Source organism: Leptopilina boulardi, unplaced genomic scaffold (genome assembly GCF_019393585.1).
Source record: "Leptopilina boulardi isolate dan_hultmark-lab unplaced genomic scaffold, ZJU_Lbou_2.1 LbouV2_223, whole genome shotgun sequence".
Classification (NCBI taxonomy): domain Eukaryota; kingdom Metazoa; phylum Arthropoda; class Insecta; order Hymenoptera; family Figitidae; genus Leptopilina; species Leptopilina boulardi.
The window spans coordinates 1,956,425-2,028,513 of record NW_026137778.1 but is presented as its reverse complement, the minus strand read 5'-3'; the positions used below and the strand labels follow the sequence as shown (position 1 = coordinate 2,028,513).

General features: G+C 27.4%; 1 protein-coding gene across 6 annotated transcripts; it reads left to right on the top strand.

The window, feature by feature from the left end:
* Positions 1-12,393: 12,393 nt before the first annotated feature.
* On the top strand, positions 12,394-33,670 carry LOC127279788 (neprilysin-2-like). Of its 6 annotated transcripts, none has more exons than XM_051302358.1 (11): positions 12,394-12,539; positions 22,703-22,765; positions 27,095-27,195; positions 29,042-29,092; positions 29,207-29,455; positions 29,608-29,810; positions 29,892-30,032; positions 30,163-30,615; positions 30,811-31,102; positions 31,324-31,562; positions 33,126-33,670. In XM_051302358.1, the coding sequence occupies exons 2-11, from the start codon at positions 22,734-22,736 to the stop codon at positions 33,462-33,464; spliced, it is 2,100 nt and encodes a 699-aa protein (XP_051158315.1). In that variant the 5' UTR covers positions 12,394-12,539; positions 22,703-22,733; the 3' UTR covers positions 33,465-33,670. The 6 variants fall into 6 exon arrangements, with proteins under 6 accessions (XP_051158315.1, XP_051158316.1, XP_051158318.1 ...); XM_051302359.1 differs by having other exon boundaries at positions 12,415-12,539; positions 22,588-22,765; XM_051302361.1 differs by having other exon boundaries at positions 12,438-12,539; positions 22,632-22,765.
* The last annotated feature ends 38,419 nt before the right edge of the window (positions 33,671-72,089 follow it).

The window sequence follows — 72,089 nt, the reverse complement described above, 5'->3', positions numbered from 1 at the left end:
AGTTTACTATAACTTACCAAATAAATTTCTATAAATTACCGTATAAATTTCCATAAATTACCACATAAATTTCCATAAATTACCAAAATAAAATTTTTAATTGTCGTTTGCGCTATATATATTTTTGTAAATTACCACGAAATTTTTCATAAATTACCGAAATTAAAATCTTTAATTGCGATTTATGCTTTACATATTTTTATGAATTATAGCCAAAATTTCTATAAATTACCATATAAATTTCCATAAATTACCCCAAAAATTCCCATTAACATTTTAAATCAAATTTCAACTATTTTACAGAATTCAACAAGCAAAGAATTTTTTTTTAATTTGTTTAAAAAAATTAAAAAATTATAAAAAATTTTTCCGGCCCACCATGGATATTTATTTCTTGACACTTTATCTTCAAAAATATGTATTGATATTTATCATTTCGATAAAAAAATATTTTTAATGTTTCAGACACAAAATCGTGCGCTACGCGGAGAATCAGCCATATAGATAATAGAAATATTTCAAATTATATTTTTTCTTTCTTTTATGTGTGTTACATTTTATAGATATTATTATAATAAAAATACATCATATACTTTTGATTTTATTATTTCAAATGAAAAATTTACATTTATGTCACACAACCAGAATTTTTTATTAGATACTGTAAATACATAAAAAAAACTCACGTGAAAATATTCCCGGGAAAAGTCCCGAGAATTTCCCGGGAGTTGATTCCCGAGAATTTCTCGGGAAATTCCCGGGAATTTTTTTTCCCGAGAAATTCCCGGGAATTGAGCAGAATAAAGTTTTGTAAAGTAAACCACCCGAGGCGAAATTTAAGCCCTAATTTACAAGGAGTAAAGTAGAGTTAAACAGACCCTCTTTAGCTTCCTCAACTAGTCGCAAATTTCCCTTTCTTCCACGTTTGGATTTAAAGTAGGGTCTAAAAATTGATTAAAATATTGAAAATTTTGAAATTGCTCTAATTCTATTAATTTTTTGAAAACGCTTCAAAATATGTTAATTCCAGTTTTTAAAGGGTAATTAAAGAAATATTGTGTGAAGAAAAAATTCATTTTGCTTTAATCAAAATAATTAAAAGTTTTTTTTTTTTTGCATTTTTTTGTACATTTTTAATCGAACTAGACCCTCTTTAGCTTCCTCAACCAGTCGCAAATTTACCTTTCTTCCACGTTTGGATTCAAAGGAGGGCCTACGGGAGTCTACAAGATCGTAAAGAGGGCCTATTTAGGTTCTAAGGGAAGCTAAAGAGGATTCAAATTTCGCCTCGGGCAAGTTCCTACGAGATGTTCTGGTTAATTCTTGTTAATTTCATTGAGCATACCACGTTAAAATGTTTTCGTAAGAACTTTTATGAATTTCATGGGAATTTTTCATAAATTTTCCAAATAAATTTCAGTTTCCGATTAACCTATTTTGAATCTTTTTTCTATCAAATAGAACAGAATTATTATAGAATATTCTAACAAAGTTATAGATGTCTTTAAACGGCATCTATTTGCGAATTTAAAAACGTATTAAATTGAAAATTCTAAATTTTGAAAATGAGCAATCTCTAGACGGTAGAAAGTGTTCATGTTCCTAATGAACACAAAATGTTACTCTAAATGAACAGTGCAACACAACTTTACAGCGATATTTTGATTTAATTAAATACTAAAAAATGTTTCTTTTTTAATTTTAATTTAGTAATACCTTATTGTTATGCTGACTTACACTCGATCAAATTTGACTGTTTATCAATCCAACTAGCATGATAATGTTGAATGATTTCAGATATTGTAACTTATGCAATACTACTTAGTTTTAGGAGTACTTATGTACAAAAGGGCTTGTCCCGAATATTTGAATAAATAAATAAATAAAATAAAAATGAAAACATAAAATTATTTATTAATTGAGCATCAATATTCTTTGCAAAAAATGAACATTATTTATTTATTGATACACTGTAAACTTGATGGTATCATTTTGGAATGCAACGTTTTGATTCGATATAAGGTATCAAATTGATCCAAATATTTGAATCATTTTCAAGAAATGATCCAGAATATGGGATCATTTTTTGATACCTGAATTGGTATCAAAGTATAACTGTCATAGCTGGCATGCTCTTATTGACAAGTTTATTAATTAATTTATTCACTACACTGATGAATATTCAGATATTAAAAATACTTTTATTATGAATTTTAAGAAAGAGAGAAGCGAAAACTTATAAATTGCGAGCAATTAAATAAGAAAAAATTTATTTCGAAATAAAATGAAATACACTAACCTTTATTTATGCTAATCACATAAGATTTAAGTTAAGTTCACAATCACAACATTTGAAAATTTTTAATTATTTTTGTGGTTCAAATAATTATCAAAAATTTATTTATTATAAATAAACAAAATTTAAGCAATGCACGCTTGACAAATATTTCTAATGCGTTGTTAATTAATGCAATTAATAATTTCCTATTACACAATATCATAATCGACATATATGACATTTGTAAACAAACAAGGTTGGGAAACAAGAGCCCAAAATATGTTCGTCCAAAGCAGAGTTGGATAGGATTGAAATTCGCTTTGGACGAATATATTTTGGGCTCTTGTTTCCCAACCCTGTTTGTTTATAAATGTCATATATGTCGATTATGATATTGTCAGTGTAATAGAAAATTATTAATTGCATTAATTGACAACGCATTAGAAATATTTATCAAGCGTGCATTGCTTAAATTTTGTTCATTTATAATAAATAAATTATTGATAATTATTTGAACAACAAAAATAATTAAAAATTTTCAAGTGCTACTGTGATTGTGAACTTAACTTAAATCTTATGTGATTAGCATAAATAAAGGTTAGTGTATTTCATTTTAATTCGAAATAAATTTTTTCTTATTTAATTGCTCGTAATTTATAAGTTTTCGCTTCTCTCTTTCTTAAAATTCATAATAAAAATATTTTTAATATCTGAATATTCAGTGCAGTGAATAAATTAATTAATAAACTTGTCAATAAGAGCATGTCAGCCATGACAGTTATACTTTGATACCAATTCAGGTATCAAAAAATGATCCCATATTCTGGATCATTTATTGAAAATGATCCAAATATTTGGATCAATTTAATACCTTATATTGATTCAAAACGTTGCATGAGTTGATCTTAATTCTTGTATCAATTTGATACACAAAAGAAAACTGTGTAAATTTTCTTCTGAGCATTTAATTCAATAAGTTATTCTTTCTTAAAGATTTAAAAAATAAATAAATTCGTTTGTTGACAATTTCCAAATATTTAATTCAAGTTTTAAAAATTTTTATAAAGAAGATCCAAAATAGGTCAATCGGAAACTGAAATTTATTTGGAAAATTTATGAAAAATTCCCATGAAATTCATAAAAGTTCTCACGAAAACATTTTAACGTGGGATGCTTAATGAAATTAACTAGAATTAACCAGAACATCTCGTAGGAACTTGGTTTACTTTAGAAAATTTTATTCTGCTCAATTCCCGGGAATTTCTTGGAAAAAAAATTCCCGGCAATTTCCCAAAAATTTCTCGGGAATCAACTCCCGGGAAATTCTCGGGACTTTTCCCAGGAATATTTTCACGTGGGAATTTAATCTACAGAATAATAAAATGATATATAAGTAAAATTAAATATATACATATAACTAAAATATAATAAAAACGGAGCAGTTTTCTTATCGGCAAAAAAGAGAAAAAAAATAAACACACTTTCAACGCTTTATACAATAAATAATAAATTTTTTTGTAAAATTTCACTAAAGCGTAAAATTTTAACTAAAAAAATAATAATCGATAAAAAGGTACATATCTGAGAGTAAAAATTTTAACGCTACTTTCACTGTTATTATATTTAAAACAAAAAATTTAATTCGCTGTGCAGAAAATAGGATTTTGTATTACAAACTTCAAATAAATACAAATTTTAATCTATAGAATCATAATTTCTCAAACGGAGCATCTAAAATTAATAAATTTAATTTTCAATATTAAATAGTTTTTTCTCATACTGTGATCAAAATAAATTTCTGAAAATATTAAAACGTAGTAGGGTCAGCCGGGGTAAATCCGAACGCTTTTAGTAAGTTTCAACAATAACATAAGTTTTTTCTTTTAAAAGACAATACTTCCGGTATTCTGGTGTATGAAGTTGTTACTTTACTTCCATTAGAACAATTTTATGGGGTAGCAAAATTTTTTGATAAATTACAATCGCAGGAAACTTAGCGTTTGTATTTACATACACTTGTATTTATCCCGGACAGCACCGAAACTTCCCTAAACCTTGACTGAACCTCGCTTGACGAGGTTCGGGAACTTGAGTCCCGAGGTCCAAACGAGGTTGAGTTGATGTTTAAATGTCCGCGCATAATAAAGGTCAGTCACAGAGGTTGGCTAAATATTGGATTTGAATTTCTGTTAAATATTAAAATTAAAGATTCTTGGCATATTGTGAGGGGATATTTAAGGATATTAAAAATTCAAGATTTGTTAAATGTAATCGTTAAATATTCTGGAAATTTAGAAGGAGCTTAAAATTTTTGTAAAAGGAAATAGTTTTTTTGAAAAAAATCGAAGGACACAAATAGTTTTAAAAACAAGATTTTAACTTTTAAATTATAAAAAATATAGTAAATTTTAATAATATAATTTTTTGCATGAAATTTTTGAAAGTTCAGTTAAAAACACATATTTTGAAAAAAAATTCAAAATTGATGCATTTTTAAGGAATTTATGAGTAGGCATACAAAAATATAAAATCATGAAAATTCTTCAATTTTGAAAAATTTATATCTCGTAAACGGCTTAATGAAAAATTTTTTAAAAAATCATGAGGCTTTTTTTTGAAGGATACAAAACGGTAAAAAAATTTTGAGCCAAATCGAAGAGGTCAAAGTCGACGATATACCAATGGGTACACTTATTCAAAAGACGTCCTAAGGATGTTTTTTTGCGGACGTCTTTTGGACTTTGACAAAATGACGTGTTTGAGACGTCTTAAAGACGTTGTAAGAATGTGGTTTGTCTTGGCCATTAGATTTCTTTAACCCTCTCCCTGTCCTGGGTTATCTCCACTCCAGCGCTATAGAATATATTTCCCATAGTCCCCACCAGACGACCGAATTGTTGTTTTTTGTCGATAACGGTCTCTAGGACAGGGAGAGGGTTAAGATGTCCTAAAGACGTCTTTTGTTTCAAATTTTGAAAATAGAAAAATTTTCATAAATAGATAATGTTATTTTCTAAGTTCAACTTGGACTGAGAAATTGCTGAAGATAAAAGTTATTGGAATTTTTCTAAGTTAAATTCATTTCATTGGTGAAATCGTGAACTTTGTAGAGATTCATATCTCTCTTCAACTGTTGAGGTGCTTAAGGCACTTACAATTTTTTCTCTATTGTAACTTAAAAAATTTTTCACGTTTTTGAATTAGAAAAATGTTATTTAATTAAAAGTTTCTTCGGTTTTTTGAATTTAAAGAAATATTTGTTTTTTGGACATAAAAAATGTTTAGGTAGTAAAATATATCGACACAAATGAAATTTGATTTCAATAAGTTTGTACAATGTTGATATTTAAAAAACAGAAATTTTACTACTTTAAAACTTTGTTTTCAAAAATACGTAAATTTGAAATGTAGAACTAGAAATATACTTAAATAAAAAAAATATAAAAAACCAACAATATTAAGAAAAATAAACTGATATTTTTTATGTAAAATGGATACGATTAAGATATTTATATTTCAATTCGCGTGCATTGTACATAAAAAAATAATTTAAAATTTTCCTTAAAATAAATTTTAAAGCAGTAAAACTTTTTTTCGTATATCTATTACAAACTCATTTTTAACTTAAAATTACTAAAAAAAGTTTTTTCTTTATTTATATAAATAAAATTAATAAAAAATTTTAATAAATAATATTAATTATTGTCATATTTTTTCTGGAGAGTTTTGTACTGATAAATTGGATAAAAATTTTAATTACATTACTACAACTTTGACCAAAAAACTCAAAATATTAATTAGTATTTGGCATCAAATTTTCTTTTAAAATAATTTGTTTAATAAAATATTACAAATGAATATTATTTGAAAATTTGATAAAATCATTTACTTTATAATTTTATTGTTTATTAAAAACAACTTTTTAATATATATTATATATTTTAAAAAGAAATTATTTTAAGAGAAAATTTGTTATCATATAACGTAATGGTCATGTGGGGTCAAGCGGACCCCACTCAGCAGAACAGTTGCATTTTCCTTCCACTTAATTCTTCGACTCAATTCTGTAATTGAATTTTAGTTAAAGATCTAATCTATTAAATTTAATACTGTTTTTCCACATTTAAAATTATTTCACATTGAAAAATGTAAAAAGAAATTGCAATTTAGGTTTTGAAAGACCAATTTTAAGAGACCTAGGCGAAAAATTTTTCTGGTGTCATTTTAACAGCATATTATCTCTATGTGTTAAATAAATTGGGTTTTAAAAATAATTTAAAGCTAAAAATGAGTTTGTTTACGAAAAAACTTTTTACTTCTTAAAAACTTTGTGTTAAAAAAATATGTTTATTTGAAAAGAACAATAAATCAAAAATTTAAGAAACTAATAAAATTTTGAGGAAAATTTTTAAATATTACTTTTATGTAAAATTCATGCAAATAGAAAAATAAAAGAAAAATATATCTTAATGGCATGCATTTTACATTAAAAATATTTTATTTCTCTTGATTGGTATTGTTGGCTTTTGTACTTTTTATTTACAAATATTTCTATCTCTATCTTTCTATTCTATCTATTCTCTATAAACGATTTTTAAAGAAATAATTTTTTAAAATAAAAAATTATATAATTTTTTGCTAAAAAATATTTTATTTTTATATTTATGCTCCTTCTAAATTTCCAGAATATTTAACGATTACATTTAACAAATTTTTAATTTTTAATTTCCTTAAATATCCCCTCACAATATGCCAAGAATCTTTAATTTTAATATTTAACAGAAATTCAAATCCAATATTTAGCCAACCTCTGTGACTGACCTTTATTATGCGCGGACATTTAAACATCAACTCAACTTCGTTTGGACCTCGCGACTCAAGTTCCCGAACCTCGTCAAGCGAGGTTCAGTCAAGGTTCAGGGAAGTTTCGGTGCTGTCCGGGATAAATACAAAAATCAAACAGGTTAAAAATTAAAATGCATTACACAATTAAAACCTTCAATAACTTTATCAAATCATAACGGATTTTTGCAAAACTTGGTACAGAAAGTATTTTGAAGTGATTGAATGTAAATACAAAAATAAAAGTCAAATTTTTTAAATTCAAAATGGCGGACTTTCCTAAAACTTATTTTTAAAAATGATCAAATTTGCTAACTTCAAATTCGTAATCAGCGACCCTGAAACCCCCCGAGTAACAATTTTCGAGCGAAACCAATGAATTTTTTAATTCTCGTCCACCATATTGGATCCGCCATTTTGAATTTTGAAAAACTGACTTCAAATTGGTAATCAGCGTCCCCAAAAACCCTAAAATACCAAATTTTATTAAGATCCTGAAAAACTTTTTTCAACAAACCATTTGGCAAAAAAAGTGGAACACTTCTTCAGAGATTAAGTTTCTGCTTATTAATTACTAACGAGGATACATATAGAAAGAAAAACTTTTTTCTATGTACTTTTATAATGTTAAAATAATAGTGTAATTAAATAAAAACAATTTTTGATATAAGAAAAAATGATTGAAAATGCCGTTCGGATTTATCCCGGTTTTCCAATTTTCCGGGGTATAGGTACGAACGATCTGATATTATTAATAAAATTTTACAGAAGGCAAAAATAAAAAATAGTTTCTGTTCTAGTATTCATAACAAACAATTATAAATAATAAAATGAATTTTTAGCTTCTTTTTCTTCAAATACGAGACAAAATACTGAAAGAGTGTCATCTTTGATTTTCAATCTTTTTTGCAATACTCGTTATCTTTGTTTATGCTGTTGCTAATTAACAAACGAAAAATGGGATAATACTTAGAATCTCTTCAAGAGGATCTGAGGTAAAAATTCTCATGTCTAATTTATTTTTTTTAAATTTTAATTAAGCTGAAATAATTAGCGATCAGATTTACCCCGCGTTCGGATTTACCCCGGCTGACCCTATTTAAAAATAATTTTTATTTTAACATTCATTTATTTAATGTTATTTAAATAATTGAAAAAATTGTGTAAAATATAATAATTTATAATAAATAATAGTTATTATTATTATTAAATTATTATTTAAACAAATAATTATTATTAAATAACTTTTTTCCTAACTATGTGTAATTTTTTTCACAACTGTTTTAGATCAGAAATAAATGCGGAATACAAAACAATTTTTAAATTTTACATAGGACATGAAGAACACATTTTTTTATTAAAATTTTAAAACTAAACAATTTAAACAATTATTTAAAAAAATTTTTGAAAACAAAAATTATTTTTTAAATACTATGTTTCCGGACGAGAAAAAACGTTTTTTTTACATATTTAAGACAGTTGAATATTTCAATTGTTTATAACATTTAACAAACAATTATTTTGTTCTATTATATTCAGAAATGTGTTTTGTTTCCTAATAAGAAGCATTATTGAACTTCTTAAAATAAATTATTTTATTTAATATTTGTATGTATAATGAAATTTTTTAAAGCCAATTAGAATGTTTTTAATTTTTTTTTAAATTACGCAAAACTGTGATAAAATTATCAACAAACATGAACTATAGTGTAAAAACATTTTTTATACTAAAAATAAAAGATTGCAGTTTGCATTTTCATTTAGAAATTATCTATTATTTTTATCAATAGCTTTCAAAGTTGTATACATAACTGCTTTAAAATTTACACCCAGAAAAAAGATTTCTTTGAAACAAAGAAATCCTTTCTTTAAACTCACCTTTTGAATCAAAGATAAAATTTGTTTGAATTAAAAAGTTTTCTTTGCTTTTACGAAAAAGAAATTTTAAAGTGTTTTGAATCAAAGAAATTTTTTCTTTGAATGATTTTTTCAACCTAAAAAAAATTTCTTTAAATCAAAGAAATATTTGTTCCGAACTTAAGTACGTTGAGTTGCCACGACTGAGTTTGCGCAGACTAGGTAAATTAGTATAAATAATAATAATATTATAATATTATATTAAACAATATAATAATAATAATAGTATAAATAAACATTTATTTCTTTGATTCAAATAAAAAATTTCGTAAAATCAAAGAAATTTTTCTTTGATCCTATAACATTGCACAAATTTCTTTGATACAAAGAAACGTTCTTTGAAACAAAAAAACTTTTTTTCTGGGTGTAAGAGTTTTTTATTTAAAAAATTTTAAGTCTTTTGTAGGTTTGTTATTTAAGTAAATATATTCTTATTTTAAGAATAATATATATATATATATATATATATATATGGGACGTTCTTTGTCAACCGGACCACCCCATCTCTCCATAATTGGTTTAATTTAAAAAAATTTTATAATATTGGAAAAATTAGCTTGGAATGTCTACTTTTTAATCCCGTTGGGCGCTTTTTGAAATTCAAAATGGCGACTTAAATATGGCGCCTAAACGACATAAAAAACACAAAAAATCCACTAATATGATCTATATTATTGTTTAAAGCTTCACATATGACGATAAAAATAACCACAACATAGTTTACTTACAAACTGATAACGTATCTCCATTCAAAATTCAAAAATTCAAAATGGCGGATTAAATATGGCGGATACAATTAAAAATTGAGCTAGACTCGTGAAAATTACTACTTGGGGGTTTTCGAGGTCGCTGATTACGAATCCGGTGTTAGTTTTCAAAAATTCAAAATGGCGGATCCAATATGGCGGACAAAAATTGAAAAATTGTTTAGATTCGACTGAAACTTGTTACTCGGGGGTTTTTGGGGTCGCTGATTACGAATCCGTTGTTAGTTTTCAAAAATTCAAAATGGCGGATTCAATATGGCGGAAAAATTGAAAAATCGTGTAGATTCGATTGAAACTTGTTACACGGGGGTTTTTGGGGTCGCTGATGACGAATCCGGTGTTAGTTTTCAAAAATTCAAAATGGCGGATCCAATATGGCGGACAAAAATTGAAAAATTGTTTAGATTCGACTGAAACTTGTTACTCGGGGGTTTTTGGGGTCGCTGATTACGAATCCGTTGTTAGTTTTCAAAAATTCAAAATGGCGGATTCAATATGGCGGAAAAATTGAAAAATCGTGTAGATTCGATTGAAACTTGTTACACGGGGGTTTTTGGGGTCGCTGATGACGAATCCGGTGTTAGTTTTCAAAAATTCAAAATGGCGGATCCAATATGGCGGACAAAAAATTGAAAAATCGTGTAGATTCGATTGAAACTTGTTACACGGGGGTTTTTAGGGTCGCTGATTACGAATCCGGTATTCGTTTCCAAAAATTCAAAATGGCGGATCCAATATGATGGACAAAAATTAAAAAATCGTTTAGATTCGCCTGAAACTTGTTACTCGGGGGTTTTTGGGGTCGCTGATTACAAATCCGTTATTAGATTTTAAAAATTCAAAATGGCAGACTTAAAATAGTAGCCCAAAATTTAAATAATTAAGTTAAACCCGTAAAATTGTTTACTCGGGGGTTTTCGGGGCCACTGATTACGAATCTGCGGTTACTTTTTAAAAATTCTAAATGGCTGACCAAAAATCCAAGAAATTGAGCTAAACTCGTTAAAATGTCTACCTAAGGGTTTTTCAGGACAATCTTTACGAATTCATCGTAACTTTTTAAAAAATCAAAATGGTGAATATAAAATGGTGGACCGAAATATAAAAAATTGATCTAACTTTTTTATATTGAACGTAAAAAGGTGCCATTTGAACTTATCAAATACAACGCCAGATAACTTTTTATGGAAATTACGTGAGGATTATTTAATTAATAATCACAAAACTAGCTTAATTTTTTAATTCTATCCGCCATTTTGAATTTTAAATAGAGATTTGTCATCAACCATTTAAAAATTTTTTAAAACTGACATTGGATTTGTAATCAGCGACCAAAAAAACCCCTATGTAGACATTTTTACGAAATTAGCTCCATTTTTTCAATTTTTGTCCGCCATATTGGATCCGCCATTTTGAATTTTTGAAAACTAACACCGGATTCGTAATCAGCGACCTCGAAAACCCTGAAGTAGTAATTTTCACGAGTCTAGCTCAATTTTTAATTTTATCCGCCATATTTAATCCGCCATTTTGAATTTTTGAATTTTGAATGGAGATACGTTATCAGTTTGTAAGTAAACTATGTTGTGGTTATTTTTATCGTCACATGTGAAGCTTTAAACAATAATATAGATCATATTAGTGGATTTTTTGTGTTTTTTATGTCGTTTAGGCGCCATATTTAAGTCGCCATTTTGAATTTCAAAAAGCGCCCAACGGGATTAAAAAGTAGACATTCCAAGCTAATTTTTCCAATATGATAAAATTTTTTTAAATTAAACCAATTATGGAGAGATGGGGTGGTCCGGTTGACAAAGAACGTCCCATATATATACTGAATTTAAGTAAAAAATATATTCTTAAGGGGAGTCACCACCTTTATTTTAATTCCTTTAAATTTTAATGATTGCAGGAAGTTATATTTTTTTTCTTGCATCATTTCGGTCCTAAAAACATACAGGATGGTCAAACAAATAAAATTTTAATTTTTGACGATTTTAAAATTTTTATTTTTTGAAATCCATGCGAGAGATTCTAAAGAATCATTAAAAAAGTGTAGAAAAAATTTGTCGATGAAAAATAGTCAAAGCTGTAAAAGAAAATAGATATTTAAAATATTAATTTTTTTAAGACTTTAATTTAATTTCTAAAATGGTCAAAAATTAAAATTCAATTTTTTTGACTATCTTGTTTATTTTTAAGACCGAAATGATTCAACAAAAAAAATATAACTTCCTGCGGTCATTAAAATTTAAAAGACTCAAAATAAAGGTGGTGACTCTCTTAAATATGCTCCAAGAATATATTCTTAATTACAGGTAAAATGTTTTTTTTGTGTTTTTATTAATTATTTAGTTTTCTTTTGTTAATTAAAATTTATATTTGTATAAACATGTGAATATTTAATTATGTTCTAACTTTTTTTATTTTATTTATTTTTGTTTAATATTACTTTTATCTCAACTTTTTGTTTAAAAATGTCATTGATATAATATTGGTTTATGTGTAACAGTAAAAAAAAAAGTTATCATTTAACAACTCCCAACATAAAATAATCAATAAAAATTTTGTGATACATTGAAACATTTTTAAACTTTAGTAGTATAGTAATTTTCAGTTCTATTATAGTCACTCCACCGAACGTATATAGTTATTTGTTCTTCGCAAAAAAACTAAACAAGAGAAGATAAAATTTAATCTTTCTTAGTCGAAGCCTACCTAAAATAATTTTGTTTGTTTGTAACAATTTTAACTACCCCAGATATCACTTATTATTATTAACTTTTAATAACTTGATTTTTTAAAAAAAAAAAGGTTTCCGACAAATGTTGTTTGTCATCAAAGGGGAACATCCAGTGGTGTTGTAGCTAGTAGACGAAAATTAAATTTGACCTATTTGACCTAGATTGGTCGAACCACCGAAAAAATAACCTGATGGTTTTCAACGTGAAATTTCCAGCTCTATCAATTCTCAGCATAAAAAGTAGATGCTTTCCATTACAAAAATGATTTTATCTTCGAATGACCTGATTAAGGTCATATAGGACAAATCCAAGGTCACCACTGGTTGTCTCCCTTTGGGGAGAACAAATTTCATCTGAAAATTTTTTTTGTAAAATTAACTGATCAAAAGGCATTTCCCCTGATACAATAAAAATTATATGACCTATTTGACCTAAATAGGTCGACCTATCTAAAAAAATTGCTTTAACTATTTCGAAGTGGAATTTTCTGCTCTTTCGATTTCCGGCATAAAAAGTAGGTGGTCCCATATAAAAAAAAATGAGTTGACCTTGAATTTTTGTAAATTACCATGAAATTTTTCATAAATCACCGAAATTAAAATCTTTAATTGCGATATATGCTTCACATATTTTTATGAATTATTGTCAAAATTTCTAAAAATTACCATATAAATTTCCATAAATTACCGCATAAATTTCCATAAATTACTGAAATAAAATTTTTAACTGTCGTTCGCGCTGTATATGTTTTTGTAAATTACCGCGAAAATTTCCATAAATTACCGCGGAAATTTCCGTAAATTACCAAAATAATAATTTTTAATTGTGATTTATGCTTTACATATTTTTATGAATTTTAGACAAAATTTCTATAAATTACCGCATAAATTGCCATAAATTACCTCGATAATTTCCGTAAATTACCCAAATAAAAATTTTTAATTGTCGTTCGCGCTATATATATTTTTGTGAATTACCCCAAAAATTCCCATAAACATTGTAAACCAAATTTCAACTATTTTATAGAATTCAACAAGCAAAGAATTTGTTTAAAAAAATTAAAAAATTATAAAAAAATTTTCCGGCCCACCATGGATATTCATTTCTTGACACTTTATCTTCAAAAATATGTATATTGATATTTATAATTTCGATAAAAAAATATTTTTAAAGTTTCAAACACCAAATCGTCCGTTTTTCTTCCTCCTAATTTGCTCTCGCCATTTTCAAAATTCATGGACTAAAAAAAATTGGCAGTAGGTGTTTCTTATGTATTTTTTAGTCCTCTTTCAGAATCTATAAGAAAATTTAACTTTTGATTTAAGGATAAACAGTTATGATTGTTTAAACAAAAAAAAAGGACGGATTTTTTTGGTTTTTTTCCCATTAAAACTATATTTTTGTTTCGAAATCGCGTCAGAAAAAATTTGGAATGGCAAAATATCGCGTCCAAAATGTCTGCCCTTTCATTTGGTGATAATAAGAAATTTTTATTTTTGTTAAATTTGAAATGGCGCCTCCAAAATGGCCACCAAAATGTCTGAAATTAAATCGTTCAGTCCCATCATTAAAAAACTAGATAAATGTCTATAAAACTTGTTACTCGGGGGTTTTCGGGGTTGCTGATCCCGAATTTGATGTAAGATTTTCAATATTCAAAATGGCGGATCCAATATGGCTGACGAAATTTTAAAAATATAATGCTATTCGCTTAAAAATGGGTACTCGGGGGTTTTTGGGGTCGCTAATTACGATTCGGGTGTCAGTTTTTCAAAATTCGAAATGGCGGATCCAATATGGCGGACGATAATTTAAAAATCTAAAGCAATCAGCTTGACAATTGTCACTTGGGGGTTTTTGGGGTCGCTGATTCCGAATTTGATGTCAGATTTTCAAAATTCAAATGGAGGATCCAATATGGCATACGGAAAAATAGTACGGCCGCTAAAATGACAGATAAAATAAGTGCTAAGCGTATTTTCTATTGCAAATGACTGAACTCATTATAAAGTTAACATTTTTGATAAAATTTTATCACCAGCTAATATTTAATTATATTTATAAACAATTTCATATTATATCTCAAATTGTAATTTGAGTGACTTTAATAGTGGGAAAATTATAATTTTTTTCTTATCTTGGTTTTTATATTTGCATCGCATTTTGAAGATAAAAAATCTTTAACAATAATATAAACAATACTATAAATAAATTGAAAATTAATAACAATTAATTCTGAGAAAAATGTTTTTTTCTTCCAACGACTATTTTCTGTTCTTTTAATGAATCTTTAAAGAAAATATTATTAATCACACTTATTTAACAATTTTTTTAACCAATTGTAATAAACAAGTTCCGTATAATAATAATACGTTAAAAAAAGTTTTAAATATAATAAAAATAAATTTATCGGATGGCTAACAGTTTCATTTAGTCTTCCTTAAATTTCAATTATTTTGGCGGTCGTATTATTTTTTCTTCCGCCATATTGGACTCGCCATTTTAAATTTTGAAAAACTGACACCAGATTCGTAATCAGCGACCCCGAAAACCCCCTAAGTAACAAGTGTCAAGCCGATTGCGTTAAATTTTTAAAATGTCGTTCACAATATTGGATCCGTCATTTCGAATTTTGAAAATATGACATCAAATTCGGAATCAGCGACCCCAAGAACCCCAGAATGACAAGTGTCAGGCCGATTGCTTTAGATTTTTAAATTATCGTCCGCCATATTGGATCCGCCATTTCGAATTTTGAAAAACTGACACCCGAATCGTAATCAGCGACCCCAAAAACCCCCGAGTACCCATTTTTAAGCGAATAGCATTATGTTTTTAAAATTTCGTCAGCCATATTGGATCCGCCATTTTGAATATTGAAAATCTGACATCAAATTCGGGATCAGCAACCCCGAAAACCCCCGAGTAACAAGTTTTATAGACATTTATCTAGTTTTTTAATGATGGGACTGAACGATTTAATTTCAGACATTTTGGTGGCCATTTCAAATTTAGCGCACTGAGGAAACTGTTTGGTATCATCTACTGAAGTTTGGGGTGGTTCTCTAAACCAAATTTTTTATTTGATATATGTGCAACTAATCCGTTTGGTTCGGGCTACTAAATTTTTTCGTTGAATCATTTTGTTCGGTCTACCAAATTTTTTGTTTTGCACAACTAACTTATTGTTTTTAAGCAAACAAAAAATTTAGTTAAATGAAAAAAATTTTGTTCTTTTCTCAACCAAATTATTTTTTGGCTCACACTTATATTTTTTATTTTTCACTTAATTTTATCACTTTTGTTATCCTCTTTTATTCTTTTCGCTTTATATTACCTACCACCCTATGTCTACTTAAATTAATTTCTATTGCGGAAAAACCTAACACTGCAAATCAAGAACGCTGACCACTACACTAAGAATCCTAGTGACAATGTGACAATGTGTGTATAAAGTATACAGGCTGGAGAAAAACTTCCGTTCTTTTAACAAGCTTTATTCTCTCTGTTCGATATGCATCACTACACACACTTTTTTACCGAATTTCTGAAACACATAAAAATCCCGAAAACACTTGAATAAAACTGGACGACACGAAGAGCGAAGCATGGTTAACGTGTGACATATTTACGAGAACAGCGCATGCGCAATTGAGCATTCAGACGGTTTGGTTTGGAGAACCAAATTATTCAGTTAACAGACGCAAAAGCTTGAACGAAATTTTTGGTACAGCCAACTAAATTTCTCGATTGATTGCTTCTTTCGTTACTGTTATGTCAACTAAATTTTTGTAATCTTAACTAAAAGTGCTCCACCAAATTATTTTGTTAACATTACATTATTATTTTTCTCAGTGCGAAAATAAAAATTTCTTATCATCACCAAATGAAAGGGCAGACATTTTGGACGCGATATTTTGCCATTCCAAATTTTTTCTGACGCGATTTCGAATCAAAAATATAGTTTTAATGGGAAAAAAACCAAAAAAATCCGTCTTTTTACATTCTCATCACATGAGAAGGTATTATAATTGGTCGAAAATTGACTTTTACTATTTCCATGAAATCTTTAAGTTTTGAGGTGCCCTGAGTCGAAAAAACATGGTCCGGCGAAAGTGTCTGTCTGTGTGTCTGTATGTATGTATGTATGTATGTATGTATGTATGTATGTATGTATGTATGTATGTATGTATGTATGTATGTATGTATGTATGTATGTACGTATGTAGACACAAAATGTTGTTGACACAATAACTTTTGTAAATCGAAACAAATCGTTTTGCAATTTTGCATACACAAAGTTAGTATCAAAATACAGGTTAAGTTCGTTAGCCAGCCATTTTCATCAAAAAATGCAAAAACTGCGGGATTTTCAAAATTTTGAAATTTAATTTTTTTTTTAAAAATTTTTTTCACTACACAGCATTACAGTCCAGGAAAAAGAAAACATTTTTTTTAAATAAAATTTTTTGATTAAATTAAAATTGTAAAAGTTACAGTGGTTTAATCTTCGAAAAACACCTAAAAAACGCCAAAAAAGACATTTTTTATGAAAAATTAAATTTTATTAATGGGTTGAAAAAAATCAGCCCATAAAATAGACACATTCTCATCATAATAGACTCAGAAAATATGATACAAGTGAAAAAAATATCAATTTAGAAAAAAACCACTCTATATACATATTATTTATATTTTTTTACACAAAAATCAGAATTTCTGACTCAATTATCTTGTAATGTATTCATTTTGGCATAATGACCCCAGAGACTTTTTTCTTCAAAATTTTATCAGCTACAACTTTGCCATTAAACATTATTCTCTATCTCTTTACGTTTTTAAGATTTTAATGAAAAAAGCAATTATTTGTACATTCTCATCACATGAGAAGGTATTATAATTGGTCGAAAATTGACTTTTACTATTTCCATGAAATCTTTACATTTTGAGGTGCCCTGAGTCGAAAAAACATGGTCCGGCGAAAGTGTCTGTCTGTCTGTATGTATGTATGTATGTATGTATGTATGTATGTATGTATGTATGTATGTATTTATGTAGACATAAAGTGTTGTTGACAAAATAACTTTTATAAATCGAAACAAATAGATTTGCAATTTTGCACACACAACAGTCACAAAGTCGCAAACAAATACACTTGCATGTACCTGTACAGGTTTATGTACTTTGTTCCAATTCTTTTGACAGGTTCGTTTTCTGCTCTTGTACAAGATCACGCGAATGTGCAAGTACTTGAACTTGAACAAAAAAATGTACATGATATTGTACAAGATTTTTCAACTGGGAATAGTATATATAACCCTTACTTTTATGTATAACAAGCTTGAAGTAAATAAAATAAATTGTTTAATTAAAAAAACTATTTGAAAAAAATAGTGGAGATGAGATACTAACCCCTTAAATGTATTCGTTTGCTCAAATGTTTCATATATTTAAATAATAAAAAATCCAAATACTCAAAAACACTTCTAATTCCGCATCATACATTCGAGCGTGAAACGCGAGTGCCATGATGAGAATGTTCTCCTTAAAGTCGAAGAACTTTAAGAAAATTAATCCTATATAATAATAATAAAATTATTGTATATAATTTTTATATTAAAATATTATAATATAATATTAAATGTAGAGTCAGCATAACATTTGGAGCGCGTAGCGCGACGGAGTGCTCTTCGCGCCTCAAGGCGCGTCCAAACCCGCGAGCGCAGCGAGCCCCTCCGCGCGAAGCGCGGATGAGAATGTGTCCGCTACCCCGAAGGGGGAGCAGGCAGATTTTTTTTTGTTTAAACAATCATAACTGTTTATCCTTAAGTCAAAAGTTAAATTTTCTTATAGATTCTGAAAGAGGACTAAAAAATACATAAGAAACACCTACTGACAATTTTTTTTAGTCCATGAATTTTGAAAATGGCGAGAGCAAATTAGGAGGAAGAAAAACGGACTTCTCGGACGAAATGGGTTAATCTTATCATTTATATATATATATATATATATATAGTGATACGTTGAAAAATAAAATAAATGGTTTGGAAGAATTAAAATGAAATATTATGTTACACGCTAGTTTTTAATTTGCAAAAATATTATAGTACGATAATAACCCCGGTAGGCGGTAATTATTTTTATATTAGTTAAAGCATTAGGATTTACAAGATGAAAAATAAATAACCGATTCTTAAAACCCTTAGATTGTGTAACAAGTGAACATGAAATATTCTATGTGTCAACGCAGACAATGTAGTGCTTGTTTATTTTCTTTCAATTATTTTAAGTAAATGTGTGTTCCATCAACAACTAACAAATAAATACAATGATCATTTTTTATAATGCTTTGTCTCTTCAAAGTTATTTTCAATTGTCAAAATTCTCTTAAAAAAATATTTAAAACATTTTTATTAGAAAAATTAAATCATTTTAAAAAAACTTAAACCGAAATACGCACATAAAAATTTATATATAAGTTCCTTCTGTTGAAAAACTTGATATCACACTGGGTTCTGTCAAACAATTGCAATCCTCTAAGAGGGGTGCACACAACATTGATGAATGCTGGTCCTGACACACATGCAGGGAGATATGTGGGGAGATTCATAAAGTTTCACCTGTGGGAAAAGATCGTTCTCTATATGTTTGGTGGGAAAAATCAGAATGAGAATGAATGTGCATTTCTTTGTCTCCATGATATGATAAAAAGAAACAAAAAAAAACAATTAAAAATTCAAGGAAGGTTTACTTTTTAAAATTATGTTACATTGTATATATATATATATATATATATATATATATATACATAAGTGCACTAATGTGCACATATGTAACTTTTGAATTATATGTCGCTCAAGGTAGACTCACAAATCTTAAAGACTGTTTTAGCATATACTGTATATATATATACATATATATACTCTCCTCCATTTCAACTGAAACTGCATTAACGTTAGAATGAATCATTCTCTGTTTCCGTCTGTATGGTATAGCGCCCACTGAGTACTTGCTATACTGTAAATCAACGGACACTATATGTTTATGTGTTTGTATTTGTATACTAAAAATGTACTATTCTTAATTCCACGTGATACAAGTAACAAATGACTTTGGGGACTATAATTGAAAGGAAAAATTGAAAGATGAAAGCAACCCCTAATTCCCCATTCAATTTGTTCCCTAAACGTTCCGGTTGTTAGAACATCATCATTGGAATATAAGTTCAGAAAAATGTTTACTTCCGACTTTCTGCAAAAGATACAATGAAAAAAAAATTTATTTCATCTAAATAATCGATTATTATATGTCAAAGTCGATGCAATTTTTACATAGAGCTTCAATGGGAAAATCGCATCGACTTTGACCTATCCTTACCCAACCAAAAATTTCAGTATTATACCAGAGTTGACTACTGGCGCGGTACTGGTTGAGTTTTGGCTCCCGAGGCTGGGCAGTCTGTACTGAACCAGTACTGGTATTTACATTGTACACGGAATGAAATGCTATCGAAATTTCAGCCATAAACTTATGGTTGAGATTTCTGGTTGAATTGGTTATATAGTCTGTCAAATTGGCAGGTAAGTTAGGTTATATTAGCCATGTGAAGTCTGATTCAGACATCTTGCTCTTTGGAAGTACTATTCGTTTGGTTGGATTACCCAAACTGTATGGCAGTAACAGTGCCAATGTTAATTCAGTTATACGATATGACAGAAACAGGAAGAATTATGGCAGTAATTACGAAAAATTTCTTTCAGTGTATCAGTACTGGTGCGGTACCACCCTCCCAGTACTGGCTAACCAGTACTGAGCCGATATTGAGCCAGTACTGGCTCAAATAGATTTTCTTTTTGATTAATACTAGTTTACAAAAAGTTTTAGAGTGAACCCGATGAATCATTTTGTTTAAATATTTTGTTCATCAAAATTTTTTCAACTTGATTTTATTTTTCAAAATTAAAATGTACATTATTTTGCTTTTCTGTGGGTAAAATTATTTAAACAAAAAGTTTCCTGAGACTAAGTCTAAAACATTTTGCAAGATTTTCTTTTTATTTTGTAATTTGTTTCTGGATGTTATTCTTCAGTTTTTTCCAAAAGTGAATTATAAACAAAAATTTAATGTTAATTTAAAAATAATTTAGATAATTTTTTTAATAATTACCTAATTTCAGTTTAGTATTCATTATTTATTAAATCATTATATTTGTGATGAGTTAATTTGTAAACTAATTTTGTTTTATGTAAATTGAATTGAATTCAATGTTAATTTATTTATATTTGATATAATAATTAATAAATTAATGTGAATAATAAAATAATTAAATAGTTAATTGCATAATTATATACATTATCATTATTTTGTAAACATTTTTATTTTTACTGAACTGTTTTTATATATTATAAAAACTTTGGTTTTATAATAAACATATTTTTATATTTATTTTTTGATTTTTTAAATAATAATTTGCAATATATATTATAAGAAGGAATGAAAATTCTTGGTGTTTTCGATTTTATATAATAAAATATTAATTAGTTAGTTGACTAATTTAATTAATATTTAATTTGTCTTGGGTTATTAAAAATTTCAGACACTTTTTCCTAAACATACCAAAAAGTATTACCTGGAGTGAAACTTATCTCTGTCACGGTTAAAGCTTTCTTTTCGTATACAATAAATTACAAAACTGCCAGTACTCGGCCAGTACTGAACCAGAAGTGGTTACCAGTACTGGTGCCAACTCTGGTAGCCAATACTGGTAAAATGTTATCATTCCAAAGTTACGCCAACTCTGGCGCCAATACTGGGTGCCAGTACTGCGCCATTAGTAAATTTTTGATTGGGTATATAATAATAAGTCTTGTAAATTTTTGCAACCTTAAATTGAAGGTTTTTTAAAATTTTTTCTCAAAAGTTTCAGATTATAATAAGTTACCCTAGTAGAAATTTGTCCTCGCTATAATAAAAGAACTGTCCAATCGTGCTTGAATTTGTTTAGTTACTTTACTAGTCAGCTCGCTGACAACTCGAATGTCATGTCACGCTTTTTCTTATCAAAAGTAATACATATTTTACAGAATAAGATTTTAACTAATCATAATTCTCAAAATTTTGTTTTAGAGCTTCGTTATGCGTCCCGTTTGTCAAACTAAATTTTATTGATTTTTTTATATTCAAAGTTGTTCAATGATAAATTTTTATTATTGGACGACAATCCGATATTTTTTTAAGGATTCAGTTTTTTACACGTGCCTCTTTATTGCTTTAAAATTTTTAACATGTGGCGTCTGTAAGTGTATTTTCATTTTTTGAACTTTATAAATTCTATTTTATATAGTATACAAAATTTAAAATTACACAAACATGTACACAACTACACACACACATACACACAATGTATTACACTTGCTAATATTTTTGTAATTTCCTGTAATGTTTGTTGGGCTCAGGATTATTTTTTTCTCCATGTAATGTAACTTTTCAATATTTAAAATGTTTCTTAAATTGAGCTCTCTTGGTGGCCTGGCGATCATGCTCACCCTTGTATCTACAGCTGACCATATCATAAATATCGGACCGTTCAAATGGCCCAGCAATGTACTCTGTACTCTCCTTACCCTCTCTTTTTACACCGTTTTATCCTTTTCTAACTAGAATAATTTTTCCTTAATTTTATCTTTTTTCTCTTTTCCCAAGCGACGCTTTGAAAAGCGGTCACCATTTTCCAATCAGTCTTTATTTATTTCTCGTCCTCAACACAACCTCGCTTCGAGCTCAAATTAATTTTTCAAATAAATAATATAAATCTTTTGTTAAAAATATTTATTAGATTTTATTAAAAATGTTATTTTTTCGGATTAAAAAAATTATTATAATAAAATTGAGGTGTAGTATTAATTTATAGAATTGATCACGAAGAAAACAATCAATACACTGCGAGTCAATATATATATATATATTTGCACATTTTACATATCACACGTAAATCATTCAGAAGTAATATTTCTTTGATTCAAAGAAATTTTTCTTTAGGTTAAAAAAAATCATTCAAAGAAAAAATTTCTTTTTCGAAAAAGCAAAGCAAAACACACTTTTAAAAAAAGAATATTCAGTTTATATAATACTTAAATAGACAAATTTTTAAAAGGTATACACAGTACTTTTGTGAAAGTGTCAAAATGTTGAACAACGAGCAGAAAAACTTTATGAAGTAAGCTATGCAATATTTATTTATTATTTATTTCAGTTCATGTAAGAAATATTATAGATTATATTTTATTATATTACATATTAGTTTGTAAACAATTAAAAATCTTGTAAATTGTTTTTTTAACCCCTTCGTGCCCAGGCAAAACTGAGCATATAAAAAAACGAAACTAAAGTGGTTCCTATAGTTTTTGGGGTCGCTGATTACGAATCTGGTGTTAGTTTTTGAAAATTCAAAATGGCGGATTCAATATGGCGGACGAAAAAATAAAAATTGTTCGGATTCGCTTGAAAATTGTCACTCGGGGGTTTTCGGGGTCGCTGATTACGAATCCGATATTAGTTTTTCAAAATTCAAAATGGCGGATCCAATATGGCGGACGAAAAATCAAAATTGTTTGGATTCGCTTGAAAATGGTTACACGCGGATTTTCGGGGTCGCTGATTACGAATCCGATATTAGTTTCTCAAAATTCAAAATGGCGAATCCAATATGGCGGACGAAAAATAAAAATTGTTCGGATTCGCTTAAAAATGGTCACTCGGGGGTTTTCGGGGTCGCTGATTACGAATCCGATATTAGTTTCTCAAAATTCAAAATGGCGGATCCAATGTGGCGGACGAAAAAATTAAAATTGTTCGGATTTGCTTGAAAATTGTCACTCGGGGGTTTTCGGGGTCGCTGATTACGAATCCGATACTAGTTTTTCAAAATTCAAAATGGCGGATCCTATATGGCGGACGAAAAATCAAAATTGTTCGGATTCGCTTGAAAATGGTCACTGGGGGGTTTTCGGGGTCGCTGATTACGAATTTGGTATTAGTTTCTCAAAATTCAAAATGGCGGATCCAATATGGCGGATGAAAAATCAAAATTGTTTGGATTCGCATGAAAATGGTTACTCGGGGGTTTTCGGGGTCGCTGATTACGAATCCGATATTAGTTTTTCAAAATGACGGATGCAATGTGATGGACGTATTTTTAAAAGTTATTAACAAAAAAAATCCAACGCACTTTTTGCGGAACCTCAAGGGTGGTGTGGAAGGCCGTTACAGACATAAAAAAATAAACTTCTATTGCTGTTATACTTTTAACTTATTTTAATTTGTTTAATTTAAATTAGTTTCAATCGATTGTTAACGATTATTAAAAATTGATCTGCAACATTGGATTTAAGATTTAATTTTTGAAAACTAATACCAAATTCGTAATCAGCGACCCCGAAAACCCCCCAGTGACAATTTTCAAGCAAATCCGAACAATTTTAATTTTTTCGTCCGCCATATTGGATCCGCCATTTTGAATTTTGAAAAACTAGTATCGGATTCGTAATCAGCGACCCCGAAAACCCCCGAGTGACAATTTTCAAGCAAATCCGAACAATTTTAATTTTTTCGTCCGCCATATTGGATCCGCCATTTTGAATTTTGAAAAACTAACACCGGATTCGTATTCAGCGACCCCAAAAACCCCCGAGTAACCAGTTTCAAGCGAATCTAAAATGTTTTAAAAATTCGTCATTTTTCATAATTATTTATATTTTTTGCTGAACAATATAAATTTTTAAACAAAATGTGAGTTCCATTTTTTGAAAGCTCTATCCTTCCTGAAAAAAATGCACCAAGTTTGAATAAAAAATATTTAATCTGTTTAGAGTTCTGGAGGTTTTTGTAGGTGGGACATATATGTCCCATGGGCACGAAAGGGTTAAATTGCAGAAAAAACCTTTTTTTGTTATTATTTAAAAATTTTAGGAAAATTGAAACTTTCTTGTCTGTAAAGGACAAAAAAAATATATTTAAACGAATTTACGAAATCGATTAAAGCTAACATGAAGTCAAAATTTGTGGAATTCTATTTTAAATGTTTGCAACTAAATTACCTATTTAAGGCTTAATTTAGAAAAATGAAACAAAAAATAATACAATAATAGAAAAATTTACTAAGTTAAACACTCCATTAATAGTATATTATGTGGCAAGCACGTAAAGTAGTACTTTTTAGGTGAGGATGTAATTTTCAGTACGAGCTGTCGTTAGTGCGACGTAGGTGAGACAAGTCGAATCGAAGTCGCACAGACAGCGAGTATTGAAATCATCCGAACCTAAAAATTACTACGTGCGAGCCACATACGCTATTCTTTTCGCCATTGTTATGAAAAAGTGAAACAATTTTAAAGAAATATATATATATATATAATATATTATATATTATTACAAAAATTATGCAAAAATTAACAACTGCCTAAAAAAGACTTTATAGGGCAGTTTACTGCCTAAAAAAGACTTTATCCCTAGTAGAAATTTGTCCTAGCTATTTTAAAGGAACTGCCTAGTCGCGCTGGAGTCTGTCTAGTTACTTGACTGACCAGCTAGCTAAAAACTCGAATGTCATGTCACGCTTTTTTCATCAAGTTATTATCCAGCCCAACTTGATAATTATTTATCAATAGGACTTTTGAAAAACTAGTCAAATTAATTCTTTTAAATATTTCGAAATTCATTTAATAATAAGATTTAATGTAGTAAACACGTTTATTTTATGTAATTAAAAAAAATATTCCAATTATCAACAAAAATTATTATAAGAAAATATATTGCACTAAATATAGTAATTCGTTATAAAAATGTAATTTTTCATTCACAATTAAACTGGATTTAAAAAAAAAATTTACATAAGTAAAACGATTGAAGCAACATCTTGACCTGAACTGTTAACAACACTGAAACAATTATAATTTTTATATTAATATAAATGTCATAACATAAACCTTAAAACACTTCTCGCAGTTTCAACGAAAAAATCTTGGGGCTACCGGGGAGCGAACACGGGTCCGCTGGGCGGGAACGAAAGAAACGCACGCTTTACGCAACTCGGCCGTTCTGATCAGTGATATTAGAATAAATGCTTGACGTATTTCACTGTACCTAATAATATTATGAATTTGTGCATATTATTTTTATTATTTTCTAGGCAAATAAACATTTTAGATGTTTATTTGATTTTAAATGATTTACTTATAATTTAATTTAAACATTAGACAATTATAAAAAACTAATTACTAATTTTTTTTATTTATTATCCTCAAAAATTATATGTAAAATTTTATAAATAAAATTATTTTAATAAATTAATAATTATTGATATAATATAATATTATTATTATTATTATTATTATTATTATTATTATTATTATATTATTATAATATACTCAAACAGAAAAATAATATTCTACTATATTTGTAAAATTTGTCTGAAAATAATAATAATTGTTTAATCATTTTTTTTTAAAAACTAAAAACACTTTTTATTCAAGGTAATATTATTTTCATAATAATTTAATTTATTGCAATTATTTTATTATAATTTAATAAATTTTATTATTTTAAAAAAGCGCGCGCTATTTTGTCTTGGGCCAATCAAGTGATTTCAACTAAATATAGGTTATGTTCGTTTCTGATTCATGACAGCTGGCAAACATTTACAACAAATAATATTTTGCAAGTGTATATTTATTGCAATAAGATAAGTTATGCAAAAAATATATATGTGGAACAATAATTTACAGTGATTTTCATAAAATGAATATTGATTTAGATGCTCTGGAAAGCAAAGTTCATTTTTTCTTAAATTCAATTTTTTCGACCACCGAGATATTTCGATACATTTTCATGTGTTTTGTATGCACTGTCTTTTTTTGAGAAAGGAATATTAATATTATTATTATTAATTTTTATAAACAAGTTGTAATTTTTTTAAATCAAGCAAGCGAAATGTCAATACACAAAATCCTAGCATAGCTGTCCAGTTACTAGACTTATTGAAGCGCCACCGCCATGACAAGGATATGAATTTAATTTCGAGCAGCACTGGACAGTGCCATTAAAAAAACTGGATAGCTTTGAGTCGTGGAATTATCAAGTTCAACTTGAATTTCTTTCAAAAAGCACTGATCAGTAACTTCACAGTTATTTATCAGTTCAGCTAGAATCAGCGTCCGCGAGAAAAACTGTCAAGTAACTTGAGTCAATCTAGTGCATCCACGACAAATTTCTACTAGGGATAGGGCAGTTTTATGCCTAAAAAAGTCTTTTTTAGGCAGTTGGCCCAAACTGCCTTAAAAAGTGCTACTTTATCTGCCCAAAACAGGCACAAAAAATACACTTTTTCATGTCAATGGCGAAAAAATAAAATTTTAGGGAACTAAATTAAATATTCGATTATAATACGGAAAGTATTTTAATTGCCGACAATTGAAAATGTTTGTAATGTATTTTTTTTAATACGAATTAAGCTAAAGATATAAATAAATGAAATTCTTATTTTAAAAAGAAACACTAGATGGAGAAGAGCACTAGATTTAAAACTAGAACTAACAACATTCTGCTTTGCACTTCTTATATGTCTACCAGAAGCACATACTCTTAAAAAAAGTAAGTTTTTTCTAAAATTAAATTTTCCTAACTAAAAAAATTAAATTATTTTATTTGGAATACAAGTTTCCTTTTTAAATTAAGAAACACGATTGACCTCGATAGAAAATTTGTTTTAACCGTTTTCTATTGATTTCAATCGATTTTAATCGATTTTCACTATAAGATTATTTCCATATTATATACACCCGCGTGAAAAACGAACTATGGGAAAAAGCTATCAAAAGCTGGCAAAAGATGGGAGAAGATTTTCGCCATTGTTTTTAAGTTTTATCCCATATTTTAAAGAATTGCAAAAAGCTGACAAACCATTGCTTATGAGTCTTTCCCATACTTTTCTTTAATATCATATAACATTGCTAAAATCTTGCCAAAGTATTGCAAAAAAAAGGGGAATAAAATAAAGTCTATTTTCTAACTTACTTCTTATTTTTTTCATTTTTTTTCTTAAAATCATTGCAAAACAATGGGAAAAAGATTAAGAAAGAAAAAATTTATTTTTCTCATTTTTTTATCTTTAAAAATTAGATTGTTAAAGTATTGCTAAAACCTGGCAAAAATATACGAACAAAATTAATCAATTTTTCTCGTTATTTTAGCTTTAAAAATCTGATTTTTGAAGTATTATTGCAAAAATATGGGAAAAAGATTTTGAAAGGAAAAATCAATTTTCCTCTATTTTTCAACATTAAAAATTTGATTTTTAAAGTATTGCAAAATTATGGGAAAAAGATTGTGAAAGGAAAAATCAATTTTTCTCATTTTTTCAAATTTAAAAATTAGATTTTCAAAGTATTGTTAATATATGGGAAAAAGATTGGTAGAGAAAAAATGAATTTTTATCGTTTTTTCAGCTTTAAACATTTGAATTTTAAAGTATTACAAAAATATCGGAAAAAGATTGGAAAGAAAAAAACAATTTTTATCATTTTTTCAACTTCAAAAATTTGATTTTTAAAGTATTGCAAAAATATGGGAAAAAGATGTTGTAAGGAAAAATCAATTTTCCTCTATTTTCCAACTTTGAAATTTTGATTTTTAAAGTATTGCAGAAATATATATTTTTTCTTTCCAATCTTTTTCCGATATTTTTGTAATACTTTAAAATTCAAATGTTTAAAGCTGAAAAAACGATAAAAATTCATTTTTTCTCTACCAATCTTTTTCCCATATATTAACAATACTTTGAAAATCTAATTTTTAAATTTGAAAAAATGAGAAAAATTTATTTTTCCTTTCACAATCTTTTTCCCATATTTTTGCAATAATACTTCAAAAATCAGATTTTTAAAGCTAAAATAACGAGAAAAATTGATTAATTTTGTTCGTATATTTTTGCCAGGTTTTAGCAATACTTTAAAAATCTAATTTTTAAAGATGAAAAAATGAGAAAAATAAATTTTTTCTTTCTTAATCTTTTTCCCATTGTTTTGCAATGATTTTAAGAAAAAAAATGAAAAAAATAAGAAGTAAGTTAGAAAAAATTGACTTTATTTTATTCCCCTTTTTTTTGCAATACTTTGGCAAGATTTTAGCAATGTTATATGATATTAAAGAAAAGTATGGGAAAGACTCATAAGCAATGGTTTGTCAGCTTTTTGCAATTCTTTAAAGTAGGTATGGGATAAAACTTAAAAACAATGGCGAAAATCTTCTCCCATCTTTTGCCAGCTTTTATTAGCTTTTTCCCATAGTTCGTTTTTCACGTATGGCATATTCTTTTAAAATTGATTTATAGTCCATTTTCACGCTTTATATCTCAAAATCATATATAATAAAATTATTCTTTAAGTCAAAATAAAATTGTAATTAAACTAAACTTTAATTATGAAAACTGTTCCAAAAGCATCGGATAACAGAAAAGATTACTGTTTGAAACCTGAATGCCTTGACACAGGTTGGTATGATTTTCTTATAATTATATATAGAGTAAATAGAATATTTTGATTATTATGTTATTGCGTCATCAAAAAATTAAAACAATTAACAGAAGTTTTAACTTTTTGAGTAGCCTCAAGAGTATTAGAGTACATGGACAAAGGTTTTGATCCTTGCGACAATTTTTATAAATTTGCCTGCGGTAACTTTCCAAAATCGAGGAGGATTTCAAATTACGAATCGGATATAATCGATAGTTTTTCCCTTCTTGAGAATAAAATTGATCAAGAAATGAAGACAATTCTAGAGAAGAATGACGAACCTACTGAACCAAACTATGCAAGATTAATAAAAGCTTTTTATAGAGAATGTATGAATGCAAGTAAGACATTTGTTAAAACCCCGTTACATTTTTAAATTTTACCAATTGTGTAAATCATGCAGCTAAAATCAAAAAACTAAATTTAAATGATTAATATCATAATTGTGCAGAAAAAAACTTGGCAGACGATTTAATTTATTAATCGCTTGCAGATAAAATCGAACAACAAAATCTAAATTTAATTTTGGACTTGTTAAAAAAAATTGGTGGATGGCCACTTTTAGAAGGAAATTCTTGGAATAATGTGAATTTCCAATGGGAAAAATTTGGCTTCCTATTGGACAGTTTCAAAGATAATTTCATTTCTTCACATTTTGTTCCAGATGTAAAAAATCATACAACCTTAATCCTAAAAGTATGTAAAGTGATTATATGTTTCTTCCAAAAAATTGAGCCTTAAATTTTTGTTTATAATTTATTAATGCTATTATTTTAGATTGAACCACCAACAAATCTTAATTTATCCCCTAAATATTATAATAAAATAAATGACACTGTACATCTTTTTGGAGCTAAAAATGATAATATTAAAACTGATATAGATAAAATTATCGAAATAGAAAAAATGCTTATTAATGTAAGTATTCATTAAAAACTAATTGTTAAATGTTGATTAAAAAAAGATTTCTTCTTTTTAGATAAATTATTATCAGTTTGCAAGATACGTTTCAAATTTAATAAATTTTTAAACATCTGATTATTTACAGATAACTGTGCCAACGAGAGATAGAAATTATAATAATTGTATTGGTATGACTTTTAAAGAACTCAATGGAAATTATTCTAATATTTTGTGGAGAGAATACATTGATTCTATTTTGAACCCAGTTACTAATATCAGAGATGATGATATTATATTTGTTGTGGATCTAAGCTACTTTCATCAATTGAACAATCTAATTAATCAGATCTCAAAAAAAGATCAAGCAAATTATGTTATATGGAAAGCAATTAACGATCTTCTTAGTAATTATGTTGGCGCTAGTGAAGACAATCCGCAGAAATGGAAACATTGTTACTATACTGTAGATAATTTTTTCCCTAATAGTCTTGGAATGCTCTATGTCAAATACTACTTCAATTTATCAGAATCTGGGAAAAAAGATATCGACGAAATGTTGGAAAATATTGTTCAGCAGTTCAATACTCTTCTAAATGAGGTAAGAATTAGAATATTATTTTCTTGATGTAGAATTACAAAATTTTTCTGTATTGGAACAAGAATTTACTATTTGAGAAATTTTTTATGCTATTAACAAACAAAAAAACATGTATATTTTACAATTATTATAATGCATTATTAATTATTGCAAAATCTACAGCTTCAAAAATATTAATTTAGTAAATCTATTTAGAGTTATTGGCTGGATGATAAAATAAAGGAAAAGGCTTTAGAGAAACTTGCATCATTGTCTATAACACATCCAGTAATTTACAAATTATTTGATGACATGGAAATTGATGAATATTACGCAAAGTTGAATATAACGCCAAATAATTATCTTCAATTAATAATTGACATACAAAAATTTAACAGAAATAAAGCTGTAGATTTATTTAGAAAATCTTTAAATACAAACAGTTGGTATCTACTGTTCAATCCAATGATAGTGAATACAATATTCATTTATGATGATAATAGTATTGGTTTGTATTTTCGCTTTTTGAGATATTTTTTAATTTTATCTAAAATTAGGACAAAATATTTCTGAAACACATAAAAAAATCACTTAAAATAAATTTCAGTCACGATTTATACGGGTGCAAGTAGTAAATATGTAAATATAATGAAAACATTAGATGGTCCATTCATGAAGACAGTGGTCCACTTCATTAATTCGACTAATTCATTTCTTGTTTCGTTTTAGCTTTACCACCCGGTATTTTTCAAGGAGTTTTCTTTAATGAAAACATACCTCAGTACATGAATTATGGAGCAATCGGATTTTACATTGGACACGAATGTACTCACGGTTTTGACAGTTTTGATAGTCTGAGAAATCTCGACAATTGGTGGGAGCCGGAAAGCAGAGAAAATTTTCGTTCAAGGATTCAATGCCTTATTAATCAATATGGAAACTATACATTAAATGAAGTTAATTTAAATGTAAGTTTAAAAAAGCTACGATTTCTGATTTATTTCGAAATTTATCCCCAACTTATAAAGATTTTTAAGGGAGAAGACCACATTAGGACGCTATGTTTTAGCCGTTTTTCGAAATTTTTTTTAAAGGACGGAGAAAAAAGAATTGTTGTGGTTACTAAAAATGAAGTCCACACAACAATTCCAGATTGTCAAAATAGAACCAGCAGTTCTATTTGTTTTTGGGTCTTTGGGACAAAAAAAATTGTTAAAATGGGATTGCTATTAAAACTATTCGGATTGTTCGGTGAACAAACAGAATTATTTGATGAACAAAGAAAATTGTTATGGAACAGTTAAAATAACAAAACTAAATTGTTAAATGGACAATACAATTTGTTGTATTAACAAAGCTTTGATCCGTCTAATACAATTTGTTCAGTTTCTTTGCCTTCTAAAATAATCGATAGCAGATTTCCGTAGGTCATTATATCACCAGTTTCATTTGCATTAAAATCTGTAGAACATGCAGCTTTTGAATCAAATTCTTTGACCTGAAACCAAAAAATTATTTTGAGTTGAAATTTGTTTTTAAATAATATTGAATATACATTTTATATTTATTAAAGTGAAGTTATGTTCAATAGTAACCGAGTATAACTTACCAATAAACGATGAAAATATTGTCTCTTCAACCATTCACCACACTTGCAATAGATTTTTCACTTTAACCGGATTCATTATTTAACAGCACTTTGTCATTTTTTTTAAAGAAACTAACAATAAAAGCAAAAGTGGCACATGTGCCAGAAGCAAAGGACGCGACGATCTGCACTCCAGTTTGCGAAAATTCAAGATGAGCACGTGACATGGAACAATAAACCTTTCCGCTGAACAAATCCGGATTGTTCCATCAGCAATCGACAGAAAGTTTGCTTCTGCAACTATACGGAATTGCAAACTGAACAAAGCTGACAACAAAAAATTCGTATTGTTGTTAAAACAACATACATTTGTATTGACAACAATCCGAATTGTAATATCAACAAATCTATACTGACAGCAATCCAAAAATTGTTTGCACTACAATCTCATTTTTCTCCGTGAGGGATAAATTTTTATTAATGAAATGCAAGAATAACATTATGTTGCACACATAATTATCTGTATCTCACAATTTTTTAAAGCATTTTCATTAAAAACATTCGAAATTAGCAGCCATTTAACCTTGAACTGCAACGTTTGGGTTTACGATTGCTGTACAAGGTGCAATGTAACGCCTGTAGCACAGAGAGGACATCGAATTTCGCTCTGAAAACTTTTTCAGCCTACTTTTGAATACATAAACTGACTATTTATGCAAAAAAAAATTCAATTTTTTGAACAATTTAATGTAGTTTCCCTGTTTAAAAATTAATTGAATAATTATTATTAATTTCCTAAAATAATTAGTCTAAAAAAAATTTAATTTTCTGTTTTGAATCTAAAAATCAGATTAGATGAAAAATTGAAAATTAATATTATAAATAACCGTCAAAAATCAGTTGCCAACATTTGTACGAACTTTATTTTTGTAATATTTTCCAGATAAATGGCACGAGAACGGCAAAAGAAAATACTGCAGATAATGGTGGAGTTAAAACTGCATATTTAGCTTATCAGAGCTATGTGAAAAAACATGGTCGCGAAGCTTTGTTGCCAGGTGTAAATTATACACAACTTCAGCTCTTTTGGATTAGTTTTGCCCAAACTTTATGCGAGAAAATTACTTTAGATGTACAGAGGGAGAAAATTAACATCTACAATCACAGTCCTAATGAATTTCGAGTTCTTGGTTCCCTTGTCAACCGAGAAGAATTTGCAAAAGATTTTCAATGTTCAAACAACAAGAGGATGAATCCTAGAGAGAAGTGTTCCGTTTGGTAATTCCAAAAACGAAATTGACAATTCAATATAAACATAGAGATCTGTTTGAACGATTTTATTTAATTTAACACAGTTTTTGAGTTTTATTTTTATAAATTAAGAATTCCATTTTCTAAGTGTAATACAAATAAATATTTATTTTCTTATATTAGTCAAGTAACCGACTAATTGAATGAAATAAATTTGCTTTCAGTGTAGAAAAAAAATGCATTTGTAATATATTTTTCATTCCAACAGAGTGAAAAAAAAAAAAAAAAAAGAGTAAAAGTTTAGACTGATCTAAATTAAAAGTGTGGCTGAAATGATATTATAATTAAGACACGAGACTTCCGGAAACTTGTTTTGAGTTGTCATGGAGGTCTCAGTCTTGAAATTTCTTATAACACCGAGTTATGCCAACAATCTGGTGTGTTGATTATCAATGGTCTTGATCCATCACCATGGACTTAAAGACGTTCTCTGATATAGTCAGGCATGCAGACTGACAAGACTTGGACAGTAAGCTCCAGTGGCTATCTGATTTATTACGAACTCCTTCTGCTCACAACGGAAGGCTATGCGGCTTTCTCTTTGTCTCACTTCACCTTATATTCTTGTTCCTTATATATATACATATATATTTGTATTACTCGAAAAACGAGAAAGTCGAGAAGTTATGTTGTTATATACACTGTGCGTATATAACGGTGCGATATCTGACGAAATACGTCGCGTGGCTATCAATTTTGCGCGCACTGTGCGCCACCATTTGGATATTATAAATAAGCCACAACAGCATTGCAACTACCAATCTGGTTTCTCGTAGGGTATTAGCGCCACTGGATATTATTGCTGCAAACAACGATAAACAATAATTTATACCACACACTTTGTTCTTAATTTTAAGCCGGTTTTGACATAATATGGAAAATGATGGCAATTATTTCTCAATGAGTCCTTTTGTTTTTTAATTTTTGTCATCTATTTATTTAATATTCACTCTCTTCTATAAAATATGTAGATTAATTTCGATCCATAGTATAAACTTTATAGACCTGCTGATCTTAATCGAGTAACAAACTCAGAGAAATAGAGCATAATATATATATATATATATAAATAAATATATACTATTTGATCAAACTAATACGTAAATACAAGAGGCCTACGATTAAAAGCGTTCCGCCGATTATCGCGATATCGTGTAATTTATTGCTCCGTGACGTTGCGCTGGGGCCCCTCGTATTCTGACAATGAGTCAGAACTTAATTTTTGTGAATATACTATGTATAAGAATGTTTGCGCCGTGAGGCAAGCTACATAATAACTCTCTAATTGCTCTATGAACAATTAAATATTGTGTTGTAAATTATTTTTTTCAAATTATCCATTTTTTTGGTAAAATACGATTTTAAAAACATATAATTTCCATGAATTAGTAGTTTTCTACTAGCAATTAGTAGTTTTTTTTTTTACTAAAAATTAGTCAAAACTGCTACTAATTCAATTAGTTAACGAATACGCCATTAATAGAAAACTACTAATTCAGATTTAGAGAGCGCGGAAACATAACTTTTAAAATTCTCAACCGATTTACCTAAAAATTTAACTGTAGCTTCTTAATAACATTGTCTAGAGGTCTTTTTCAACGTTCTAGAGTGGTTTAACCCCTTAATTAAAGAAAGACAAAAAAGGAAAATGGTTGTCAAAAGTAGGTAAACACCAGATGACGTATTGCAGTTTAGCCAATCGCAATAAATCATTTTTATTTACAAATTGTTGATTGAGAAACATTAAAATAATTTTTAGACAAAAAGTTGCATAGAAAAATATATTTTCTTCTAAATTATATAAAAATTCTTTAAAATTAAAATTCTAACTAATGATTTATATGGAATAATCATGCGCCTCCAAAACTGAATAAATAATTCTACATAATAATAATAATAATAATAATAATTCCAATATTTTCAATAATGGAATAGATAATGAATTGAATAAAAAAAAAAAAATTCACTATCAAAATAAAAAACATCTTGTTGAAGGTTTTATTTTTATTTTGACTGCGGTTCATATTTGTAAAATTTATCAATTTTTTTATATTCAAAAATGGAATGTATAAAAATGAATAATAAAATTTGTTATTAAAATTCATAAATATATAGAATTAATAAACATGAGGGATTTTACAGTATCAATATAATGTTGCACAGTATCCAGCAGCCGGGTTGCCACCGTTTTAATTAACATGCGTGTCGAAAACACGACACGTGATGATTATTCTAAGCGTCCTTAAATCAGGCGTAAACCTAGGCAGTATTGAAGTTATCAGATAGGGTTAAAGGCCGTTCCCCTCTATTCAAAGCCGGAGCCGCAGAATTTATCGGCTGGATCATCGCAGAAGTAAGAAGGTCGCGAGGGTCGTTGATCTCCTGCCTTTAAGAATTCCTTTTCATGATTTTTTTTTTTAATTTATCATAGCTGGATTTTATCGATGATATATATATAAATATATATTATATATATAATTATCACTATATATAAAGGATGATTTTGAAATTGGAAATATAAATTTGTTATTTTTACAGTTTAGGGACAAAGCCAGAATCTATTTTCAAGTATATATTATTCAGATTGGCTTTTATCACATTTTGCTCTTGTGTTTTTCAGTTGCGCAAAGTGACTGTATAGAGAGAAAGACAGGAGACGTGTCTACAACTCTATCGTACCGGGCTCTTGGACGCATTGTTTGATAATGCGGTGTCGCTTAAATCTTGCTTAGTCTGATTTCAGATGGGCATTCCCAGACAGTCTTGGCGCCCTTATCCAAAGTAAAAGAAGAGTTAAATTACCTTTGCAACAGTACAAGGTTTTAAGATTATATATATATATACTAACTTTTTTGCTGCACATTTGTATGCAAATTATCAACAGTCTAACAATTGTTATAAAGGCGCAGGTACTTTTTTTATGCAAGGAAAAATTGAAAAAAAACACATACAAATTTGCAGGAACTTCGGCCATAGTAAAGTTAAAATTTTCAAAAAACAAGTATTATGACCAATTGTGCTCGACTTTTGTATAAATTCGTTATTTGGAAAATTTAAAATTACGGGCAAAAAAAACCAGAAAAACTTTTAAAAATAAAAAAGTTAAAATTTTCAGACAAACAAATCCTCTGCTAAATTTTGCTCGACTTATTCTCTTTTGTGCATAAATACGTTTTTTGAAAAACTCAATATTCCGGGCAAAAAAAATTGAAAACCATTTTTAAAAAGTCTAAAGATAAAATTTTCAGAAAACAAATTCTCTGCTAAATTGTACTCGACTTGTTATTCTCTGTTGTGCACAAATACGTTTTTTGAAAAAGGGCATTTCCATATGAGAACAATTGAATTTTCGTCCGTGCGTTAGAATGACTAAAATGGCTGTATCCATTTACAATTTTCTTATAAAATCAAAAAATCTGTTGGACTCGTTTCTATTTCCTTATCTTTCTTATATGTAACAAAAAAATTTTATTTTATAATAATTTCAAAAAAAAAGTTACAGACAAATTTAATCATCGTTACGCACGGATAGAATGTCCGTTTTTTCTTGGAAATGCCTAAAACTGAAAATTTAGGGGAAAAAAAATTAAAAAACCATTTTTAAAACTTCTAAAATTAAAATTTTTAAAAAAATGTCAAATTTGTCCTCGATTTGTTCTCTTCTGTGTACAATATCGTTCTTTTAAATATTCAAAATTCCGGGCAAAAAAGTCAAAAAAAACTTTTTTAAACTGTCTAAAATTAAAATTTAAAAAAAATATTGTGTCAATTTGTACTCGCCTTGTTTTCTTTTATGCACAATTTCGGTTTTTGAAAAAATCAAAATTACTGGCAAAAAAGTTTTTAAAAAAACTTTTAAAATAGCCTAAAATTGAAATAAAAAAAAATGAGGGGCTGATAGTAAAAATGGTTTAAAATAACATTGGGAGCAAAAGTGGGATAAGTGACTTGGGAGCAAAAACGGGTTAAAATGATTCGTGTAATTTATTGATAAATTCATTATATTATCGATTAAAAAATATTAACAATAGGAAGAAATGCATATTTTATTATAATTAATATTTTTTAATCGATAATATAATGAATTTATCAATAAATTACACGAATCATTTTAACCCGTTTTTGCTCCCAAGTCACTTATCCCACTTTTGCTCCCAATGTTATTTTAAACCATTTTTACTATCAGCCCCTCAAATATTGTGCCAATTGATGCTCAACTTGTTCTTTTTTTCGTTTCTTGAAAAACTTAATTTGTGCTCAACTTCTTGTCTTTTGTAAACAAATTCGTTTTTTGAAAAACTCAAAATTTCGGGCAAAAAAATTAAAAAACATTTTTAAAACGCCTAAACTTAACATTTAAAAAAACTGATATTGTATCAAATTATGTTTTTTTGCTCAATTGTGACAAAAATATTAACAAAAATTATTGACCAAAAATTTCTGAAAAAATATTTTTTTGCCCAAAAAAATGCCAAATAAATTTAAATAATAAATGGAACACTTGTAGTAGATTTCGAAAAATATTCAATTTATTAAAAAGTTAAAATTAAAAAGTTTATTAGGAATTTTTAATTCTTCAAGTCAAAAACAATTCAGTAAAAATTTGGATTTTTCAAAATTCGAATTTTTGAAAAAATTAAAAATTTCTTTTCTCATAACATTTTGGGTTTTAATTTGTAAATTTTAAGTGTCACGCAATTTCATTAAAAAATTGTTTTTTTTCGGATAGCAGAAATTTAGAGTAATTTGAAAAAAATTTTGTTTATTTTAAATTTTTTCAAAAATAATAAATAATAAAAAAATTTAAGTTTTCCATTTTCAATATTTTGAAATATATATAATTATACCACAAACGATAGTATCTGATTTAAAATTTATTTATTTATTTTTAAAAGAAAATTTTTTTCTTGCCCAGAATTTGGAGTTTTTGAAAAAATATATTTCTATTTAATTTTAAGGTTTAAAAATGTTTTAACTTTTTTGCCCGGAATTTTGAATTCCGGGAATTTGTGTTCAGATATTTACAATAACAAATTTGAGCAATATTTTTTTGCTTTAATTATAAATTTTTCTCTACTAAAAATAGAGAAAAATGTTAAGAATGTTTTTTACGCAGAAGATCTTAAACTTTTAGAAAAAAATTATTTAAAAAAAAAAATATTAATTTTTAAACAATTTGTTTAAAAAATAAAATTTGTTTATAACTTTTAAACATGTTCTCCCTCATTTAGAAGCGCGAAAAAAATCATGAATATTGTTTAAGTCATAATAAATCGATGGTTAAATTTTTGCGATGGAATTATTTTTTGTTTTCGAGATATTAATTAATTAACTAACAAAAGTTCATAAAAAATGAAATATTTTACAAACAAATAAAATTAGAGTAATTTAAAAAAAACCATTAGAATGCTTATCAAAATCCGCATCCAACGAGCCCTATATGAACTATTTCTAATAAACGGGTGTTAAATTAATAATTAATAATAAAAATTATTTAAATAATTAATAACATTTGAAGAAATGAAGATAAATCGTCAATTCTTTTTTTATTTGGAAGACCATCTAATTCTGTGTCAAATAAAGAATATTTAGTATTACCAAGAATTAAAAATTAATTATAAAATGTTAAATGTTATAATCAAAAGAATTGACGGTTTATCTTCATTTCCTTAAATGTTATTAATTATTTAAATAATTTTTATTATTAATTATTAATTTAACACCCGTTTATCCAAAATAGTTCATATAGGGCTCGTTAGATGCGGATTTTGATAAGCATTCTAATGGTGTTTTTAAAATTACTCTAATTTTATTTGTTCGTAAAATATTTCATTTTTTATTGACTTTTGTTAGTTAATTAATTAATATCTCGAAAACAAAAAATAATGCCATCTCAAAAATTTAACCATCAATTTATTATGACTTAAACAATATTCATGATTTTTGTTGCGCTTCTAAATGAGGGAGAACATGTTTAAAAGTTATAAATAAATTTTATTTTTTAAACAAATTGTTTAAAAATTAATATTTAAAAAAAAAATTTTTTTTCTAAAAGTTTAAGATTTTCCGCGTAAAAAACATTAACAACATTTTTCTCTATTTTTAATAGGGAAAAAGTTATAAGTAAAGCAAAAAAATATTGCTGAAATTTGTTATTGTAAATATCTCGAAAAATATTAAAAATTTGAAATTAAAAATTTGTACACTTATTTAGCACCACTATCACTACAATTTACCGAATTTTGAGAAAAATCTGAGACATGAACCTGTATTCTCATATGAAATGCCTCCAATATCTAAAATTTTTTTTTCTTTTTTTTGCCCGGAATTTTGAATTTTACAAAAAATGAATTTTTGCATAAATGAGCGCAAATCGAGCACTATTTGGTATATTTTCCTTTCAAAAACATGAAAAAGTATTGCCAACAAAATTTTTTGTTTACACTATAAACAACAATCTGCAGTATATTTATAGTTATAACGCAAATAATAATTATTTCATTCATGCCATTTGATACTTATGTGAGATTCTCTTTCATATAGAAATAATTAAACGTTGTTGGAGATTAATATGTCTTGATCCTTATGACATTTATTGTAATGTAACAATAATTTACTTATCACGTCGTTTGGCTCAATTGTCTATTCACTGATTTAAGAGAACACATGAGAAACATTTAGCACTTGGCATAGAATTTCCCACCCTTTTAAGTGAGGGTGGGAATAAAACTATCTTCTTTTTCATCCCGTAGAGAAGAATTGTAAATCTTTGCATAATGCATCTTACAATTATATACACATACACACATAATGGGTGATTATAGACAACTGACGATAAGTCTCACCATTTTAATTTATTCGTCCCACTGTCTATTGAGGGCGGTCATTTACAATTTTTTTTTAATAAACGTATACAATAGATTATTAAAATTGATCAATAAAAGTATATATTCGTATAGTTGAATTGCTAGTTTAATTTCAATAAAAAATTTCCTAAGACACCATTATAATAATATTTAGTTTATTATTATAACACCTTAATGGATTGATAAAAGTGTTCAATTTTTTTAAGACACTTAATAATGTCATAATTGCTAATTACAATGTTTGGTATCTAATTTTGTAACAATGTCTGAATTATTAATGTACAAGAAATAATAATATATATATTTTTTAATATATTAACCTCTGATAATAAAGATGAAATCATCCTAACCTCAAAATACAAATTTTCTTTCTTCTCCTATACACGAAACGACGGGTTTTAACATCAAAGATACGTGTTTTGTCATTGATCCGAAATAAATAAATACTAGATGAAAGTTTCATAGAAAACACTGACACTCGTCGAAAATGGGAAAAATAATAAGAAAAGTTTATTTATGAAATGTAAACAAAACTCAATTCAGTCACTGATTATGTTCAAAACGTGTGTAAGACGAAAACAGAAAAAGGAAGACATCAATGACCACAAGCAAACCACGAGTGTATTTGTTTTGCACTAAAGGCCAACGCACAATAAATTATTATAGAGAAAGTCGCAATCACGATCGACATGCATAAGATAGAAAAAGACACAAATATATCTCTGTCCTTTTCTAACTTATGCTTCACGTTCGCGAACGATTTTCGATGTCATGATTTTCGCGAATCTATTGTGCGTTGACCTTAACTTTGCAGTTTTCTCTGCATATAACTTGCTTGTGTGTGTTAGCAACAATTTTCAATTGTCGAAAATTAAATTAATTAATTACTAATTAATTCAATTTCATTAATTGGTAATCAATTAATTAATTTAATATATACCCGTGGCCAGATATGCCTACACTTTTTCGTCCCTTTTCTAACCCATGTATTGCCATGCAACACGTGCGTAAGACAAGGACAGAAAAGTGTAATAGTCAAATACGGCCAAAAGTTTACAATATTAGTACTAATTAATTAAATTGAATTAATTAATCATTTATGTTGAATTAATTTAGTAATTCATTAAATAATTGTTGCTCGCGCTCATAAGAAAATCAAATATTTATAGCAAAATGCAAAACAAGTGAGTGTAGAACAAAAACAGATTGCAAGTTATTGTAGAAGAACCTTTAAGAATAATATTGTGGTTTGTCTAGTGATACCTAGGGAATTTTGTAAACTTTAAAGTTTTTTGTCTTCTAATGTTTGACAGTATATGACATATATTAGCAGATTTCCACGATTTGTAAATATTGCGTGCAAGCCGTGCAAGTTTAATAATTTATTGTAATAAAATATTTCAATAATACCTATGAATTTATATTAAAAAGTATTTGATAAAATGGAATTAAAAATATTTCATTCCTCGATTTACGGAAAAAACTTAAAATAATACGTGTTCTTCGTGTTCTTACTAATGACACTTGGCAACCTAACCAATAAAAATGTTATGCTGAAATCTGATGTATGGTCGGATATTATATATGGAATTTGAGATTTCTTATATTGGTTTTTTGTATAAAAAGTGAGTATCTTTATATTATTTTTATTTCTCCAAATCTTAGTTTTAAAGAACTGTTTATATCTTAAGTTCATTTTCAAAGTTTGTGTTTAAATATCGCATTAAAATGTCTATAATTTAGAGATTAATTTCTTTTTCGTACAGATATTTTACTTTGTACGACATATATTTTATTAATTTATAATATATTTACAAAAATTAATAAATGTTATAAAAATAAAATGTAAATAATTAATAAATATTCTATAATTATAGAACTAATTATGACAAATATTTATTTACAAAGAATTATTTATTTATACACACTTATATTTTTATTGCTAATAATAAAAAAAATACATAATATTTACATCTATATTAAAAAAATAAAATAGTAAACTACAAATGATGATAAAAAATAATTAAAAACAATAATACATAGGGTAAGTGCACCAATTACGGCGCGTTTATAAAAATAGCTATTACTATTATATTTAATATAACTGTTGCAAAATGATTAAAAAAAATAATTTTAATTTTTTTTTTATACAATTACTAATAAAGATGCACATTTAAACAATTATTAATTTAATTATTAGAGATCAAATTTTTTCCCTCGTCGTAATTGAAACATTTTTAAGATTTACATTGGCTTCAATTACGGTGGGCAAAGTATCTTCAAAATTCACGTAATTTTCGTCACCCTAATTGATACACCGAAACTGATACAAACGCGCCATTATAGAAAATTACGGTATTAGTTTTCATTTCTCAGATTTGTTTAAATAATCGATTTTTATAAAGTTAAAAATTTTTTTTAATAGGGTAAATGCACTAATTACGGCGTGATTCGAGTCAAAACATTTTTGAAATAGTAAATTCGACATTTCTATTGTATAAAGTTAATTTAAGACTTATTAAACTAAAAGCCCAAGTAGCACGGAATATTGGTTAAATGTCACGGTGATATCAAGTGGGAATATTCCTGTGATATTCAGGTGATATCATAATTTCCGCTTCACGGGGACATTCCACGGTGATATTCTTGTGATATTCGTGTGACATTCGTGTGATATTCATATGATACTGAGGGAATATTCCAGTGAAATTTGTGTGATATTGAGAGAATATCCTTGTGATATTGAGTGGAATATTCCTGTCATATTGAGGGAATATTCCAGTGATATTGATGAGATAATTCAAAAAAATTCTAAAAAAAAAATTTCCATTTTTTTCAATTTTTTTATTTAAATATTCAAAACAAACAAAATTTCAGAATTTTATAAATTACAGGAATATTTTTTCAATATCACAGGGATATTCCCTCAATATTAGAGGAATATTACCTCAATATCACAGGAATATTCCACTCAATATCACAGGGATATTCCCTCAATATCATTCGAATGTCACGCGAATATCACAGTGGAATGTCCCCGTGAAGCGGACATTATGATATCACCTGAATATCACAGGAATATTCCCACTTAATATCACCTTGTCATTCAAGCAATATTCCGTGCTACTTGGGAGCCTATGTTATTTAGATGTTAAAACAAAAATTTAAACTTTATAAAAATCGATTATTTAAACAAATATGAGAAATTAAAACTAATACCGTAATTTTCTATAACGGCGCGTTTGTATCAATTACGGTGATCAAAATTACGTGTATTTTGAAGATACTTTACCCACTTTAATTGAAGCTAATGTAAATCTTAAAAATGTTTCAATTACGTCGAGGGAAAAAATTTGATCTCTAATAATTAAATTAATAATTGTTTAAATGTGCATCTTTATTAGTAATTGTATCAAAAAAAAAATTTAAATTATTTTTTTTAATCATTTTGCAACATTTATATTAAATATAATAGTAGTAGCATAAATCTAATAGCAACAAATTAAAAAAAAATATAACAAAAAAATTTTTTACTCTTTCTTAAGACGCAGGACCTCAATAAATTCTTCTGGAAAATAATCATTAGACTTCCAGAAAGCAATAAAAAAATCAAGAAGAAAAAATCGCTGGGGTTTTTGAGAAAATTTGATTTTAATTTTTTTCGAAAAATCGCTGCCATTTTGTTAAATTTTAATATTTTTTAATTTAACATGCGAGATTTAAAAGAACGTTTAATTCAGAATTAGGAGCAAAAAGAATCATTAAATTATATGCATTTGCATAAAAGATACAATAATTTAAAAATATTTTATCGTCATTTTTTTGAAATCTGACTTTGCAGTTATAAAAATTCAAATGCGCCTAACTTCGTTAAATAATTTTTTTTGGTAAAACGGCAAAACACGTGTCGTCTAAAATTGTGTGAAAAAAAATATATTTTCATAGGAAACGATAACATGAGTTACAGAAACATAGCCTGTCTGAATTGAAATGGAATCGGCCAATAGCTATTTTTTATAAACGCGCCGTAATTGGTGCACTTACCCTATATCTAAATAACATAAGCTTTAAGTTTAATAAATGTTAAATTGACTTTATACAATCGAAATGTCGATTTTTCTATTTCAAAAGTGTTTTTTACTCGAATCGCGCCGCAATTAGTGCATTGACCCTTAGTATAAGCAAAATAAATATATATTAAAATTAGAATAACTGATATTTGAATTAATATAAAGTTGATTAAAAAGAAAGTGTAGACCTGCATCAACTTTTATTGTATATAGGTGCATAAAAATATGATATTACATATCAAATAAAGTTATTTCCATCTAGACAAGTTGCTAAAAGTTTTAACCTTTTGCGAATATGAGAAAATAATAAAAGTGAATTTTTTTTTTTTTTTGAAGTCTCTAACATATACACTATTAGCAATAATAGTCGAGAATTATATGAGAATAGAAATTACATATAGGTGAACATAATAAAGGCGTTGGAGTGTTGTTCTACTTGTCATTGTGAATGTGTATAAAGTTTCGTAAGAAATCGTCTAGTAGAAAATAGTCTTTATTATTATATATTACCAGTACGCTTAAATTGAACCTTTCACGATGATTTTAATTGAAAATTCAATCTCAATTATTTTTAACTTCACAACTATATTAGCATTATTACTTTTCAAAAGGAGTTTATTTTTTACTAGAATTGAATTACTAGAAAAATATAATAAATATAGGGTGAATGCACTAATTACGCTGCGATTCGAGTCAAAACATCTTTGAAATAGAAAATTCTACATTTATATTGTAGAAAGTCAATTTAAGACTTATTAAACTAAAAGCTTATGTTATTTAGATATTAAAAAAAATTTAAACTTTACACTGAGGAAAAAAATTTAGTGTTTGCAACAAAATTGTTTGGTTAGGCAATTTTGGCTCTTGTAACCAAATTTTGTTTGGCTGAAACAAAGTCGTAGAGTTATCTCAACCAAACATTTGGTTAGGCCAACAAAATTATTTGGTTGAACATTTTTAAATTCCAACCAAAATTTGGTTACGACAACAAAATAATTTGGTTAACACAACAAAATAGTTTGTTTTAAAAAACCAAATGATCGTTTGTTGTCCTAACCAAAATTTGGTTGCGACAACTAAATTATTTTGATTCACTCTCAGCTCATAGCTGAAGAGAACAGTTAGTTTAAATTCTCATAAGGATGGGTAGTCCAGTGGTTAGAGGTCCCGACCTTCAGTTTTAAAACAGAGGTTCGATCCCAGGTGGAGATGAGATTTTTCAAAGTACTCGAATATTTCAATTGGATAAATATAAATTCAATGTTAAATTGATAATAAATTAATAATGAAAGAAATAAAAATGATAAAACATTTTTGTTGACCTAACAAAAAAAAATTGGTTGAGCTAATCAAACATTTTTATTATGACAACAAAAAACACGCAACCAAATTTCTTGGTTGACTCAAACAAATAGTTTGGTTGCTTAAATACCAACAAAAATTTTTTGTTGGCCCAACCAAATTTTGGTTGCTCTGACTAAACATTTTTCTCAGTGTATGAAAATCGATTATTTAAACAAATATGAGAAATTAAAACTAATACCATAATTTTCTATTACGGCGCGTTTGTATCAGTTTCGGTGCGTATATCAATTACGGTGATCAAAATTACGTGTATTTTGAAGATACTTTGCTCACCGTAATTGGAGCCAATGGAAATCTTAAAAATGTTTCAATTACGGCGAGGGAAAAAATTTGATCTCAAATAATTAAATTAATAATTGTTTAAATGTGCATCTTTATTAGTATAATTGTATCAAAAAAAGATTAAAATAATTTTTTAAAATCATTTTTCAACAGTTATATTAAATATAATAGTAATAATTGTTATTTTTTATGAACCCTATATAATTTATATTTGAAATTAGGGACTCTGTGTAAAATTTATATGTACTTATATAATGATATGATGCATATGTAGACATAAGAAGTTGCGAACTTTAACTATAGTACAACCAATGAATATGGTGTTCTACGATAATGTTAATTCCTTGTATAGTTAGAGTTACAAAGCTTGTAAGGCCACTGCCAGTTTTCGTTCATGTAACACAGGCAGATATTATCATAACGGAGATGTTATATTTAAATAAGATTCCAAATAAAGAATATAAAAACTTTGGAGATAGAGTTGCCTTTTCAAAAAAAAAAATTATTAATTATGCGTATTATAATTCAGTGTTTAAAAAACGACAAAAGTAAAATGTTATTTAAAATTTTTTCATTCTAAAAACATTCTCTCTTTTTTTGTATTTAAAAAAAATTCCTAAAAACGTAATAATATGATAAGAATCATATGTATTGAAAAAATATATCTTCTAGTTCGTGCTCGATACTCTCTTTATATTAAATTCGATTCATACCAGTCCAACAGATAAGAGTAATATTGGACAAGGAACTTTTGATTTATGTCCAAGACAGATATCACGACAGGTTTCATACCTGTAAGCGATGAAATGAACCTTCTCTTTAGAAATCCATTGGCATGCATATACATATATATAAAAGCTTTGGAGATAAAAATGGTCAGGGGACTCTTTCATTTGTCTTGATCAAACTGAGCGTTATAATTCCGTTGAGGTCAAGGTGGATGCATAACGATTTATTTGAATTAATGAGTTCACCTTACGACATTGTCCCAGAAAACTGAAAGAAACAATTCCAAGACTCGCTATATGGAAAGAAATGAATTGTAATATTCACGAAATGTCGCCGTATCCCTTCAAAAAGTGACCGCTATACATATTTATACGCATATCAAAGATACGGGCACACACGCGCGCGACTAAAGCTTTAAAAATCTATAAATAAATATATTAAATCATCGTCAAAGCCATCATATACATAATCTATTATTTAATTCAATATTTTCTTTATTTTTTTTTTATTTTTTATTTGACACACACGTACGTTATTTATTCTAATGATAAGTGATAACTTTAAATCAAATAAAAATATATCATAAAAAAATAATAATTATTATTATTATTATACAAATTTCTTTAACAAAATTATTTATAAAATACAAGTTTTTTTAAATCATTTTTTCCGGAAACAAAACTTTTTTTATTTGAGAGTTCTTAGCCCTTTAACACAACCTCATACTAAAAAGTTATTTTTAATAACAAAATAAAAATAAAATTAATTTTATCAAATTTTGAAAGATTCAGTTGTACAATTTTCAAAATAAATTATTTTGCGCAAAAATTTGTTGTCATATTATAATAATTATTTCACAACAATAGCTCATTTTCCTCTTTGAAAGATTTTCTACAATTCGGTTCGTTAAATTTTATTAACAATAATTTGTTCAAAAGTTAATAAACAAATAAAATTTTTACCATTATTTAAAAAAAGAAAAATCAGAATTAAAGAGAATATATCATTCAAAGAGAAAAAGGAGCTATTGTCTATAAAAATTGAACAAAAAATTACAATTTTTACGTATAACTTTTGAAAGAAAAACAAAAAATGTTAAATAATTATTATTTGGCAATAAATTTTGATTCAAAATATTTTTTTTTTTTTTGAAAATTGTACAACTAAAATTTTTCAAAATTTGGTGTAATAAATTTTAAATATATTTTTATTTATATGAAAAATTATTTTTTAATTTCCCCCACAGCACCGAAACTTTTCTAAAAATTTAGTAAATATTTACTTGCAATATTTGGAATATTTAATTGCAATGTTTATTGAAAGTTATGTGAAAATTTAAATTTCGCACTTGATTAAATGTTCAGGAAAGTTCAACACTAAACATTTATTTAATCGGGTCATTTAAATCTTTACATAAGATTTAATAAACATTGCAATTAAATATTCCAAATATTGCAAGTAAATTTACTAATTTCAATACGTGTACGAATTATCACTAATTCTAAGTTAGAGAACATGAATATTCCCCACATTAAACCTGTCTGAATTTTTGTGGTGTCAAATTAAAAATTATCGAATTTTTATTTAGCAAAATTTTGTAAAATAGATTTTATAATTAACTGAATTCAAATTTGTTTCGAAAATTTTCTCGTTAAGTTTTCAAATGAAAATAAACAGAACATAATTAATAATAATAAACGTCACAAGGATTTTCAAATTTAGAAAACAAATAAATTTTTGTTTAATTTAAAATATATTTTTTAAAAATTGCAACAAGCTTGCAGCAACCTTGCAGCAACCTTTCCAGAAGCTTGTTGAAATTCTCCTGCAACCTTACGTAGCAACTATACAGCAATCTTTCACGGCAAGCTAGCCGCAATCATTCTTAGTATGTTTGCATCAATCTTGTAGCAATCTTTCATGGCAAGATTGCAGCAACCTTTCCTGGAAAGGAAAGACAGCAAGCTTTCACGGCAAGCTTCCCCTGGGTGGGAAATTTCGCTAGCTCAGACAAGCTTGACAAGCTTGCACAGTAAGCTTGCCGCAAGCTTGCTGCAAGTTTCCGTGCTATCTGGGAGATTTTCTAATACTCTCTAAATCTGAATTAGTAAAAATGTTTACTAATTTAAATTAGTGACTCACTTTTTGCTTTTGAATTAGTTAAATTTTACTAATTGTTAGTAAAAGTTACTAATAATTAGTAAAATTTTACTAATTGAGAAGCAAAAAGTGAATCACTAATTCAAATTAGTAAACTTTTTTTTACTAATTTAGATTTAGAGAGTACATCTTTTTTGCATCAAATTTCTATTTATCCGAAATTCACTTAACAATATTTTCATTAACCAATCACAATTCTCTTGATAATTTTTGATTAGTGGATTTTAAAACTCCCGCTAGAATATATCGGCCAAGTGTATGATCTGATATGTGAAAGTTCTATCAAATGACAATTCGGACAAGTGAAAGTTCGATCAAATATGGATTTTCAAATTCTCTCATTATAAAATCTACTTTGTAAAATTCTGCTAAATAAAAATCCGTTAATTTTTAATTATAGATACACTGAACATGTAATACTCAATTAAAATTAAAATTAATGCAAACTTATAAAATAAATAATGACGCATATATGAGGTGGAATCGAACCCACGACCTACAAACCATTAAACACTTATTTATTTTGATCTCCAGCTTATTGTTAAAGAAATGTAAAATTCAAATTGTTCACATTTTTTATAAAACAATTATACAATATATTAATAATGTCTAATTGTTAAAAATATTTTTCATTATTTATATTGTAAAATATAATTTTAGCATTGTACCTATATTAATATTGAGCCAATACTTGATACTATATATATATATATATGAAGCTTGTCTAAATAATGAGGGAAAAAATGTATAAAGCGCGAACCTTAATTGCTAAGGCTTGACTGAACAACTAGCTCAGTATAATATTTATTCTTGTATTCATTACGTATAGTTATATTTTATAGACAGCTTTAAATTATCGAATATATATGTATTTTATTCGTCTGTGCGTTTGACCTGGCGTTAAAGTCTCCAATTTCAAGCGGCACTGTTCGCGGCGAGAAAATAACAAGATTATTATTATTATTATTATTATATTTTTTTTCTCTGAAAAAAGTATAAATATAAACGAGTTGATCGTTATGTGGAAAAAAGAAACTGAAATTGGACAAATTTTTTAAAAGTAGAACAATTAAAAGAATTGTTATAATTGAATATAAATATAATATAAATTCTATTAATTAAAAATTTATAAATATAAAAATATAATATTATATATAAATTTAATTGTGCTATAGAAGTTTTTTTTATTACTTTTCAGACACTGAAAAAATTATATTTTAATTTTAAGAATATCTTCTTGGCGCCTATTTAAGAATATTTATCATATATGTATTTTATTCTTACAATTAGAATATAATAGTCTTAAAAATTTTAAATAAGAAATAATTTTTAAATTAAGAAATATTCTTCTTTTAAGAATATTATTCTTATTTTAAATTTAAATCTATTATATATTCTAACTTTAAGAATAAAATGCATGGAAAATATTCTTAAATAAGTACTAAGAAAATATTCTTAAATTTAGAATTTCGTTTTTCCTCGTGTAAGGTTCAAAATTTTCCTTATTTTTACAGCTTTCGTATATCCAAAAAGAAAATACGAGTGCTTGGTGTTGCTTAAAATTTTAGAATTTATTTTTCCTTTTTTTTTATTTTATTTTAAATTTAGTGCAATTTAGTGTAAATTTGAATTAGTACATTTTTTTTATCTAATTTGTATTAGTGACTCACTTTTTGCTTATTTTAATCAATTAAAAACTAATTCAAAGGAAAAAGTGAGTCACTAATTAAAGTAAAAATTTGTACTAATTCAAATTTCTATATAGTATAGCAAAAATTCATGACTAAAAAAACAATAGTTAAAATTTCTATTAACAAAATTTGAAGAGTACATAAAATTACTTAAAGTAATTTATAATAAAATTATACATAGTAATTTTTTTCATGTTTATATAAATGTACAAGATCCACTGCTAAATGTATTGTATGCGTGAGTGTTTAGGTATATATATTGAGAATGTATACGTGAGTGTGGGAGGAAGCGGTCAATGGCACGAGCGAACTGCATCAGTACAGGTTGGCAAAGCCACCGAACCTGCGGATTATTATTAAACCAACTCGACTTGTTAAGAAATACAAATACATTTGTTTGGCAATCATATAAAATGCATATATAAATATATAAAAATTATTTTTTTTTCCATAAAAAAGAAGAAGACAAATAATATTTGTGATTTTCAATATTGAACCCTAAAATATTTATATATACAAAAATCAATGTTTTTTGGTATACATAATAATGCCTAACATGTAAATCTTTGAATAATTTAAAAATGTCACATCCTGTTTTACTATCTTTAATTTAAATTCTGAGATAAATCTGCATACCGCACTGAGAAATTAAAATAACAACATATACCACATATATATTTATATATGTGTGTGTGTGTATTTCCAGTAGCATCTTTCGTCATTTTTCACAAAAGCGATATCACAAAGAGGACACCATAACGATATCTTAAAAGAGAAAGGATTTATTAAAGAGAGGAGTCAAAATGAGCAAGTGGATAAAAAAAAATGAAGAAAAACACAAGAGATTTTCGGTGTTAAAATTTTATCACTTGAAACAGATAAAAAAAATATTATTTATATATAGAGAATTCATTATTTTATTTATCAACATTATCCACGTTTAACGCATTGATCATTTCTACTATGAAATTATTATATATAGTAATGCAACAACCGGCTCCAATTATTTATATATATATATACTATTTGATTCATCAAAGCGTATAGCGCATATTCTTATAAAGAAGTCCAGACAAGTCTGAAAGTCTGAATGACTCAGGGAGCGCCTATTCTTCCTACGCATATATATATACACACACACACACGTTTAAAGAATTTAATTCTAATAAACCAACAATTGTATAAGTTGTCTTAAACACATTATATGTAATTATACTAGATTTTAGAAAAAAAATCGATAAAATTATCTCTTGTTATAATCTTGTGTTAAAACCACAAAAATGGAACCCTAAAAATTTTTGCTCAAATTATAGGTGTCAATGTAGCCTTTCAGTGACCTTTATGATATAAAAAAAAGTTTTGTGTTTTTTGTATCGTTAGAACTAAAATTTTGCGAAGAAGAATAATTTCATTTTTCTTGTATATATATAGGCGTGTATGTGTGTATGTTTTAAGCGCATTAGAACCTATATTATTTCTTTTTATATAATATATTTCCTGCCTCTAAACCTAAATTATTATTTGAGTTTATAATCTTATAGGATGATTCCTCTCAATTTCCACTATATGCATTTATATTAGATTTCACAATAGTTGAAAGGTATACCTCAATTCGAAAGAACGCACCTGCTCTTTATCTCTTGGAAGAATTTATAGATTTTCAAATTTTTGACCGTTATTTTGACGGATTTAATAATTTTCAAAGAATTTTAAATTTAACACAAAAGTAAAAAAAAACACAAAATTGTATTGTAATTAAAATTAAATTTTATCTAAAGGAATATTTTATTTAAGAAAAAGTGAACGCATAAATATTATATATATACACACATTTGTCGGAATTTAAAAAAAGAGAATTTCTGTTTCACCGAAAGTCCATATGGCCGAACATTTATTTGTCCGAATTGTCATTTTTGATAAAAATTTTAAAATGTCGAATTTGATTGAAATTTCACATAACAGATCATACACCGAGTCGAAACATTTCAACGGGTGTTTTAAAATGAACCAATCAAAAATTATCAAAAGAAATATGATTGGTTGATTTTAAAATTTCCGCTGAAATGTTTCGGCTGGGTGTATGATCTAATATGTGAAAGTTCCATTAAACGGAAATTCTCCGACCGCTATCTAATTATTTTTTTTTTTGATAAAAAAATTTATTTGATTTAAATAATTATTGGAGTCAAGAAAATGATATTTGTTTCAAATATACATAAATTATTGGTTCAAATACAGTTTATTTAATTAAAATAAAAATTATTTAGTTGAAATAAATATTTATTGGATAATATAGTCAAGTGACAGATTATTTGAATTATAAAAAAATTAGGATAAATAAAAATTTGAACTTTCTTGAAATTAAACTTATGTATAATGAAAGATTAAATGAAATTATAATTATGTGATTTAATAATTTTTCTATATTTCATTATTGTCAATTGAAATTTTGGTTATGATCAAACGTTTTTTTGTCCATATTACATTTAGACTCCTAAAAATTGGTTTTAATTATTATTTCTACTATTTAAAATTAGGCCACAAAAAAAATATTAGGTTTATTAACAGGGTGTCTACTAGTCTTGGAAGTCCTGGAAGTCCTGGAAATGTCCTAGAATTTGAAAAAATGTTCTGGAATATCCTGGAATTTTAATTTTTGTCCTCTTGAATTTTTTATATTTTGCTTTTAAATTTTCAAAAATTTATAATTTTGTCAATCATGTTAAAAAAAATTTCATTAAATAAGTAAAATGAAAATTTACTTAAGTAATTAATTCATTTTTTAATGATTTCTAAAAAAAAATAGGTAAACTAAAATTTTTTTTTATTCCTTAAGGTCATCCAATTTAATGTCCTGGAAAAATAAGAAATTTGTCCTGGAAAAGACCTGGAATTTTAATTCAGATTTTTAGTAGACACCCTGATTAAAAATTGAGAGAAACAAATTTTTAGGTTATATACGCACATTTATACAATTTACAATTTGAAATTTGATCCAATGACTTTTATAGATTGAATTGCGAATCAGTGATAATCATGCATCTCAATAAGAATTTTTTTTTATAGAAATTCTGTTAGGGAAATTAAAATACTGTTAAATATTCGGAAAAAATAGAAATTCGATAAAATAACAATTTTGATAAATAAAAATTAATTTTGCTGTAATTAATTCAATTAAAATAAAATAAATCCATTCTGTTAAATGGAAATTATTATTTGAAAATTCAGTAGTATTATTATTATTTAATTCTGTATTAGAAAATCTGCTATACAAAAGTTCAGTTAAATGGAAATTTAGTTAAATAGAAATTTTTCTACATGGAAATTTGTCTAATTATAAAAAAATTTACATTATTATTTTCTGCTAAATAGAACTACAATAATTTTTAATTCGACACCACAAAAATTCCGACAAGTCAAAATGTGCAATTCATGCGCGTTTCATAGAGAAAGGATTATAAAATATAAATATATAAGAAATATCTCCGAAATCATGATGATAATTATGAGGAAACCTAGCACGTTGAGCATCTATTAATACAATATGGACCAGGTGGTAGGAACTAGGCGCGTGTCCAGGTTGGGGTAGGGGCAGGTGGGCCCCCAGCATTGTCAATCTCGGTGTGTGCGGACGCGTATTTCATATGACGTTTCAGGGGTGCTGCGTATAAAGTGAAAATATATATATGTGTATGTGTATGTGTGTGTGCGGCATCTCTGGTTTTAGGATGGAAAAAAGGGATGGGGTATGTACCCTATTGAATAGGCAGGTGACGAGAGACTCTAGGAAAAAGGTTCTCAATAGTAAAGGAAAATTTAATTCAAAAAATAAAAAAAAAAAAAAATTCGAAAAATGTTTCATAAATTGAAATTTTTCAATTGTAATGTTAATAAATTATCGTTGTAATTTATATTGAAATTTTTCCTTTTTGTATTTTTAGTTTCCAAATTTTCTTAGATTAACTATATGCGGACCACGAAAATACAACTGCCAATTGGCCCCCTTTATATATGTATTATTGATTGAGAACCCTCCAAGTCAACGGTAAGTTACATTATTTGCTGGATGCAGCGTGCCGATATTCAAGATACGACACGTGCCATCAGCTGTCTCCACTGGATCACACAGCTGTAGAAGGTGCATATATGGACAATAAGAGCGTTACATTGTAACGTATATAGCATCTTGCTCGAAACTTTTGTTGTTATATTTTGGTCCAGGTTTGCTTGACTATTTAACACATATATATATATATATTTTTTTTTTTGATTCGCTTACAAAAAATGGACGGTTAAAACAAAAGTTAGTTTAACTTCACATTTTCGTATTTTTAATAGAAAAAAAATTAATTTTAATTAAAAATTTGAACAATTTAATTTTTAACATTTTGAATCATTAACCCCTTGGCTGTCGACAAGATTTACACTGTTTAGACCAAAAGTGTGTTGAAAAAAAATTTTTAAAGGTTTTTTTTATGAAATTTAGTATCTTAAAGTTTTTTGGGTCGCTGATTACGAATCCAATGTCATTTTTTCAAAATTCAAAATGACGATCAGACTTTTTAAAATTCATCATATTCGCCTGAAACTCATTACTCAATGATTTTGAGGGACTTAAATTAGGAATTTGACTTCAGTTTTTAAAAATTCAAAATGGCGGATCGAAATTATTAAAAATTATCAGATTCGCCTGAAACTCGTTACTTTAAGGTTTTCGGAGTCGCTAATTTCGAATCTGATATCAGTTTTTAAATTCAAATTGGTTCCAAAAACCCTCGAGTAACAAGTTTCAAGTGAATCCGATCAATTTTTAATTTTGTCGTTCGCAGAAAGAGTTAAAAATTAAAAAAATACTTAATTTTGACTAATTTTTGTTTTGATTGTCTAATTTTTTCGTTTATAGAAAAAATATAACTAAATACCTGTACATTATTGCTATATATATATATATAGTGCAAAACACATTTTGATTCGGAATTACGATATATGTATACAAATGAGGGTCGAAAGTCATAAATCGGTGAAACGACAGTAAATATACGCGCAATCAAGGCGGAAGCTACTTCGCGCGATCAACACCCGGATCATATATATATATATATATAGTGGAACTGTGACCAACAAGATTAAACCACATGGATTTGTTGATCACTGGTTCAATGATACTTGTTCATAACACATATATATCCATTGTCTTCAATGTTTATAGGAAAATAACAGTCACGTCTATAATCATTTTTTACAATTCAATATATATATAAAAAGCTTCTAAAGCTTTAATTTAATTACGTAACAAAGAAAATATACAATAAAATGAATTATTTTTATAATAATAATAGATCTACATTTTATTGGAGATATGGAACGCATTATTTAGTATATATTATGATTTATTATATTATTGTTATTCGTTGTGAAATTTCATTGCGAAAAGTAAGTTAATGCTTAAATATTGTTTACATATACGCGTGTATATATGTTTACGGAATACATATATATATATATATCCACATTTTCATCTCATTACCCCTTTCTCTCTGTTGAGCTACATTATATCTCACTTGGGGACAACACACACTGTGTCTTTCAGGTCTAACATAATCAAACGGACAACGGGATAACAACAAGTAAAGACAGTTGGTAAGACAATTCCAAGAGGTTTTGCTATATATATATATACCTATGCGTTTCTTAACTGCGTATAAAACGTGATATTGACAGGTTTGCTTCCTTCCGCGTATGGATAGCCCAGTTTATCTTCTCTTGAAAGTCTTCCGTCACTGTCAACTTCGTTAGTGCATACTTATTTAAATTTTCAATTCCCTTCCACTTCTTTCAAAGTAATATATAAATTCACTTTTAATAAAGTTATATATATATATATATATGACTTAATAGAAATACGATGAAGATTCATTTCCTTGATTTAATTCGCATTTATTCAATTATTTTTCGTTATATAAAACTTAAACGTCGATATCGATATTATTTTGTTTTGCATTATTTGATTATTTCTCAAAAACATCAAAATGACAAGTTTTGATCGAAACGCATCAAATTAAAATTTTTTTTAGCCATATACGGGGTCACTGTATTGAAATCCCCATTTTGAATTCTTTGAATCTGACAACAGAATTCGGTTTCAGCGACCCTAAAAACCCCCGAGTAATGAATTTTGAGCGAATATAGTCAATTTTTCAAAATGTTGGATCCGACATTTTGAGTTTTTTTTTTTAATTTTAACATCAAATTCGAAATTAGCGACCCCGAATACCTTAAAATACCCACTGATATTCAAATCAAATTACTTTTATTATATCTTCTTCGTATTTGACACATATACACGCCCTGTCACATTGATGGAGGCACTTATTTCAGGTCGTATACGTGACTTGAACTGTCAAAGGGTTAAAAAGACCGCAAAAATTTCTTTTTGGATTGTTTAAAGTGAATTACAGTAACTTTTTATTGGTAAATTTAAGGAATTACCTCCATATTGAAACTGCCATTTTGTTTTTGGTAATATGCCACTCAGATTTTAAAAGCACAGAAAATTGAAAGGTATTAAAATAAGCTGCAACGCTTCTTATTTTAATCCATTTTTACTTATTTTAATACCAAAGTGGATTAAAATAAGAAACATTTGATTAAAATAAGAAGTGTTGCAGCTTATTTTAATACCTTTTAGTTTTCTGTGAGTATATTCCTTGAACTAAAATTTAAGCCATTAAACGCATGAATTTAAAATGAATAGAATTTTGGTGAGCAGGGGTGTCAGCGTTGACAGAGAATGCCTCATATCTATAAACATAACCACAAATCAGAAACAGTACTTTTATGTCTACCTTGTAATTCCAGGGTGTTTAACAGTCAGGGAAAAGTCATGGAATTTCTTAAAATTTCTGAAATTTTGTGACAATTTATAAAACTTAAAGCAAAAACGGCGCCATTTTAATTTCTACTCTAGTTTTTAGTAAAAATGGGGCAGAAATTAAAATGGCGTCGTTAATTAAAATTGTGTCATTTTTGCTCTATTTTCCCCTAAAAGTAGAGCATAAATTAAAATGACGCCGTTTTTGATCTATTTTTTCGTAAAAACATGACAAAAACGCGGCCATTTTAATTTGTGCTGTAATTTTTCATAATAATATGGCAAAAATGGCGCCATTTTAATTTCTGCTCTAGATTTACAAAAAAAATACAGCAATACATCATATATATTAAGTTACAAATATTTAATAATATATCAGGGAAACCTTTTAATGATGTCATAGAAAAGTCAGGGAATATTGTTCTTTTCCAATTTATTGTTAGACACCTTGAATTCTTAAATTTGTTGAAAAGAGATTTTTCTAAAGTAAAAAAATATTTTGGTTAGGAAAAACGAACCAAAAGTTACTCTGGCCTCCAAATTGAAAATCATAATTTAACATATATATTTGATTTAGGATTATTTTTTATCAGTTGTCCATTGATATACCAAATTGAAAATTACATGTGACAAAAATGATTTTTTTTTATATGTTCACAGCGACTTCCTTGTTACTGGGCAATATAATAATTGTGAATTCTAGTGACTCGAGTATATCCAGGTGGTGAAATTTAATAGTATATATGTACATCTACACAGGTAAGCCTATGATAATTTCTATTCAGTGATAACTACTTTCAAACTCAAGGGGTTTCGAATATAAGGAGAGTCTCTTAAAAAACACAGTCAGTGGTCCACTTGTAACCACCATCTGTAATAAAAATCATATATATATTCTTTGAATAGAAACTGCTTGAAAGCACACACAACTAATAAATTTTATAGAAGGGGTTAATATAAACGTATAAGTCTTCATTTTCTAATAATTATTCGGTATTGTTCATACAAAATAGAAGCATATTTAGGCAGGTATCACCTGTTAAAAATAACTGTACTCTTTAAGTACGCACATGAACTTGAAATATATTTACTATACTATATAATTCTATGACCGACTGCAATTTAATATTCATGAAGTACTTTTGCTTTAAAAACTAAATGTGTTACGTTTTTTATATTTGAGGTCATAAAACATCAAGACATAATTTTTTTTTTCAAAAAGGTCGTTGCAGCAACCTAAAAGTACTCTTCCAGATCTTTAAAATGCATTTTGAAACATTAAAAAATCTTCACTTGGCTCTGAGTTATCGTCATTTGAATTTTCTAAGTTTGGTGAATTTTTCAATATTCGTAACAGAAAATTCAAATGAGGATAACTCAGAGCCAAGTGAAGATTTTTTAATGTTTCAAAATGCATTTTAAAGATCTGGAAGAGTACTTTTAGGTTGCTGCAACGACCTTTTTGAAAAAAAAAATTATGTCTTGATGTTTTATGACCTCAAATATGATCAAAAAACGTCTTTTTTGAACTTTTATGTTCGAATATCTGGAAAATCTGAGGTACGCTAAAGACATGAAAGAATTGTTAATAACATTTATGTTTTGGATGAATCCTACAGAGTCACTGAATCTAAATCAATAAAAATTTCACCTATTCACAGAAAATTAAAAGGCATTAAAATAAGCTGCAACGCTTATTATTTTAATCCAATTTGGTATTAAAATAAGCAAAATTGCATTAAAATAATAAGCGTTGCAGCTTATTTTAATACCTTATAATTTTCTGTGATTTCTTGTTCATTTTAATTTCTCAAAAATATTAATATTTACGGTTGAAAATGAAAGGAAACACCAAAAAGTTAAACTGATAAAGTTATTTTTATTTGCATTAAAGTAATATAAGCCGTTGAAAATCTGGCTTTTTAAGCATCTTTGTAGTTAAAGAAGGAAGTAGGCGGCGAATGGTGTATGGCAATAGAATATTTGTACGTTACACGAGCGACGCCAATCAAAAAATAGTGTTCAGGGATGGTGTGTGCGACAGATGCTTATGCAGCAGCAGCAGCAGCTTTAACGTCCGCACGTCCACGTACAAACATATACATACACATACATTCATACCCCTCAAACCTGGCACAATCCCTCGCAGATTCCAGCAGATGCTTTTTTGTCTGCGTCTAGTTCTAGTGGGGTGCACTATCCCCTTTTTCTAAGGCACAGGCGCGTGCCCCACACGAGCGTAGGCGGAGAATTGGGGTCGTCGTGTCATCTTAAGTCTTACTAAAAATCACATGTTCCAAGATAGATACTATTCCTCTGACTTTGACAGGGTTAATAATTTTTATAACTTTCAACATTTTACTAGCTTATTTTTTTATTCCTTAAAAATTCTAAAAGAAAAATTTAACGTCTCCCTTACAGTACCGGACCTGTTAGGACTTTCTAAGTGTATTCTAAATATCCGGAAATACTGATTTCCTATATTATACGAAACAGAGGGATAAAAATAAAATAATTTCGCAATGCAGATTCAGATTTAAGGTTAAGATTCTTGGTCAGAGCAGATGTGACTGAACCCCTTTCTCCTTTCCTTTGCACCACCCTCGTCAGTTACCCCAAGACAGAGATCAGCATCATAATCTTCCAAGAACAATGAACTCTCTTTCTCTCTCTTATATAGGAAGGAGGGTGTCTCCAATACCTACATCCGGTTGGTCATTTCCGGCACGCGTTTAAACACGTGTCTCAAGCGTGCCTCTTTATTTACCCCCTATTGCTGAAGCCGTTACCACCCCCATCGAACTTATTTTCTTTTGAGGGCTCCGAAATTAGAGAATGTAAACTGGGGTCTGTCATATAGTGAAGTGCAGAGACGATAAATTGTCTGCACATATAAAAATAGATAATATAAAGTACCAAAAAAAATTACTTTTAATTAGAAATATTTTTTCAAAACTTTCTTTTTTTTCTGTGGTTTGGCATACTTTGAAGAAAAGAAAACTTTTGAATTGACGACGACGGTCACTTAAAGATGAAATCCATATATATATACGCTTGCGTAAGAAATTCGAAAGAAATTCCGCACTTGCAGCCCGCACCTTCGGATGAATGGACACGGTTTTTTGAATAGAATGGATCATCATACAAAGAATCGAGCGAAGAAACCGACAAAGAACTTGGGATTTCTTTTGTTGGTTTGCCATGCCGTCGTCGTTGGGGTGACACAGGGCTGAATTTGAAAATTGTTAATTCGAAAGAGTCGTATGTTTTTGATTTTCAAGTTTATATTGAAATTCATTTATCCGACCCTGCGCAGTGCCATACATTTTTCGTATAAGGCAAGAAGGGAGAAAAAGTGTGTGGACAGGTGAGGTCTATTACATTGATTCTCCTACAATTTTTGCATCTGTCGGAGGGTTGATTTTGGACCTTGTTTCTAAGAAGCGTGTGATATACCCATCCTCTTTACCGATTTTAAATCTCTGCGTCTTTTTCAAAAGGCGTCTCCTCTTCATTTTTCACCCCTATCTACAATCCACCTCTTTTTCTTTAAACGTGCTTAAACTTGTTTATATACGTATATATATATATTCGAGAAAAACTTGAATCTTATACCCGCTCGAATAAAATTAGTGACTATATAATGCTAAATTAACTTAATTAATGCACTTGAAATAAAATTTCATTTTACATAATTTCTTTTCAAAAACATATGAGTATTGTAATCACTTTAAATTTGGAATATACTTCCAAATCGAGTTATACAAATAGAGTATTAAAATTAAATTTTGTAATTAGATGATTCATTATTTTTCTAAATTACATTTTTCCACAACTGTTAGTTTACTATTTATCACTATTTTATTCACACTAGCATATACGAAATAACCTATATATATACACATGAGCAGATGTTTCAAAAAGTACCTACTCATTTTAAAAACACATGCTTCTTATGGTGTGAGGTTCCTATTATTATTAGGTATATATAAGGAAAAGTGATTACACTTAATTTAAAGATACAGATATACAGATTTCATTAATATGTTTATACTATACGATGACAACACAGAAAATTGTGTAATATTAAAATAAGATATTTTAATATCGAAGTAATTTAAATTAAGATAAAATTAGAAAAGCATTTCATCTTAAAGAGAATGGTCACATAACCTCAAATTAAAGAAATAATTTATAACTTTGTTTTTAACGCAAACTAATAAAATCTGATAAAAATTAATTTTAATCAATTTTGAAAGATATATGTGTACGTCCGCATGAAAAAGGACCACTTTGTCGATTCAATTAAAATTTTTATGAAATTTAACAATTGTTTATAATTTAAAAACAAATATCACAATAAAATTGAATTATTTTTTAAAAATTTCAATTCAAAATAAACTAAAATTCAATTATAACCCGAAATTTTAATTCAAAATCAATTAAAAATCCAATAATTATCCAAAATTGTCAATTTAAAATTTAATTATTTACCAAGTTTTCAATTTAAAATGAAATAAAATTCAATTATTTTCTAAAATTTCTATTCAAAATTAATTATCCAAATTTTCAATCAAAAATGAACTTCAATTAAATTATTATCCAAAATTTCAATTAAAATTCAAATATTTCCCAAAAATTTTCAATTTAAAATCAAATAAAATTTTATTATTCTCAAAAATTTGAATTCAAAATTAATTGAATTTTCAATAATTTGAATTTAAAAGCATCTAAAATTTAATTATTTCTAAAAATTTCAACTTTAACCCTTCCAAAAGGATTATTATTAAAAAAAAAATTTTTATTTAAAAAACTGTAAAATATTTTTGTTAAAATAAAAAACAAATCCACTTTTTTTTGGAATATAAATCGACTAAAACGACTTTTTGTGTCTTTAAGTTGACTTGAGGACTATGTTTTTTTATAATTAATATTTAATAGGTATTCGTTGGTCCCTGGCACCTTAAAAATTAATTTTTAAAAATAAATTTTTTTCAAATTACTATCTTGTACGAAATTTCCTGGCGCATCTTTTTTCTCATCATAAATTTTTTGTATTTGTATACAATTTTTGAATCAATATACAACTTTAAAAAAAATTTCGTTGGTAAACGTTGTGTACTTCAGCTTCGTGAATTGAATTTTCGAATTTGGAATTTTAAAGAAACTTATTCCTAAATTTGGAAACACAATTATACAACTTTGGCAAAAATGAGAAAAAGAATTGTCAAAATTTGACACGTCATAAGATTACTATTCAAAAAAACACGTGAAATCAGAAAAGGCCAACTTCAAGTTAGGACAGAAGGACAGACCAAGCATTTTATTATTATATAATTTTAACGTTATTAATAAGTGACTCTAAAAACCTCCGAGTCATGTGTTTCAAGTATATCCGATTTTTTAAAAATTTGTCAGCCAGATTGGATCCGCCATTTTGAATTTTGAAAAACTGAATTCAAATTTGTAATTAGCGACTCTAAAAATCTCTGAGTAACGGATTGAAAGTGAATTCGATGCTCTTTGATCAGAAACAAAGTGTTTTTTCCAAAGGACCAAAAAAAATGGTGAATATTTTGAAAATTAGGCTTATCTGATATGTGTCATTTTTGTTTAAAAAAAAAAAATAGTTCTCGATTAGAGCACAGTATTTTAGTCGAATCAATTTTTTTTCCTAATTTATATTAGTTACTTTTACCATTTAGTTAGTAAGTTTAACCATTTCGTTAGTAAGATAACTAATTAAATAGATACTCCAACAAACTAATTAGTTAAACCAACTAATAAAATAATTATGTCAATGAATAAAAATAGTAACCATAACTAATAAATTAGCAGCAGTATAGTTTACTAACTAAAAATAGTCATCTCAAAAATGGTAACTCCAAACAATCTTTTCTCTCAGTGTAATTAATTTTGATTTGACGAATAGTTTCTAAATAAATATATATTATTTTTTTCATTTATATATATATATATATATATATAATTGTATAAGATATACAAAATATACTTACATTCGTACTATACATGTATATATATATCGTTTGATGAACGACAAAGAACCTTATATATGGGTGTTGCTCCGTGAGAAATTAGGCCATCGTAAACCAATAAAATCGCGTAAATAAAGGATATATATACGTGAAGCGCCTACGCGCTATCCCTCGATTTATGCGCGTGGCATATTACAGAGAGGTCTTTATTATGTTCGTTGTCGTTGAAGCTGCAGAACAGGAGTTTTTTGTATAGCATCGCGCCACATGTCCAATGATAAATAAGGCTTTATTGAAACAACATTGTCCAAGTGCAGATAATTTCAATATACCGATAACCATGTATCGAATAGCATGGGAAAAATTCGGACCTCTTTTTTTTTATATACTACATATTTTATATATATACACACTTCCGGTATTGTTAAAAAAAATAATATATATATATATACAACGCAATTATATATGCGCACAAAAGAAATCTTACAAAAATATATTGTTCATCTCTCTGTAATATGAAGCGTGCAGATTAGGAGTGCCGTTATCTACTAGAGAGAGATTATAGTCTAGAATATATGCGACCTATCTATATATGTTCTTTATTTGATTTCATCTAAAGACAATAATAATACTTGCCATATCATTTTGGGACAAAGATCTTGTGGTCAATATGCAAACATTATTGTCGCCAATAACTAAACTTCAAATGGTTCGAAAACTCATGAGATTTCATCAAAAAAAAAAATATATATATATAAAGATTGTTATCTTATACTCTATATACCGCTTATGATATATTCATTGGAATGAATTATATTTGCATTTACGTTGTAAATATAGTCGCGATGTCTCTATAAGCTCCGATCGACAACACCTGCCAAATTGTCAAACAATTTTATCACAGTAAATGGTCTATATACTAAATCCTTCATATATATATATACGTTTCTTAACAGCCTTATCTCGTTAGTTCTCACGTATGTCGATTTAAGTGCACCTATTATTTATATAATCTATATATTTTTAAAACTATTTAAGTATTCATCGTTGGTGTTTTAAACGTCTAAACTGCTTTGAATCTTGTCTTAGAGATAGCATCTCCTTTTAATAGGCGCATAGGCCAACTAGAAAATGTCTGATTATATTAGGATACCAGCGCAAGATATGTCACCATTAAAGTGTAATGTATCTAATTAAATTAAAAAATATAAAAAAAATCGATGATTTTATATTTTATGAAGAACAAGTTTTATAAGAATTTTTTTTTTTAATATCTTTAAAAATGTACTGACCTGTTCAAGTTTTTCTTTTATATATATATATATATATATATATATATATCGATTTGAATATCAGATTATATTCGGCCTCTTATCTTATAGTTTGTTTGACCCTCAGGTCGAAATACATATTCCACGAAAATGCATATAGCGTAATCTATATCTATGGCATTTTCGGATTAGTCGCTTTATTTAAAGACGATACGGTCAAATGTTTTTAGAATATCTTTACGTATATTTTCAATGTTAGGGTGGGAAAATAATATTTTTCAACACAAAAAGATAAACGTATCTATGAAAAAAAATTTATATTTCTTTTGTCTTTGAAAATTCTTCATTTTTAAATGTTTTGAGCTCGAGGGTCAAACCATGACTATTTTATATTTTTAGGGTCGCTAAAACCGAATCTGAAGTTAGTTTAACCCCATCACATCAGGTATTTGATATAACCTCAAAAAACATCAAAATTTGTCTTCAAAATTTTGAAATCAAGAAAAATTAAGAAACTTAAGTCTTACCAAATTTATACTTTATGTTTTTGGGCTCGCTGCAGCCAAATTTGAAGTCTATTTAACCCCACTACGTAGTTTTTGACATGACAAAAAATACATTAAAAAAATCAAATTTTGTGATTTTTTCGAGGTTTATATCAAAAAGCTGACGTGATGGGGTTAAATTAAGACTTGAGATTTAGTTTCAGCGACCCCAAAAAGATAAAGTAGAACACCGTCCGACACAATTTTTGACCCACAAAAAATTTTAACATTTTCGGAAACTAGGACCCAAAAAAAAATACCCGTATCTGGCCGTTTTGCTAGATCAAGTCGTTTGTGGTTTTTAGGGGTGAAAACAACCCCTAAATGAAAAGTGACAAGATATCTTTTAAAAATTATTAATATTTTATAAAACTTGGTATCTGGGGGTTTTCGGGGTCATTGATTATTAATCATGATGTCAGATTTTCAAAATTCAAAATGGCGGATCCAATATGGCGATCAAATTTTTAAAAAGTTATTAATTTTTTATTTTATATCCGCCATTTTGAATTTTGACAATTTAACATCAGATTCGTCATCAGCGACCCAAAAAACCCCTAGATATAAAGGTTTAAAAAATATTAAATAACTTTTTAAAATTTTGACCGCCATATTGAATCCGCCATTTTGAATTTTGAAAATCTGACATCAGATTAATAATCAGCGACCCCGAAAACCCCCAGATACCAAGTTTTATAAAATATTAATAATTTTTAAAAGATATCTTGTCACTTTTTATTTAGGGTCTGTTTTCACCCCTAAAAACCACAAATGATTTGATCTAGCAAAACGGTCAGACACGGATATTTTTTTTTGGGTCCTAGTTTCCAAAAATGTTGGATTTTTTTGTGGGTCAAAAAAAAAGTTGAATTTTGTCGGACGGTGGAATATATAAGACATATAAATTAGAATTTTCCTTGATTTCAAAATTTTGGGGTCAAATTTTGAGATTTTTTGAGATTATGTCAAATACCTGACGTGATGGGGTTAAAATAACTTCAGATTTCAGCGATCATTGAAAATCAAAATTTTATTTAATTTTATTTTATCAATTTCCAAATGCGAATGAATTAGTTCCATTTTGAGATCATATATATATACAACTAAACTATTAATCTTACCTTACCATCAGTATTAATCTTCCAGTACTAGCAAATCAGTACTGTGCCAGTATTGAACCAGTACTGTATGTACTTACTGCATTTTTATTAATACAGCCAATTTTGGTTCAATTCTAGCACAGTACTGATTTGCCAATACTGAAAGATTAATACTGGTATAGGGTATAAGATTAATAGTCTATTTATATAATCATAAAATAGAACTAATTCATTCGAATTTTGAAAGTGATAAAATAAATTTCCCAACAATGTACAAGTTATATATCATATATATATCATATACATAGAAGGATAAAAATTGCAGCATGAACATGCAGAAGCTGTGAAATGAATGTATTTTCGATGATTATACACACGTCAACAATTATGTACAACTAAACAGAAATCGACACAGATTATCGAGTCAATTTCCGAAACATGCATGCAGTTAATTAGGGCTCGTTTGTTCATGTATATATATAGGTATATATAAGAAAGATAAGAATCAATGGAGAAATCGTTCCGACAAAGAACGATGATGGATCACCTGCATTAGATTGGATGTTGGCGATATAACACCATTCAGGTAATTCAGTTATACCTACGCGCGCGTTAATCTCCACTTAAAGAGAAGATATAGTTTACAAATCAGTGTATCTCTTTTATTTTACAACAATATATATATATACATTATTTTGCATATCCGCACATTTAGAAATTTTATGAACGTTAAAAAATATTGTGTAAGGAGAAGTCAAATTCTAAATATGTGTGTATGTGTGTGTTGACCTATGTGAACCCGGAACTTTATATATTTAAATGGTATTTAAATACTTAGAAATGAATGAATTCAGTTCATTGATCTTTATAGAAACAGGTAAAGTTTAAAAAATGAGAATGAAAAAGAGTCAAGTATAGTTTCAATAGACTTTTCAACCTGTGAAGAACGTATAAGAAAACAATAATAGAAAAAATAATAATAGAAATGCGAAACACACAGTAGGCATGTAGTTTGATTTTGTTTTCTTTTGTCATTTCTAGAAAAATACTTGCAACCAAGTAAGGATCAATAATAATAATTTCTGATTCTAAATACACATATATACTAAACGCAATTTTTTATCATAGTTAAAAATTGAACAAATTTTGTATATGCACAGAAAAAACCTGAATTCAAACTCAATTGGATAAGTGCAACAAAAATGAGTCAGTAAGATGACGCCACTTTCTATCTCTTTTGACTCATTTTTATTGCCCTTAAAAATGAGTCAGATTTTGAAAAATGAGTTTAGGTTTTTCTGTGTGAAAAAAGAAGTACAATTGTATCTAAAAAAAATTTTCGTCATAATAGCTAAATATTTAGTCAAAGAATGAACGAGCACTATATTGTTTGGCGATATGAAATTTTACTTGAAAAGCATAACATAACTTCAAAGTGATAGTTGAATAAATATATCCTTTAAAAAAAATAATAATAGATTTAGGAAATATTTCGTAACTAACATTAAATTTCCTAATATTTCCAATATGTCTGACTAATAAGATTCACTTTTATTAAATTGGCGAAACATTTGGCTATTGTGATGAAACTTATTTACAGACAAATATTACAAACATGTCAGATTTTATGTATAACATATACAAATTTTTTAAGAATTGGTTGGATTCACTTTTAATGGAAGGAATAAGTATTCCTAGGGGGTTTTCAGAGTCACTGATTATAAAAATTCGATCCATATTTGGATTTATAATTTTATATTGATCCTTTGTTATTAAATAGTTAAGTTTTAATAATAATAATAATAATAATAATAAAGAGAAATACCACTTTCTGAGATGTAGAAATTAAAAATGAATTTCTATCGATATTTTGAAGTGCAAAAAAAAAATGCGAGTCCGGTTTGAAAGTAAACTTGATTTCTTATAATGGTGACACGTCTGATGTGCATTAGGGTTCATATAACAATGGCTCAATATTGTCTTAAAAGACGACACAGGTGATTGTGGAAATGACCGTTGGTCTGAGCAGGTTGTCTTCTTTTTTTCCGTTATATCCCATACAACATGAATAATATTCAGCAAAAACGTTTAGCAACCGGTCAAATAAGTGTGACTTCATGTGTTTACACTTTCCGATTGTATAAAGCTTTATTTCTATGAGCAGGTTTCTGAAACGCATTTGTTTATTCTTAAAACTGATAGATTTTACTTTCTAAATCTGAATCAGTATAGAAACACTAATTTAATCAGTATACATTACATCGTAACTGCAGTTATTTTTTGGAATTTATACACTGAGAAAAATCTGCTATTGAATCAAGAGCATTTCTGCCAAAGGTATAAAAATTATTGATTCAAAAGCATATGCTATAGAATTTGTAAAATATTATACACATTCTACAGCATATGCTTTTGAATCAATAATTTTTATACCTTTGGCAGAAGTGCTGTTGATTCAATAGCAGATTTTTCTCAGTGTATACTAATGTCCGACATTTGAACTTATTCTTCTCTCACCTGAGTTGCAATAGTTTTCCCGCAAGAGCGCTAGGGTCGCTAACTAAGCACGACTCCAACTAAATATATTAAAATATAAAAATATTATTATTTAATATTATTATGTAATAACAAATTTTTATTTTACCTAATTAAAAAAAAAATGTTATCAAGGTAAAACTATTACTAAACATATAATCTAAAATTTTTTTAACATAAAATTCGGTCGGCAATGTTACAGAATTGGGAGGCTCATCAATTTCACATGTGCACTATTTGTAAAGTGTAATTTTTAGGCCGAATCTTAAAAAAAAAATAAATTAAGAATAAGAGACATGTGTGTGTTGGGTGTAAAAGATCGAAGATTATGAATATATGCGTGTGATGCCCCCTTAAATACCATATCTTAAACTAAGCACACGTCATCGCGCTCAGGGAGGTAATCATGAAGAAACAAGCTCCATGTCGACACACATGCACAGAAAGAAGCATCTGCCCTCTTCAGTTGCGGGGGTCAGGCCAGGTGCCACCAACTTTTCCAAACGATCATCAGACACGATCGGCACGGCGCGGTCAGCTCAGATCAATACAACACTAATTGATCAGTTGCGCTGCTGATCGGGACTATGGTCGCGCATAATATAAGAAAGGGATAAGAAGGAAAGGTTCTATGGCAAATGAAATAAAAAAGGAAGATTGATATATTTCAAAACTATCCACGTTAAATCCGTCTCAATGAAATAGAAGATTCGTTCAACCTAGTTGAATATATATATCTTCTTCAGTTACCAATATTTAGTGGGACAAAGATTTTTTTTAATTATTAATTTTTCTTTTTCAATTATTTAATAAATATTTCTGTTTGAGTACATTATTTCTATATTCAATTAACTTCGTACTTAATATTTACTTATGTGTATTCTTATATGAGTGAATTTAACTGAATATAGAAATTTGTCATTTGAGGCAGCTGCTGCACGAAAAATTTTGTGTCAAAATAATACTAACCAGATTTTTACACATTAGGGTAACTAAACACTGTTAACTTTAAGAAAACCAAAAAACTGTTAAATTCAATTTTTATTTAATTATTTTCAACAATCTAGTTAATTTTTTTTACATTCTGAACATCAATTTTTATTTTACTAAAAATTAGTACACGAATTCTCAATAATTCAAAATAGAGTATGCGCGGTTATTCGACCATTTAATATATATATATATATTCGATCCAAATCATGTCGACCTTTTAGGATTTTAAGGAAAAGTTACAGAAATCTCATATGTGTATTTAAATATTTATTATGTGTATATGTATATATCAAAAGTTAAAATCCATTATACAAGTCGTTATTGTAATATACATACATATAGTGAACTGATCATTCATGTTCTATTAGGGTCACACTTTCTCCAATGCGAGACAATAGGCAGCTCGATCATATATATACGAAATTATACTTGCGAAAACATGTTGGAACCTGATATACTTTAACAGAGCAGTATATCTGATCAATATCTTATAATCCTGGCTAAAAATCACAATTTTCATCTTGCGCAATATTTCTTAAAAGTTTTAAATTATGGAAAAAATTTAAATAGTTGAAACATTTATTAATAAACAAGTTGGATATTCAAATTGAGAGAAAATATTTTATATATATATATGTATATACATTATACAAAACAAAACATAATGCTCTGATCCCAAAAAAACCAAATATTACTAAAATGAGGTCCATATTAAATAATTTATTATTAATTTAGCTAAAAGTGACAAAAGCTAAAAGTGATATTAAGTGATCTTAATATCAAAATTAATTAATTTCGAAGGTATATTAAACAATTAAATCATTAAATTTAAGTTGTACCTATTTGCTTGAATCTCTCATATATACTTTTTGGAATGAAATTATATTTCTCTACAACTTAATGTGAATGCAACGACAAATTAATCCGTCTTTTTTTTAATATTCCAAGGCAATCTCGTAATTTAGCTACAATAATGTGTCTACTGAAACGTCGGGTTCCACTTCAGTGGAGCGAACCACTAAACCTTTAATCTGCGATTTATCGACCAAGTATAAGTTTAACCAAATCAATCAATTGACCTAAGACTCCCTGTGGTTTTAAGGGGATTGTAAATTGTGCGAATAAAGTAAGTTAATGCATATATATATATATACTTGTATTAAAATTCATATATAAAATAATAAACTCAGTGATTATTGGAATTTAACTATATATCTTATACACTGTTAGAAATTCATCAGGGACTTGTGAATCGCGCAGTAAATCTTGCAAGTGACTAATTTTCACCCCTGGAGTGACTTTTGGTGACTCATGGTTCACTAATACTGATGGAGTTACTTAAAACATAATTCAAGTTACTCAGGAGTCAAAATGAGTCATTTAACAATAGCCGACATGAAGGTGTAAAATTTTAATTTTCGAGGTTTTACTCTTTTTTTAAACTCTCTAAGTCTGAATTAGTACACCTTTGCTATATAACGTTTTGATCATTTGAATCTTAAATTTTTAGAAAATTAATTACTGTTCAAGATATTTCCGTGTATACAATTGTTTATGTCGCTTATATCATTATTTTCAGGTTATGTCAAAACATGTACAAAGTTTTTAATAAAAAATAAATTTGTTTAAATTTATGATAAAATTTGCAAAAAGTTTTAGTTGAAATTTTTTTTTAATAAAATAATTATATGAATTTTTATAGAAATAATTCAATTTTGGAAGAATTATAGAATTGAAAATTTTGACTTATTAATTTTAAACAATTGAAACTTTGTAAAATTTAATTGAAAAATTTGAAAACAATTGAACTTTTTAAAGAATTTGATTACAATTTTTGAAAATATTTAATTGAAATTTTTGAAGAATTTTAATTGAAAAATTATGGTTATTTGTTATAGCAAAGAGTTCAGATGATCCTTGAACAAAATTTATACAGAAAAATTTTTTCTTAAATTTTCTTAAAAAATTTCTCGACACCCAAAGTTTGAAAAAACTAAAAATTTTGTTCTAAAAAAATGAAAAACTGCAATTATTTCAAAATGTAAGAAATAGAATTTTTTCTTATTTTTATTTTTACATGTACCTCTAATTTATTTATTTGACCTTTAACCCTTTGAAGTAT

Coding starts and splice junctions, on each gene's coding strand:
- LOC127279788 (XM_051302357.1), top strand. Junction 29,093..29,206: donor ACCTGAATGCCTTGACACAG/GTTGGTATGATT, acceptor CTTTTTGAGTAG/CCTCAAGAGTATTAGAGTAC. Junction 29,811..29,891: donor ATACAACCTTAATCCTAAAA/GTATGTAAAGTG, acceptor CTATTATTTTAG/ATTGAACCACCAACAAATCT.